General features: G+C 45.5%; 1 long non-coding RNA gene across 1 annotated transcript; it reads left to right on the top strand.

Moving 5' to 3' along the window:
- Positions 1–20043: 20043 nt before the first annotated feature.
- On the top strand, positions 20044–30954 carry LOC140479390 (uncharacterized). Its single transcript, XR_011961015.1, has 2 exons — positions 20044–20078; positions 30079–30954. It is a non-coding gene; the product is annotated as an uncharacterized lncRNA (long non-coding RNA).
- The last annotated feature ends 41135 nt before the right edge of the window (positions 30955–72089 follow it).

The following is a 72089-nucleotide window of genomic DNA, read 5'->3' as shown; positions in this document are numbered from 1 at the left end:
GAAAAACATTTTCCTCAAAACATCTTGAAACCTCCTATCTTTCACATTGAATGTGAGCCAACTTGTTAGTGACCCTCCCATGAAGGAGAACAGCTGCTTTCTCTCCACCCTGTCCATTCCATTCATAACCTTATACACCTCGATCAGGTCCCCCCTCCACCTTCTCTGCTCTGAAGTAAACAACCCGAGCTGGTCCAATTTGTCTTCATCACTCAGAGGTTCCATCCCACACAACATCCTGGTGATTCCCCTCTGCACCCCACCCAGTGCGATCACATCTTTCCTATAGTGTGGTGACCTGAACTGCACACAGTAGGCCGTGGCTGTGGCCGAACCAATGTTCCGCTTAACTGCAACATATCCTTCTGCTTTTATAACCAATATCTGACATAACAAAGGCAAGTGTCCCATATGCCTTCACACTGCTCTGTTAGCCTGTCTTGTCACATTCAGGGATCAATGTCCAAGCACCCCAAGATCACCCTGTTCCTTTGAGCTTCCTCAGTTCAAAGAAGAAAGGAAATTACAGCACAAGAACTGGCCCTTCAGCCCTACAAGCCTGCGCTGGTCCATATCCTCCATCTAAACCTGTCATCAATTTTCCAAGGGTCTGTCTCCCTTTGCTCCTTGCCCATCCATGTATCTATCTAGATATATCTTAAATGATGCTATTGTGCCTACCTCTACCACCTCCACTGGCAACATGTTCCAGGACCAATCACTCTCTGTGTGAAGAACTTTCCACACATATCTCCCTTAAATGTTTTCACTCCCAATTTGAACTCATGACCCCAAGTAATTGATTCCCCCACTCTTGTAAAAAAAGTTTCTTGCTATTCACCCTGTCTACACCTCTCATGATTTTGTAGACGTCAATCAGGTCCCCCCTCAATGTTCGACTTTCTAATGAACATCATCCTAATCTACTCAACCTCTCTTCATAGCTATTGCCCTCCATACCAGGCAATCTTGGTGAACCTCCTCTGCACCCTCTCCAAAGCATCCACATCCTTCTGGTAATGTGGTGACCAGAACTGTACGCAGTATTCCAAATGTGACCAAGCCAAACTCCGATATAATTCTAACATGACCTGCCAACTCTTGTAATGAATACCATGTCTGATGAAGGAAAGTACGCTCTAAGTCTTCTTGACCATTCTATCGACTTATGTTGCCACCTCCAGAGTACAATGGACCTGAACACCCAGGTCTCTCTTGCCATCAATATTCCCAGGGCGTTCCATTCACCGTACAGTTTACTCCAGATTTGGATCTTCCAAAATTCATCAGTTTGCATTTGCATGGATTGAACTCCATCTGTCCCATTCTCTGCCCAACTCTTCAATCTATCTATGTTCTGCTGTATTCTCTGACAGTCCCCTTCACTATCTGCTACTCCACCAATCTGAGTGTCATCTGCAAACTTGCTAATCAGACCACCTATACCTTCCTCCAAATCATTTATGTATATCAAAAACAAGAGCGGTACCAGCACAGATTCCTGTTCTCCATTTTGAGAAACTCCCTTCCAATAATACTGTCTCTCTTCTGTTGCCCAGTCCGTTCTCTATCCATCTAGTGAGTACACCCTGCACCTCATGCGACTTTAATTTCTTTATCAGGGTACCATGGGAACTTTATCAAATGCATTTCTGAAATTCATGTGTATGACATCCACAGCCCTTCCCTCATCAATCAACTTCATCTCTTCTTCAAAAACTTCTATAAAGTTGGTAAGACATGACATTCCCTGCACAAATTCATGCTGCCTATGACTGATAAGTCAATTTTCTTCCAAATGTAAATAGATCCTATCCCTCAGTATCTTCTCCAGCAGTTTCCCTACCAATGACATCAGGCTCACTGGTTGATAGTTATCTGGATTATCCTGGCTACCCTTCTTAAACATTAGCAATTCTCCAGTCCTCTGGGACCTCATCCATGTTCAAGGTTGCTACAAAGATACCTGTTCAGGACCCAGCTATTTCCTCTCTTGTTTCCCTCAGTAAGCTCGGATCGATCCCATCCCGACCTGGGGACTTGTCCACCTTGATGCCTTTTAAAATACCCAACACTTCCTCCCTCCTTAATCTGATTTGACCCTGAGTAATCAAACATGTATCCCCAACTTCAACATCTGTCATTTCCCTCTCCTTGATGAATACCGACGTAAAGCACTCATCATGAATCTCATCCATTTTCTCTGACTCCACACATAACTTTCCTCCTTTGTCCTTGAGTGGGCCAACCCTTTCACTAGTCATCCACTTGCTCCTTATATCTGAATAAAAGGCTTTGGGATTTTCCTTAACCCTGTTTGTTAATGATATTTCGTGACCCCTTTTAGCCCTTTTAATTCCTCATTTCAGATTGGTCCTACTTTCCTGATATTCTTTGAAAGCTTTGTCTGTTTTCAGCCACCTAGACCTTACGTATCCATCCTTTTTCCTCTTAGCTAGTCTCAATTTCATCTGCCATTCAGCGTTCCCTAATCCTGCCATTTCAATCAATTATTTTCACAGGGACATGTCTGTCCTGCACTCTAGTCAACATCTCTTTAAAAGCCTCCCACGTATCAAATGTGGATTTCCCTTCAAACAGCTGCTCCCAATCTGCATTCCCCACTTCCTGCCAAATTTTGCTACAGTTGGCCTTCCCCCAGTTTAGCCGTCTTCCTTTGGGACCACTCTCGTCTTTGTCCATGAGCATTCTAAAACTTACGGAATTGTCGTCACTGTTACCAAAATAATCCCTTACTGAAATTTCAAACACCTGGCCGGGCTCATTCCCCAACACCAGGTCCAGTATGGCCCCTTCCTGAGTTCGACTATTTCCACATTACTCTGTAAAATCCTCCTGGATGCTCCTTACAAATTCTGTTCCATCTTAACTTCGAACATTAAGTGAATCCCAGTCAATGTTGGGAAAATTAAAATCTCCATTACCACCACCTTGTTACTCCTATCTCTTTCCATAACCTGTTTACAAATTTGTACCTCTATCCCACGTTCACTGTTAGGAGGCTTGGAGGATAGCACCAACATCTATCTTTCCTATTTCTGAGCTCTGCCCATATTGCCCCACTGCTCGAGTCCTCCATAGTGCCCTCCTTCTGCACACCTGTGATATCCTCTCTGACCAGTAATGCAACTCCTCCATCCCTTTTACCTCCCTCTCTTTATCTGGCTGATGCATCTATATCCTGGGATATTTAGTTGCCAATCTTGCCCTTCCCTCAACCAAGTCTCAGTAATAGTAATAACATCGTACTCCCAGTTACTAATCAAGCCCTAAATTCCTCTGCCTTACCTACTACTCTTCTCACATTAAAACAAATGCACGTCAGACCATCTGTCCCTTTGCGTTCATCATCTGCTCCCTACCTACTCTTAACCTTAGCCACGCTTACTTCAATATCTAGTTCCTTACAGGCTTTAGTTACTCCATCCTTATTGTCCACTAACCTCCTCAGTTGGTTCCCATCCCTCTGCTACACTATTTTGAACCCTCCCCAAGAGCGTCATCAAACATATCCCACAGGACATTGGTTCCAGTCCTGCCCAGGTGTAGACTGCTCGATTTGTAATTGTCCCACCGCTCCAGGAACCAGTCTCAATGTCCCAAAAATCTAAACGCCTCCCTCCTGCACCATCTCTCAAGCCACGCATTCATCCTGCCGATACTTTCATTTCGACTCTGACTAGCACATGGCACTGGTAGCAATCCTGAGATTACTACCTCTGAGATCCTACATTATAATATGGTTCCTAACTCCCCAAATTCTGCTTGTAGGACCTAATCCCATTTATTACCGATATCATTGGTAATACATGAACCATCACAGCTAGCTGTTCACCCACCCTTTCAGAATGTCCTGCAGCCTATCTGAGGCATCCCTGACCCGTGCAACTGGGAGGCAACATTCTATTCGTGAGTCTCGCTTTTAACCACAGAACCACCTATCTACTCCCCTTACAAAGTCCAATAAACCATATCCACGGGCCCCCCTTAACAACTCCACTCACTACATCCTCAAACAATTCCAGTCAATTTGTTAAGCATGATTTCCCTTTCGACAATCCATGCTGACTCTGTCCAGTTCTGTTACTGTTTTCAAAGTGCTAAACTATAAAATATTTTACAATGGACTTGAGCATTTTCTCCACTGCTGATTTCCGGCTAATTGGTCTAAAATTGCTTATTTCCCCCCCCCCCCTCTCTCTCTCTCTCTCTCTCTCTCTCTCTCTCTCTCTCTCTCTCTCTCTCTCTCTCGCTCTCTTTCAGTAGACATGTTAAATTAGCTCCCTCCAATATGTAGGACCTATTCCACAGTCGACAAACGGATAACCATCAACGTTTCTAATATTTTAAAACCAATTCCTGAAGCACTCCTGAAAATAGATTATTTGGCCCTGCTGATTTAACCCATTTTAACTTTCCAGAACCATTTTCCTCCAACAACTGATTTCCTTCAGTTCCTTCCTCTGATAAAACTCCAAGTTCACCAACATGTCTGAGATTTATTTGAGAATTCATTTGTGCAGAAAGATCCAGAATATGTTTATCTGTCATCTCTTTGTTCCAACTATAACATTAGGACACTTGTGTGGAATGTCCTTGAATGTCATCTGGACGTCCATATAAACAACACATTCCCTTAGCTCACACATCAGTGACCTCGTTAAAACATGTAGCCAGGTTAGTTAAAGATGTCTGACCCTTTTTAAATTCATCCTGACTTACTCTGATCAGTTCATATTTGTCAGACATTCTGTCTCTAAAACCAGATTCAATTACTTCCCAACAATAGACATTCAACGGAGACGTTATTATGAGTGAGGTTAGTAAACACTGACACGAGGGGCTGAACAGCCTCCTCCTCGAGTCATAGAGATGTACAGCATGGGAACAGACCCTTCGGTCCATGCCGACCAGACATCCCAACACAATCTAGTCCCGCCTGCCAACTCCTGGCCCAGATCCCTCCAAACCCTTCCTATTCATATAGCCATCCAGATACTTTTAAAATGTTGCAATTTTACCAGCCTCCACCACTTCCTCTGGCAGCCCATTCCACACTTGCACCACCCTGTGCTTGAAAATGTTGCTCCTCAAGTCTCTTTTATATCTTTCCCCTCTCACCCTAAACCTATGCCCTCTAGTATTGGGCTCCACCACCTGAGGGAAAAGACTTGGTCTCTTTGCCCTATCCATGCCCCTCATGATTTTATAAACCTCTGTAAGGTCACCCCTCAGCCTCCGACACTCCAAGGAAAACATCCTCAGCCTATTTAACCTCTCCCTAAAGCTTAAATCCTCCAAACCTGGTAACATCCTTGTAAATCTTTCCTGAACCCTTTCAAGTTTCACAACATCTTTCTGATAGGAAGGAGACCAGAATTGAACGCAATACTCCAAAAGTGGCCGAGGTGACCTCCCAACTCCTATACTCAATACTCTGACCAATAAAGGAAATCATACCGAATGTCTTCTTCATTATCCTATCTACCTATGACTCAACTTTCAAGGAGCTATGAACCTGCACTCCAAGGTCTCTTTGTTCAGCAACACTCCCGAGGACCTTACCATTAAGTGTATTAGTCCTGATAAGATTTGCTTTCCCAACTGCAGCACCTTGCATTTATCTAAATTAAACTCCATCTGCCATTCCTCAGCCCAATGGCCAATCGGATCAAGATCCTGTTGTAATCTGAGGTAACCTTCACTGTCCACTACACCTCCAACTTTGGTGTCATTTGCAAACTTACTAACTCTACCTCCAATGTTCATATCCAAATCATTTATGTAAATGACAAAAAGTAGTTGACCCAGCACCAATCCTTATGACACTCCACTGGTTCTCGGCCTCCAGTCTGAAAAACATCCCTCCACCACCACCCTCTGTCTTCTACCTTTGAGCCAGTTCTGTATCCAAATGGCTAGTTCTCCTGTATTCCATGAGATCTCACCTTGCTAACCTGTCTCCCATGGGGAACCTTGTCAAATGCCTAACTGAAGTCCATACACATCCTGTCTAACGCTCTGCCTTCATCAATTCTTTCTGTTACTTCTTCAAAAAACTCAATCAAGTTTGTGAGACATGATTTCCCATGCACAAAACCATGCTGACTATCCCTAATCAGACTTTGCCATTCCAAAGATATGGACAATCTGTCCCTCAGCATTCCTTCCAACAACTTCCTCACAACCGACGTCTGGCTCACTGGTCTACAGTTCCCTTACTACCTTTCTTAAATAGTGGCACCAATTAGTGAACCTCCAGTCTTCTGGCACATCAGCTGTGACTATTGAGGATACAAATATCACAGTAAGAGGCCCAGCAATCACTTCCCTAGCTTCCCACAGAGTCCTCAGGTACATCCTATTAGGTCCTGGGGATTTATTCACTTTTGCGCATTTCAAGACACCTAGCACCTTCCCGTCTGTAATATGAACATTTTTCAAGATATCACCATCTATTTCCCAACATTCTATATCTTTAATGTCCTTCTCCACCGTGAAACTGAAGCACAATACTCGTTTGGTATATGCCCCATCTCCTGTGGCTCCACACAAAGGTCGCCTTGCTGATCTTTGAGGGGCCCTATTCTCTCCTTAGTTACCCTCTTGTCCTTAATATATTCATAAAACCCCTCTGGATTCTCCTGAACCCTATTTGCCAAAGTTATCTCATGTTGTTGCCCTCCTGATTTCCCTCTTCAGTATACTATTACTGCCTTTGCATACCTCTAAGGATTCACTCGATCTATCCTGTACATACCTGACATATGCTTCATTCTTTTTCTTAACCAAACCCTTGTCATCCAATATTCCCTACACCTACCAGCCTTTCCTTTCACCCTAACTAAAATATACTTTCTCTGGACTCAAGTTATCTCATTTCTGAAGGCTTCCCATTTTCCAGCTGTCCCTTTACCTGCGATCAACTGCCCCCAATCAGCTTTTCAGAGTTTTAGATTAGATTACTAACTGTGTAAACAGGCCCTCCAGCCCAATAAGTCCACATCGACCTTCCGAAGAGCAACCCACCCAGACCCATTCCACGAAATTTACCCCTACACCTAACACTATGAGCAATTTAGCATGGCCAATTCACCTAACCTGCACATTTTTGGACTATGGGAGGAAACCGGAGCTCCCGGAGAAAACCCACGCAGACAAAGGGAGAATGTGCACATTCCACACAGACAATTGCCTGAGTGGGAATTGAACCCAGGTCTCTGGCACTGTGAGGCAACAGTGCTAACCACTGTGCCATCATGCCTGATACTGGCAAAATTAACCTTCCTCCAAATTTGAACTTCAACTTCTGGATCTGGTCTCTCCTTTTCCTTCACTATTTTAAAATGAATAGAATTATGGTCGCTGACCAAAGGTGCTCCTCCACTGATACCTCAGCCACCTGCCCTGCCTTACTTCCCAAGAGTAGGTCGAGTTTTGCACCTTCTCTAGTTGGTGCATGCACATACTGAATCAGAAAATTGTCTTGTACACACTTAACAAATTCCTCTCCATCTAAACCCTTAACACGATTGCAGTCCCAGTCTATGTTTGGAAAAATAAAATCCCCGACTATAACCACCCCATTATTCTGACTGATAACTAAAATCTCCTTACAAATTTGTTTCTCAATTTCCCGCTGACTACTGGAGGGGAGCTATCATATAATCCCAACAATGTGATCCATCGCCTTCTTTTTTCTCAGTTCCACCCAAATAACTTCCCTGGATGTATTTCCGGGAATATCCTCCGTAAGTCCAGCTGTAATGCTATCCCTTATCAAAAATGCCACTCTCCCTCCTCCTGTGCCTCCCTTTCTGTCCTTCCTGTAGCATTTGTATCCTAGAACATTAAATGGCCAGTCCTGACCATCCCTGAGACATGTTTCCATAATTGTTATGATGTCCCAGTCCCATGTTCCTAACCACGCCCTAAGTTCATCTTCCTTCCCTGTTCGGCCTCTTGCATTGAAATAAATGCAGTTTAATTTATCAGTCCTACCTTGTTCTCTGCTTTGTCCCTGCCTGCCCTGACTGTTTGACTTGCCTTTATTCTCAACTGTACCAATCTCAGAAATAAATCTTTCCTCACTATCTCCCTCGGTCCCACCCATGCATCTTACTAGTTTAAATCCTTCCGAGCAGCTCTAGCAAATTTTCCTGCCAGTATATTAGTCCACTTCCAATTTAGGTGTAGTCCGTCCTTCTCGTACATGTCACTTCTACCTCAAAACTGCTTCCAAAAGTCCAAAAATGTGAATCCTTCTCCTGAACACCAGCTCCTCAGCCATGCATTCATCTGCTCTCTCTTATTTCTGCCCTCACTAGCTCATAGCGCCGGGAGTAATTCAGATATTACTACTCTCGAGGACCTCCTTTTTAAATTCATGCCTAAGACTCAGCAAACTCCCTTTAGAATCTCAACATTTTCCCTTCCTATATCGTTGGTTCCAATGTGTACAAAGACCTCCTGCTGGTTCCTCTCCACCTTGAGAACATTCTGCACCCTCTCTGAGACATCCCTGATCCTGGCACCAGGGAAGCAACACACCATTCTGATTTTTCACTGCGGCCACAGAAACGTCTGTCTGTACCTCGGGCTAGAGAGTCCCCTAACACAGTCGATCGTTTGGAACCCGACGTACCTCTCATTACATTAGAGCCAGTGTCAATACCAGAAACGTGGCTGCTCACGCTCAGTACCCGTGAGGTTCCATCATCCCCTACATTTTCCAAAACAGCATACTTGTCAGAAATGGGGATAGCCACAGAAGACGCCTGCACTACTTGCCTACCTCTCTTGCCTTTCCTGGAGTTATGGTAAGAGCCCATGGGATCCAAGGCATTTTGGCAAATTGGATCCAAATATGATGCAAAACGTGATGGTGGAGGGTTGTCTTTGTGATTGGAAGCCTATGACCAGTGGTGTAAGACAGGGATTGGGGCTGGGAGCCTTGCTGTTTGTAATGTACATTAACAAATTGACTGTGATTGTATAATTAGAAAGATTTCAGAGGCCACATAAATTGGTGTTGTTATTGATATTGATTTGATTTTTATTTTAGTTTATTGTCACAAGCACTCGAGTAAAAAAGCATTGGAGAACAGTGAAAAGTATGTAACGTCACCTCACAAGGTGCCATTTTAACTACAAGGACCTCAATACAGAATCGTAAAAACAAGGTAGAAAGAAAGAATCAAGTTCAAAGTTACATGTTGCAGATCTTTTTAGTTTCAAGTAGAAAATGAAGAAATAAAGATGAAAGTTCAAGCATTAAAGCCTTTCTTAAGAACCTACCTACCATGGGATCATACTTTAAGTAATCATCTCGAGACCAGAAGTCCGCGCTGAGGCCTTCCCGGGTAGAGAGACAACCATATACAGAAAGGACCACTATGTGGGCTGAGAGATAACCATGCTGGGCCACTCAGAGATCACCACACTCGGCCGAGTGACCATCATGCTGGGCTGACAGGCCACCACATCGAACTGAGAGGCCACCATGTTGGACCAAGTGTCTGTCTCGTCGAGCTGGAAGGTCTCCCTGCGAGGCCAGGACAATGCCACACCAAGCCAAGAGACCACATCGTTCGGTCTGCACTGGGTCAGAGGCCTGGCGACTGAGGCTGAAGGCCCGTGCCTGGGAGAAGATATAAGGGAGAAGGACAAAAGAAAAACACAAAAGAAAAGGAAAAGAGAAGTGGAATAGAAAGAAGAAAAGGAAACAGACGGAGCAGATGAACTCGGTCTGAAGTGTCCTACTCTTCTGCCATCTTGGATTACTGGGTCACAGGCTACAGTCTGATATTGGTCAGCTGGTAATTGGGCAGAGCAATGACAGATGGAATTTATTCCTGATAACTCTGAGGTGATCCAACTTGGGAGGTCTAATAATGGAAGGATATACACAATAAGAGGCAAGTGCCTTGAGTGTCCTTATGCATGAATCACAGAGGGATGGTCTGCAGGTACAACAAGCAATTAGGAAGGCAAATGAAATTTTGTCCTTCATTGCTAAAGGGATTGAGTTTAAAAAGCAGGAAGGTTATGTTGCAGCTGTACAGGGTGCTGGTGAGGCCATACCTGGAGTATTGTGTGCAGTAATGGTCTCCGTTCTTGAAAAAGCCTGTACTGGCACTAGAAGGGGTGCAGAGTAAGTTCACTGGGCTGATTCCGGGGTGGAGGGGGTTGGCTTATGAAGGGAGACTGTGTAGACTGGGATATATTCATTGGAACTTAGAAGAATTAGGGGAATATTATAGAAACAAATAAAATTATAAAGAAAATAGATAAGACAGAAGAAGAGAGGATGTTCCCACTGGCAGGTGAAATTAAAACAAGAGGGTATAGCCTCAAAATTAAGGGGAGCAGATTTAGGACTGAACTGAGAAGGAACTTCTTCACCCAGAGGGTCACAAATCTATAAAATTCCTTGTTCAATGAAGAAATTGATGCTACTTCAGTAAGACAGATTTTTATTAACAATACAGGAATTAAGAGATACAGTGAGAGCAAATGCCAGGTCTTGCACTTGAGAAAAAAGACTACAGGCATGGTCTATTTTCTAAACGGTGAGAAAAGTCATAAAGCCAAAGTACAAAGGGATCTGGGAATGCTAGTCCCGGATTCTCTAAAGTTTAACTTGCAGGTCGAATCTGTGGTTAAGAAAGCAAATGTCATGTTGTCATTTATCTCAGAGCAGAAAAATGTGTTGCTGGAAAAGTGCAGCAGATCAGTCAGCATCCAAGGAGCAGGTGAATCGATGTTTCGGGCATAAGCCCTTCTTCAGGAATGAAGAAGGGCTTATGCCCAAAACATCGATTCTCCTGCTCCTTGGATGCTCCCTGACCTGCTGCGCATTTCCAGCAACACAGTTTTCAGCTGATCTCCAGCATCTGCAGTCCTCACTTTCTCCTAATGTATCTCAAGAGGGTTGGAAGGTAAAATGAGATGTGCAACTGAGACTTTATAAAGCTCTGGTTAGGTCCCATTTCGTCCAGTTTTGGGCCCCACACCTCAGGAAGGATATATTGACACGGGACCGTGTCCAGTGGAGATTCACACGAATGAGCCCTAGAATGATAAACCTAATATATGATGAATGGCTGACGATCCTGGGATTGTTTTCATTCGAGTTTAGAAGGGGAGATCTAACATAAACTTACAAGATAATGCACGGCTTAGAAAGGGTGGATGCTGGGAAATTGTTTACATTAGGTGGACATACTAGGACCTGTGGGCACAGCCTTAGAGTTATAGGGGATCAGTTTAAAACAGAACTGAGGAGACATTTCTTCGGCTCGAGAGTGATGGGCCTTTGGAATTCATTGCCACAGAGCACAGTAGCAGCTGAGATATTAAATGTCTTCAAGGCAGAGATTGATAAATTCTTCATCTTGCAATTAAGTATGGGTGACAGGGAGATGTGGGTAACTGTCGTTAAATGCCCATCACCCATGATTGAATGGCGGAGTGGACTCGATGGGCCAAATGGCCTTACTTCCACTCCTATGTCTTTAGGTCTTATGTGGAGCTCAGTCCTTGAAAAGATCAGCCATGATCTTATTGAATGGCAGAGCAGGGTTGGAGATTCAGATGGCCAACTCATTCTCCTAGTTCTTCTGTTCTTATGTTCCTTGGGAGTAGTGAGGAACAAAGGGACCTTGGTGTACAACTCCATCAATCCCGGAAGGTATCAGCACAGCTAGACAGGGTGGTGAAGAAGGCATATGGGATGCTTGCCATCATTAGCCAGAGTGTAGAATTTAGCAGCAAGGAAGTTTTGTTGTTGCCTGACAGAGCACTGGTTAGGTCGTGACTGGAATATTGTGCACAGTTCTGGTCGTGACACTGTTGGAAGAACGTGATTGAACTGGAGATGTTCCCTGGGATGGAAAGTGTTAGTTATGAGGAGAGACTAGATAGACTGGGTTTGTTTTCTCTTGGGGGAATCTGATTGAGGTATACAAAAATATGAAAGGCATAGACAAAGTCAATTGTGAGACACTTTTCCCCATGTTAGACATGTCTATGATCAGAGGGAATAAGCATATCATGTTAAAAAGTGGTTTCGAGGGGATTTGAGGGCTTTTTGTCGCAGAGGATCGTAGAAATATGGAATGTGCTGCTTGAGAAGGTGGTGTAGGCAGCTACTCTCATAACATTTAAGAAACATCCAGAAAAGCACATAAAATGCCAGGGCATGGAAGGCTATGGACCAAGTGCAGGTAAATGGAGTTTGGTGATTCCTGATTGGCATCGACATGTCGACAAACAGAAGGGCCCGTTTGTTTGCTGTATGACTCTATAACTATGAAGAGATGGATGTGGATGCATTTTTCTTGTTGTTTCAGAGGATAGCAACACAAGTGAGGTTGGACCTTGCCCATGAAAAAATGAACTTGGGAAGCACAAGAGGTTTCTGCATCACTGTCAGAAGAATGTTCTCAGGATTACGAGAAGGCGAAAATGGCTATTCTGAGCACACATGAGTTGGTCTCGGAATCATGCAGACAGATGTTTCAGAACTTACAGAAACAGTCTGGACAAACCTCTACTGAATTTAAGTGAGTCCAACAAAATAATGTTGACAGGCGGATAAGAGCATTAACAGCTGAGAATAGTTACAATGCTCTCAAAGAAGTTATCCTTTGAGAAGAATTTAAAACTTCCTTCCCTTCTCGAATCAGAATTCATGTAGAAGACCAAAGGGAAACGACAGTAAGACGAGCAGTTAGAATGGCTAATGATTATAGACTTGGTTAAAACCAAAACCCTGTAGATGCTGGAATCCAAAGTAGACAAACAGGAGGCTGAAAGAGCACAACAAGCCAAGCAGCATCAGGAGGCGGAGAAATCACCTGATGAGAGACTGATCCAGAAACCTTATTCCCATCAGGCCCAGAAATGGAGAAAAATAAAAATTGGGAGAGTGTGAGGAAGGCAGGTAGTCAGGGGAGAGAATGGACAGTAGGAAACAGCCCGAGAACTCCTGGATAACATTGGAATGGTCACAATTGGAGTCACAAAAACATGGTTGAGAGTTTCAGTGGCTGATAATTGTGATGTGGAGGATATGGGCCTCAAATCAGCCCCAAAGAAGAGGCCAAAGTTGTAAAGAGTCTGTTTGAACAGCAGACAGTGGTCAGGAAGAGGGATGGAGTTTGTACCGGGAGCTGAAGAGGATGGCTTTGATCTTCCCAATGTGTTTCCCAGTGAGCCTGGCTCCTCAGTCCTGACTGGTCTCAGCTGCTGTGATTGTCACTGATCGGACACTTATTATCAGAGATTCTGACCACAGCAGAAAGCCCCAGTGTTAAAAATAACTGCAAAATCTGTCAGATCACAAGGTTGAAACTTCACCAACAGAGGAAGTGAAAGAAGGAGCTCGGAGCAGCTGGACGTTTGTTACTGAGACAGGAGAAAAATGAGAACTGTCTGCACTCCCTGGAATCTGACAGGACAGGAGGAGGCCATTCAGCCCATCAAGCCTTTGAATGACTCAGATAGTCCCACTGCTCCCTTCTCTATCCCTGTAACTCAGGAAATCATTCCTTTACAGCTCAATCTCCAATTCTCTTTTAATAGACCTCATGTCCACAGAGTGAGACTGCCCTGAACCTGTCACAGAGTCATACAGCACAGAAACAAACCCTTAAGCCAAACTTCGACATGCTGACCATGTTTTCTGAAGTGAACTCATCTTTTGTGCCTGCATTTCACACATATCCCTTGAAACATTTTCTATCTATGTCTATTGTATCCTATGTCCTTCTTATCGACTCAAAAAGGGTGATAACATCCAGAGCAAAGCAAACAACTTGATTGGCATCGCATTCTCAAAGCATCCAAATCACCGTCACTGACTCTCCATAGCAGCAGCGTGTATTATCGATACGGTGCACTGCAGAAATTCATCACAGATCGTCAGATAGCACCTTCCAAACTCATGGACAAAAATAGTAACCTGGGCTTCAAATTGGCATCTCATTCATTCATTGGGCGACAAACTGTCTGGGCTGGGAAATGGAGCTCAGGATCCTGAACATTCCCTCTCCCCTCCTGAGGACTACTTCATTTAGTTTTGCATATTCACTTGTGGGAAGTGGGCTTCACTGGCTGGGCCAACATTTTTTACCCTGTCCCTAGTTGCCCTGGAGTAGGTGGTGGGAAGCTGCCATCTTGAATTGTTATTGTCCACAAGCTGCAAGTTGACCCACAATGCTTTTGGGGAGGGAATGCCAGCATTTTAGCCCAGCAAGGCTGAGGGATCAGCGACATATTTCCAAGCCAGGATGCTGAGCTTTTTCAAGGGGAACTTGCAGCTCACAGTGTTCCCATGTATCTGCTGCTCTTGTTCTAAATGGACGTGAACATGGGTTTGGAAGGAAACCAAAGTAACTGCAGGTGCTGTGAATCCAAGACAAAGCTAGAAAGTGCTGGAAAAGCTCTGCAGTTCTGGCAGCATCTGTGAAGAGAAATCAGAGTTAATATTTCATGCTCAACCCGAAATATTGACTCTGATTTCTCTGCAAGTTGCTGCCAGACCTGCTGATCTTTTCCTGCAATTTCTATTTTTGTCCATGAGTTTGGAAGGTGCTATCTGACGATCTGTGATGGATTTCTGCAGTGCAACTAATTGGTAATACACACTGCTGCTATGGAGCGTCAGTGACGGTGAGTTGGATGCTTTGAGAATGTGATACCAATCAAGTTGTTTGCTTTGCTCTGGATGGTATAAAGCTTTTTTGAGTGGATAAGAAAGACATAGGATACAATAGACATAGATAGGAAATGTTTCAAGGGATATGTGTGAAATGCAGGCAAAGAAGATGAGTTCACTTCAGAAAACCTGGTCAGCATGTAGAAGTTTGGCTTAAGGGTTTGTTTCTGTGCTGTACGACCCTGTGACACTATCAATCTATGAATGCTGTTGGAGCTGCACCTGTCCAAGCAAGTGGGGAGTATTCGATCACACTCCTGACCCTTTGACAGGTTTGGGGGGATCAGGAGTTGAATTACTCGATACAGTATTCCTAGCCTCTAACTTGCTCTTGTAACCACTGTGTTTCTTTTGTAAATCCAGTTGTGTTTCTGGTCAATGGCACCTCAAGAATGTTGATAGTGGGAATTCAGTGATGGTAACAGCATTGATTGTCAAGGGGCGAAGTTTAGATTGTCTCTTATTGGTGATGGCGATTGGCTGCCATTTGCATGGCACCAATGGGAAATGTCACTTCTCAGACAAAACCTGGATATTGTCCAGATACTGTTGCATTTGCACGTGGACTGCTTCAGTATCTGAGGGGTTGAGAATAGTGCTGAGCATTGTGCAATCTTTGGCAATCATCCCCATTTACGGGTTTGCCTTGAGTTGAAATATCTGTTTGGAGTCTGCCCTATTTAGCATGGTCATAGTACAATGGAGGGGATTCTCAATGTGAAGGTCAGACTTTGTTTCCACAAGGACTGTATGATGGACACTCTTACCAATACTGTCAAGGACAGATGCATCTACAGCCACAAGATTGGTAGGATGTGTTCAAGCACCTTTTTCCATCTTTTCGGTTCCAGCTGCAGAGTCAGTCCCTCAGCTACTTCCATGAAAAACCAACCAGCTCGATCAGTAATGCTGCTGCCGAGCCATTCTCAGTGGTGGACATTGAAACCCCACACCCAGAGTACACTCTCTGCTGTCATCACCCTCAGTGCTTCCTCCAAATGTTGTTCAACATCCAGGAGAGACTGAGTCATCAGCCAAGGGAGCAAGATATCTTGGAATCACCAGAAAGGTTTCCTCGCCCATGTTTAACCTGGTGTCATGAGTCTTCATGGGGTCCAGAGCCAACTTTGAGGCTTCCAAGGGTACCTCCCTCCTGGCTGTAGAGCACTGTCTCATCAGCACTGCTGGGTCTGCCTTTCTGGTGGCACAGGCCACATGCAGCGACAGTGATGGTGGTGTCTGGGTCATTGTCTCGAAGGTATGGTTCTGTCAGTATGACTGTGTCAGGCTGTTGCTTGAGTCATCTGTAAGACAGCTCTCCTGAATTTGGCACTAGCTCCCAGATGTCAGTAAGGAGGATGGAGCAGGATAGACAGGACTGTAGCTGGCATTATCTTTTCCATGTCTAGATCGATGCCTGTGGTCCGTCCGGTCTCATTTCTTTGTTGAAACATTGTCATAATTGATACAACTGAGAGCCTTGCCCGGCCATTTAAGAGGGCAACAGAGAGTCAACCATATTGCTGGGGGACGGTCCCATGGACCCTGCAGTACATTCTGTCCTCCCCCACTTCCCCATTCTGTATATGGAAGGCTAAAGCCTGCCAGCAGGATATTCAACCGCAGCAGCTATCCCAGCCCGTGCGCAATTCTGTCCCCACATTAAATCCACACAAATCGTGAATTCACATACCACCTTCAATGTGCAAAACATTCCAAGAATGTTCACAAAGTTGCAGTAAGAGGGAAGGGGGAGGGGGTGGGGGAACATACGAACTAGGAGCAGGAGCAGGCAATTCAACCCCTCGCGTCTGCTCCACCATTTAATACAATCATGGCTGATCCCATCTCAGACTCAACTCCATTTTCCTGCTCACTCTCCATCATCCTTTAACCCATTACTCATTAAAAATCTGTCCCATCTCCTCCTTGATTTGAGACAGGGAAGGGACCACTCCATTCAGAAAAGACTGACCATGGAAAGGGAAGGAGAGGGAAAGGATTGGAACATGTTGTGAATGGACGGGATGGGTCACTGGGTCAGAACCTGTCCTGTCCCTCCAGCTTACACTGATGGCCTGAGGAACTCCTCTCTCTGCTCGGCCTTCATGAAATGAGGTTTGTGTCCAAATCAGTCCCCAGTGAGAATAGGCAAACAGCACAGAACTGTCCTTCATTTGTCAAGAATCTGTCCATCTTCTTGAGAGAGGCCAAACCCTGGTCGACGTGGAAATAGGGCCTTCCTCCAGGAGAAGACAGGGGTCAAGGGTTAACATCCATTAGTGGGGCAGAGCAGGGGGAGATTTATCCTGAATTCAACTGTCACCACCTAGGACACTGTCAGTAAGAGAGAGAAGCGAGACAGAGAGAGAGAAAGAGTTTGTGTGTGTGTGAGAGAGAGAGAAAGAGGGAGAAAGAAAGTGAGATCGAGAGAGAGAGATAGAGGGACGAGCATCTGATACGGCGTAAGATATGTAAGGGTCCGAGAGAGGTAGAGGGAGGTAGAAATGGTGAGGTTGAGGGATAGAGAGAGAAACAAGATGTGTGACAGTGTGACTGAGAGGGATGGAGAGAGACAAAGAGACAAGGAGAGAGAGAGAGAGAGAAAGAGACAGGATGGGTGTAAGACAAAGCATGAAGAGAGTTGAGAGGGAGGGTAGGGTTGAATGAGTGAGAGAGAGAGAGATATGAGAATGGGTAGATTTAGAATGACAGAGAGGGAGAGAGACTGTAAATTGGGAGGTAGAGAGGGAAGTTTAGTGAAAGAGGGAGGAATAGAGAGTGACAAATAACATTTGGAGACTTTTCATTGAAGTGAGAGAGGGAGCGAGTAATAGAGACATTGAGAGATGGAGAAAAAGATGATGAGACGGAGTGAGAAAGCATCAGTGAGTTGGAGAGAGTGACTATGAGACAGAGTGAGAGAGAGAGAGAAGGAGAGAACATGAAAGAGATTAACAGTGGGAGAGATAGAAAGAGGGAGAGAGAAAGAAGTAGTAGATGTGGGTCAGAGAGAGAGAGAGAGGGACAAGTCCTGGTCAACACTTTCTGGGAAGAATGTGATTGTACTTGAAAGGGGGCAGAGATTTCCCAGGATGCTGCCTGAATGTGAGCTTTGAGAAAAGATTGGAAAGGTTGGGATTGTTTTCCTTGGAGCAGTGAAGGATTAAAAGGGACCTGATCGAGAGGGATAAGATTATTCAGGAGAGTGATAGGGTGGGTAGGATGGCACTTTCTACATGAGTAAATGACTTAATATCCTGGGACAGAGATCGAAGGTAATACAGACATGGACACATAGAAATTTGTAGCAGCAGTAGGCCATTCGACCCTTTGAGTCTGCTCTGTCATTCAGTATGATCATGGCTGTATCAATTTTTGTGTGTCATCATTTCTTCGAGGGTCGGTGTGGGCTTGTCGGGCCAAATGGCCTGTTTCCACACTGTAGGCATTCTATGATCTATGGCTGATCCTCTCTCTCAAAGTCATATTCCTGCCTTCTCCCCATTCTCTTCAAGCTGTTTAAATGCAAAACAATGATCTCTCTCTTTTACTTGAATATATTCAGTTTCTTTCCTCCACAGCCTTCAGTGGTAGAGAATTCCACAGGTTGACCTCCTGTGGAAATGTTTCCACATCTAAGTCCAAAATGGTCTACCCTGTATCCCCCTGAGATTGTGACCCCTGGTTCCAGACTCCCCAACCAGGGGAAACCTCCTCCCTGCCCCAACCTGTTACAATTTTATATGTTCCAATCAGATCCCCTCTCATCCTTCTGAACACGAGTGAGTGCATGGCCAGGTGAGTTGGAGATTTGGAGAGTGAGAGGAGAGTTGAGAAGACATGTTTTCACCCAGAGGGTGGTGGGAGTCTGGAACTCACTGCCTGAAAGGCTGTTTGAGTCACAAACTCTCGTGACATTGGAGCAGTGTTTAGATATTTCCTTGTGTTGCTGTAACCTCCAGGGAAATGGGACAAGAGCTGGAGGATGGGATTAGTATAATCAGATCACTGTTGACCAGCACAGACACAATGGGCCAAATGGCCTCATTCATGCTGTTCACATCAATGACTCTCTCAGACAGAGAGAGAGAGAGGAGGAAGTGTGGAGGGGGGGGGGGTGACGTGGCTCTCTCTGCCTGATGCCATTTACATACTGAGGAACACCCAGTCAGACTCTCACAGACTGCAGCTTTATAAAGCAGAGCCCAGTGAAGGGAGAGTTTATCAGGAACCAGGCACAGGGACAGGAGCACACACCATGATTTCACACATCCAGCTGATCTGGCCCCTGGCATTCTGTGTCACAGGTACAAATCTCTCTCCTTCCACCTTGAATCTTTAGCTGCTCTCCATTTCACTCCAATTCCACTGACTTGTGATTGAAGGGAAAATGCTGAAACCAGAGGAATGCTCAGTGTCTCCAACAATCTCTCATTTGACCGGCTCTTTCTGTGACAGTTCTGACTTCACTGTGTTTCTCTCTGACCCCTCAGGTATCAATGGGGACATCACCATGACCCAGTCTCCCCCAGTGCTGTCAGTGGGCCTGGGCCAGACCGCAACACTCACCTGTACGGCCAGTCAAAGCATTAGCAATGCCCTTGCTTGGTACCAGCGGAGAGAAGGTCAGAAACACTCTCTCCTGATCTATGATGCAACAACTCGATTCACAGGAGTCTCCGATCGATTCACCGGCAAGGGATCAGGGACCAATTACACCCTGACAATCAGCAACGTTCAGAATGAGGATGTCGCTGACTATTACTGTCAGCAGTATAGCAGCTCCCCTCGACACAATGACACAGAGCTGTACAAAAACCTCAATACATAAAGCACTACCTCCTGTACTGACACATCCATGGTTATATAAAATGCATAATAATAGACACACAGTCCCACCGCCTGAACTGAATTAACTCACAGTTCGATCGAAATGAAACTGAACAAATTACCCCATGCTGAGATTGTCACTGTCCACGACACACTCCAGTCCCTGTGGTGTCTCAACGCTAACTGAAGGCCTCAAGTTTCCCTCTTCCACTCCATGGCCACATGTGAAGTGCAGCTGCAAGATTTAACATCGAATAATAAATTTCACAAACCTCCCGAGCCCAGCTGGAAACAACCCAGAGAGACAGAGAGAGAAAGACACATGAATGATGGCGAGACAGAGAGGGGTAGGGAGACGGTGAGAGTGAGTGAGAGACAGCCAGAGACAGAGCCAGGTTGACAGTGATAAGAGGGAAGCAGAGAGCAGAGGTTTTTGTGCAGCCTCTGCACAGGGAGCTCTCACTGTGGCTTACGTTCGGTCCAGGAACCAAGCTCAGACTGAGTAAGTAAACCTCAATCCTCTGTTATTAACCCTGTCAATACTGAAATACACTTTCTAAAATATAGTTGCTGAATTGTTGAAGGTGTTAGTGGGGAGCTGCGGTGAATGAAATGGTTGATTGAGGAGCACTGTGTCCAACAGGGTGTCCAGCTGTATTTCTTTAGTTCCACTGCCCCCTTTAAAGAGCAAGATATAAGTCAGTAAGTTTTACTCACCTTGTGGAGGAGCTCTGTCCATTTGCAGCCTGTGGTCCCATTCCTGCAGCATGGAGTGAAATCAGTGAGTAGCCTCCTGTCAGTCTCAGTGTGACGGACACGGGCAGAGTTTGATGTGAGCTCTGGCTCCCTGTCCCAGTCTCTGATCTCACTGACCTCAGCAGCAGCAGCAGCAGCAGCAGCAGCACAGTGAGACACCGAGCTCCCACAGCTTTAACTCTGCTCAATCACACAATCACAGAATTGTTACAGCGAACACGGAGGCCATTCTGTCCATCCTGTCTATACTGGCTCTCTGAATGAGCAATTCACTGAGTGTCATTCTCCTGCCTTCTCCCTGTCACCCTGCACATTGTTCCTTTTCAAATAACAGTCTCATTCCCTTCGGAATGTTTCATTTGAAACTGCCTCTACCACAATCTCAGGCAGTGCATTCCATACTCTAACCACTCACTGGCTGAAAATGTTTTTCTTTATTTGACTTTTGCTTCTTTTACCAAAAACTTCCAATCTGTGGCCTCTCGCTCTCAATCCTTTAAAGAGTTGGAACATTTTTTCCCCGTTTGCTCTAATCAAACCCGTCCTGATTTTGAATTCCTTGAACAAATCCCCTCTCAGCCATCTCTTCTCCAGTCTATCACATAACTGAGGTTTCTCATTCCTGGAACAATCTTTGGGAGTGTTTTCTACCCTCTCTACAAAATATTGACATCCTCCTGAATTATTTACATTATCTCACCCCATCAGGATTTCACAGACCTCTATCTGGTCACCCCTCAGCTTCCTGCACTTCAGGGTCCAGCCTCTCATAGTCATTGAGTTGTATGGCACTGAAATAGACCCTTTGGTCCAATTCCTAAACTGATTGAGTCCCCTTTGCCAGTATTTGGCCCATATCCCTCAAAATGCTTCCTATTCATGTGAACATCCAAATGACTTTTAAATGCTGTAATTGTATGCGCCACATTCACTTTCTCTGGCAGCTTGTTCTATATATGCACTGCCCTCGGATCCCTTTTGAATCTTCCGCTCTCCTCTTAAACCTATGCCTCCAGATTTGGACTCGCCCGTCTTAGGGAAAAGACCTGAGCTGTTTACCAAATCTGTGCCCCTCATGGATTTTTAAACCTCTGTAAGGTCACCTCTGAGCCGCAGACTATTCAGTCTCTCCCTCTTGCTCAAACCCTCCACGCCTGGCAAAATCCTTGTAAATATTTTCTGCACCTTTTCCTGTTTAATAACATCCTTCCTGTGCATCCGAACTGCTCGGACTCTGTTCGACAGCACTCCCCAGGGTCCTATTATTAATCCCCAGGTCCCTACTAATAATCCCCAGGGTCCTACCATTAATTCCCAGGGTCCTACCATTACTCCCCAGGGCCCTACTATTAATCCCCAGGGCCCGACCATTAATCCCCAGGGACCTACTATTAATTCCAAGGGTCCTAACATGAATCCCCAGGGCCCTACTATTAATTCCAAGGGTCCTACCATCAATCCCCAGGGCCCTACCATTAATCCCCAGGGTCATACCATTAATCCCCAGGCCCTACCATTAATCCCCAGGGTCCTACCATTAATCCCCAGGGTCCTACCATTAATCCCCAGGGCCCTACCATTAATCCCCAGGGCCCTACCATTAATTCCCCAGGGTCCTACCAATAATCCCCAGGCCCTACCATTAATCCCCAGGGCCCTACCATTAATCCCCAGGGTCCTACCATTAATCCCCAGGCCCTAACATTAATCCCCAGGGCCCTACCATTAATCCCCAGGGTCCTACCATTAATCCACAGGGCCATACCATTAATCCGCAGGGTCCTACCATTAATCCCCAGGGTCCTACCATTAATCCCCAGGCCCTACCATTAATCCCCAGGGCCCTGCAATTAATCCCCAGGGTCCTACCATTAATCCCCAGGGCCCTACCATTAATCCCCAGGGTCCTACCATTAATCCCCAGGGCCCTACCATTAATCCCCAGGGTCCTACCATTAATCCCCAGAGTCATACCATTAATCCCCCGGCCCTACCATTAATCCCCAGGGCCCTACCATTAATCCCCAGGTCCTACCATTAATCCCCAGAGTCCTACCATTAATCCCCAGGGCCCTACCATTAATCACCAGGTCCTACCATTAATCCCCAGGGTCCTACCATTAATCCCCAGGCCCTACCATTAATCCCCAGGGCCCTACCATTAATCTCCAGGGTCCTACCATTAATCCCCAGGGTCCGACCATTAATCCCCAGGGCCTACCATTAATCCCCAGGTCCCTACCATTAATCCCCAGGGCCCTACCATTAATCCCCAGGCCCTACCATTAATCCCCAGGGCCCTACCATTAATCCCCAGGTCCTACCATTAATCCCCAGAGACTTACCATGATTCCCCAGGTCCTACCATTAATCCCCAGGGTCCTACCATTAATCCCCAGGGCCTACCATTAATCCCCAGGGCCCTACCATTAATCCCCAGGTCCTACCATTAATCCCCAGGGTCCTACCATTAATCCCCAGGGTCCTACCATTAATCCCCAGGGTCCGACCATTAATCCCCAGGGCCTACCATTAATCCCCAGGTCCCTACCATTAATCCCCAGGGCCCTACCATTAATCCCCAGGGCCCTACCATTAATCCCCAGGCCCTACCATTAATCCCCAGGCCCTACCATTAATCCCCAGGGCCCTACCATTAATCCCCAGGGTCCTACCATTAATCCCCAGAGCCCTTCCATTAATCCCCAGGCACTACCATTAATCCCCAGGGCCCTACCATTAATCCCCAGGCCCTACCATTAATCCCCAGGGCCCTACCTTTAATCCGCAGGGCCCTACCATGAATCCCCAGGCCCTACCATTAATCCCCAGGCCCTACCATTAATCCCCAGGGCCCTACCATTAATCCCCAGGGCCCTACCATTAATCCCCAGGCCCTACCATTAATCCCCAGAGCCCTACCATTAATCCCCAGGGTCCTACCATTACTCCCCAGGCCCTACCATTAATCCCCAGGCCCTACCATTAATCCCCAGGGCCCTACCATTAATCCCCAGGGCCCTACCATTAATCCCCAGGGTCCTACCATTACTCCCCAGGCCCTACCATTAATCCCCAGGGCCCTACCATTAATCCCCAGGGTCCTACCATTAATCCCCAGAGCCCTTCCATTAATCCCCAGGCCCTACCATTAATCCCCAGGCCCTACCATTAATCCCCAGGCCCTACCATTAATCCCCAGAGCCCTTCCATTAATCCCCAGGCCTTACCATTAATCCCCAGGCCCTACCATTAACTGTGTAAGTCCTGCCTTTCCAAAATGCAACATCTTGCACTTATCTAAATTGAACACCATCTGTCACTCCTCAGCCATTGCCCGAACTGATCAAGGTCCTGCTGTACTGTGAGATAATCTTCTTCATTATCCACTTCACCACCAATTTTGATGTAATCTGCAAATTTACTAAACTTACCTACTATATTCACATCAAGATCATTTATTTAAATCATGAAAATAGTGGACCCAGCACTGATATTTATGACACATCGCTGGTCACAGACTTCCAGTCCAAAAAGCAGACCTCTACCACCACCCTTTGTCTCCTACCTCAAGTCATTTTTTTATCCAAATGACGAGCTCACCCTGGAACTCATGTGATCTAACCTTCCTACTCAGTCTACCATGGCTAACCTTGTCAAATGCTTTGCTAAAATCCAGGTGGACAATGTCAATTGCTCTGCCTTCATCAATCTTCTTTGTTTCCTCTTCAAAAAAACTCAATCAAGTTAGTGACAAATGATTTCCAATCCACAAAGCCACATTGACTATCCCTTTATGTACTCGTTTCCTCCCGCAGTCCAAAGATATCCAAGTTGGATGGATTGGTCATGCCAAATTGCCCAAAGTGTACAGGAATGTGCAGGCAAAGTGAATTAGCCATCTTTAAGGGGACCTATTCACTCCCTAGTTACACATTTGCCTTTTTCTTATTACAATATTTCGACCACTTCTGTCTCAAAACAGCCAGGAATTGAGTGCCATTCCTCGGATATATATCGACTGTCCCTGAACTACGACCTTTATTATTCACTTCAGGACTTTGCTGCAACCTTTAACCCCAGTTCATTCACTCTGATGTGTTCTTACACAACGGAAGTCTGTGTTTTCCCAAGTGAATCATTTCGAAACTGGATTCCTTTTCCATGGTCACCCTCAAACTTATGATACAATTATCACTCTTCCCTTAATGTCCTCTCACTGACACTTGATTTACTTGGGCCTCCTCATTCCCAAGATCCAGGTGTAACAGAGCCTCCTTTCGCATTGGACTGGAAACACACGGCAAGAGAAAGTTCACCTGAGCACCCTCTCACAACGCTGGCCCCTCTCTGCCCTTCACAATGATACTATCCCAGTCTATGAGGATAATTAAAGCTCTTCCCCTCCCCACCCCCCACCACCACCCCAACCCCAGCCACCCCATTTATAACAACTCTATGTAGTGATTAGACAGACCCTGTAAATTCCTTGCAGATTTGTTCTTCTACTTTCCACTTGATGGTGATCTTTGGACTGCACTGAGGATTCTGTGAACCTTGGTGTTTCTCTCTAATAATCCCCCCTGGCTCCCACAGCCCTACCAAGTCAGTTTAAACTCTCTCCAACAGTCGCAACAAATCACCCCATAAGGAACTCAGTCCCAGCTCTATTCAGGAGCATCCCATTCAGTCTGTAACAGGTAACATCTCGCCCACAGCCAGTCCCAATGCCCTAACAATCTAAAGCCCTCCCTGCTAGACTCTCTTTCCAGCCTCTTATTCATCCGTCTTATCTTCCTGTTTCTATTCTCACTTATTTGGGACACTGGGAGTAATGTGCACATGCCTACTTTTCAGCTCCTGCTCTGAACTCCCTCCCGAAGTCCCTAAATTCTGACAGCAGGACCACATCCCTTTTCTCCCCTGTCACTGGGAACGATGTGGAGCCCGACTGCTGCCTGTTCCCCCTCTCCCCTCAGGATGCTCTGCAGCCGCTCAGTGACATCCTTGACCCTGGCACCAGGGAGACAACACACCATCCTGGATTCCCATCTGCAGCTGCAGAAACACTTACCGATTGCACTCACTCTCGAATCTCCTCGAAGTATCGCTCTTCCAGTCTTCCTTGTGCCCCCTATACAGCTGAGCCCTCCCCATGGTGCCATGGACTTGGCTCTGGCTGCACACCTCAGATGAACCATCATTCTCATCAGGATTCTGAACTGAATCCTGGTTGTCGCATGGGATGCACTCGGGGATTCCTGTACTAGCTGCCTAGTCCTTTTGGACTGTCTGCTTCTCCCCCATTCCCTCTCTCCCTGCTTCCTCTGAAGCTGCAGAGTGACCACATCTAGAAACGTGCTCTCCACGGAGCTCTCAGCCTCACGGACTCTCCGCACTGACACCAGCTGCTGCTCAAGATCCGAAACCCGGAGCTCCAACTGCTGTCACTGACCACACTTCCTACACTCATGGTATTCCAGGAGCTGGGAAGTATCCTGAAATTCCCACATAGGTGCACATTCTCTGCACTCTTTGGTTTAGATTAGATTAGATTACTTACAGTGTGGAAACAGGCCCTTCAGCCCAACAAGTCCACACCACCCCGCCGAGGCGCAACCCACCCCTACCCCTACGTCTACCCCTTACCTACACTACGGACAATTTAGGATGGCCAATTCACCTGACCTGCACATTTTTGGACTGTGGGAGGAAACCGGAGCACCCGGAGGAAACCCACGCAGACACGGGGAGAACGTGCAAACTCCACACAGTCAGTCGCCTGAGGTGGGAATTGCTAACCACTGTGCCACTGTGCCACCGTGCCGCCCCTGATGATAAGCAGCTCCAGCAGGACTCACAGTCCAGTGGGTTCAGTGTTCCAGGGTTTTGGGGAAACTCTCCAGAAGAATTTAAGAAATAGGAGCAGAAATCAGCCATTCAGCCCATTGAATCTGCTCTGCCATTTGATCTTGGCAGATATGCTTCTCACCCCCATTCTCCTGCCTACTCCACAGGAACGTTCGATCCCCTTAACAATCACGAACCTATCTATCTCTGCTTAAATATACTCTTCCCTCTGTAGCAATCAGTTCCACAGATTCACCCCCCTCTGGCTGAAGAAATTCCTCCTCATCTCAGCTCGAAAGGGTCGGCCCTTCATTCTGAGGCTGTGCCTTGGTTACCTCGTCTCTTCTGTTTTCAGAAACATCTTCTCCGCATACACTCTTTCCAGGCTGATCAGTATTCCGTAAATTTCAATAAGATCCCTCCTCATCCTTTTAAACTCCATCGAGTACAGACCTGGAATCCTCAACCACGCCTCATATGAGAAGCCCTTCATCCCCAGGATCATTCGTGTAACCCCCTCCAATGCCAGCACATTGTTTCTTCGAACATGGGTCCCAAATTGCTCACAATATTCCAAATGCAGTCTGACCAGAGCCTTGCAAAGCCTCAGCAGTACATCTCTGCTCTTGTATTCTGGCCCTATTGAAATGAATGCTCGCATTTCATTTGCCTTCCCGAGCACAAACTGGACCTGCCTGTTAACCTGAAGAGAAACCTGAATGAGGTTGGTGCTTTAGATTTCCAAAGCATTTCCTCATTTAGAAAACAGCCTTTGCATCTCTTCTTCCTACCAAAGTGCATACCCTCACATTGTGACACATTGTATTCTATCTGCCACTTCATTGCCCACTCTCTGAGCCTATCCAGGACCTTTTCAGCCTTCCCACTTCCTCAACACTACCTGTCCCTAAATCTAGCACATGTCGTCTGCAAACTTTGCAACAATGTCTTCACTTCCTTCATTCAGATTGTTAATGCATTACATGAATAGTAATGGTTCCAACATTAACACCTGCAGAACTCTATTAGTCACCAGCTGCCATTTTTCCTCACCCTCTGCTTTATATCATCCTACCAGTCCTCAGTCTATGCCAGTACCTTGCCCCTAACTCTATGGGCTCGGACCTTATGTCAAAGGCCTTCTGGAAATCTAAATAGATTACATCTTCAGACTCTCCTTTGTCTGACTGGCTGGGAGCTGTTGCGGCTGAACAGGACATTGGTTCGGCAACTTTTGGAAAACTGTGTGTAATTCTGGTTGCCCTGTTGTCGTAAAAATGATGTGAACCTTAAAATGCTTCAGAAAAGATTTACAAGAATGTTGCCAAGGTTGGAGGTTTTCAGCTACTGGGAGAGATTGAATAGGATCCAATTTCCCTGGATTGTTGGAGGCTGAGCGGTGACCATTTTGTGGTTTATAGGATCATGAGGGGCACTGAAAGGGTGAGTAGAGAAGGTATTATTTTCAGAGTTGGGGAGTCCAGTTCTTGAGGCATAGGTTGAAGGCGAAGGGGGAATGATTTGAAAGGGGCTGAAGGGGTAACTTTTTCACGTTATGGGTGGTGTGTGTATAGAATGAGCTGCCAGAGGAAGAGGTGGAGGATGGTATGATTACAACATTTAAGAGGATGTGTACATGAATAGGGAGGGTTTAGAGGGATATGGGCAAAATGCTGGAAAATGGGACTAGCTTAATTGGAGGTTTGTTAAAGAGATATCGAGCTCCATCCCACTTTCCAGCTCTTGCTCCATAAGCCTGCGGTTTCACTGTTTCAAATGAATATCCAAGTGTTTTTTTCAATATGATGAGGGTTTCTGCCTCTCCAACACTTTCAGACAGTGGGTCCCAGATCCCACCAGCCTCTGGCTGAAAACAATTACTCCACAATTCCCCTCGAACTCTGTGTCCAATTAATTTCAATCTCTCCCCATGGTTATTGCCCTCTGTGCTGGTGGAAATCAGTCCTTCCCACCCACTCTATCCAGGCCCCTCATCATTTTCTACACCTCGATCAAATCTCCCATCAGCCTCCTTATTCCAAAGAATACAATCCCTGCCAAACCAATCATTCCTCAAAGCTAAAACTCCCCATTTTTGACAAAATCCTCCTCTGTCCCCATCACTAGTGGGATCCCATCCTTCCTGTAATGTGGTGACCTGAACCGCACACTGCTCTCTCACTGTGTTCTAACTGGAGTTTTATACAGTTCCAGAATAAACAAATTCCTTGCTTTCACTGTCAACCAATAATGAGATAAGGGAGGCGATGGTCTAATGATATAATTACTGAACTCTTAATCCAGAGATCTAGATAATGTTCTGGGAACCAGGGTTAGAATCCTGCCACAGCTGATGGTGGAATGTGAATTCAATAAAAAAATCTGGAATTTAGAGTCTAATGATGACCATCATTGATTGTCAGGGAAAAGCCATCTAATTTACTAATGACCTTTAGGGAAGGAAATGGTCATCGTTACCATGTGACTCCAAACCCACAGTAACGTGGTTGACTCTAAACTGCCCTCAGGGTGATTAGGGATGGGCAATAAATGCTGCCGATCCAGCAATGCCCTCATTCCATCAAGAGAAAAAGAAAAACAGTTTCTCCCATGTGTCTTCTTAACCACCTTACTGACCCGCATTCATTACTCACCATGGCCACATCTTCCACCTCCACACACATGTGACTTCCAGGTTCAAATTGACAAGAGACATTCCTTCATTATCTGAAAAACAGATAGAAACATCAACATAGGAGGCCATTCAGCCCCTCAAGCCGGCTCCACCATTCAATATGATCATGGCCAATCATCCAACATCGTCTCCATTCCTGTTTTCTCCCCACATTTTTTGATCCCATTAATCCAACGAAATATATCTAATTCCTTCTTGAACACATACTGCATCTAATTCCCTCATGTTGGAAAAATGGATGAGAATTATTGGGTTGTTGTTTTTTGACCAATGTGGACACAATGGGCTGATGGGCCTTTTGGGTCTCTCTGACTCTATGACTCGATTATATTATGAATAACTGGGTACCAAGGACTGGCCCCTGTGGTACCCCAACTGGTAACTACCTGTCATTCAGACAAAGACTTGTTCTTCCTGCCCTGTCTTCCAACCAGTTCCCAATCCATGTCAGTACATGACCCCAATCCACTTGTTCGGTCGGATTTCCCTGATTCACTTGGACATATTTCATCCTTACAGCTCTTTGCCTTCCTCAGGTCCTGTTCAATTTTAATCCTGCATTTTCTATCCTCCTCTCAGCTTTCTGCAGGTTTGAACTCCAGATAACCAACATCACCTTCCCTGTTTGGTCTTCCCTACACTGGTTGCCTTTTGACATCCCAGGCTAGGAGTTTAGATTTGGGTTTCCCACCCTTACTCTTTGTGGGAAATGATTCTGAATGGTCTCTGTCTTGTCACTTGGGGGCTCCCACTGCCCTGACACTGATTTCCCATCATGTCACTGGTTCCAGTCCACTTTTGCTAAATTACCGAAACATTTCGTAAATGAAAACTTTTACACTTGCTCCATGGTTCTCCATTTCCATCCCTAATTTCAATCTCACTGAGTTCTGATCACTGTCACTGAAATGATCGCCATCTTTTAGTTCTCCCAGCTGCCCACATTCATTCCCCAAACGATGGTCCAAAACTGTCCCTTCTCTTTCACCAACACCTTCTCAGGGGCAATTAAGGTATGAACAATAAATTCTGCTCCTGCCAGTGACACTCATATCCCAAGAATCAATTTTAAAAATGTAAATTCTTTTCTCTGGTTTATTAGGTATTGGAGACAAATATTCAAACATTTTATCAGTGAATATTCTGAGAATTGAAATCCCTTTGAATGGCAGGGATTAAAATTGTTTCTATTGTCTTTCAGGCCGTGAGAACTCTCAGCCCAAACTGACCCTGCTGCCCCCCTCCCCGGAGCAGGTAGATACCAAGGGCACTGCCACCCTGGTGTGCCTTGCCAATCACTTCTATCCCGATGAGCTGGAGGTGCAGTGGAAGAAGGACGGTGCAGTCATTTCGGACGGGGTGCAGACCAGCAACTACCTTCGAGCTTCGGACAGCACCTACAGTGTCAGCAGCCTGCTGACCCTCTCTGGGTCTGACTGGGAGTCCAACGCTCGCTTCTCCTGTGCCCTCACCCACGTGACTCTCCCCTCCCCCCTCAGCAAGAGCATCAGGAGATCAGAATGTGTGTAGATTGTTTGTGACAGTCCACAGAGGAGACACAACTTTAAACAGAACAGGGCTGAGCTGGCAGGACAAAGATCATTGTCAGCACTGCATTTCAACTCCCTTCCTTCTCAGAACTGGCTCAGAAACAGTTCTGAGGTTCAGGAGTAAAGGTAGTTCATTGGGACAGTGTAGATAGAGCTTTACTTTGTGTCAAACCCCATGCTCTCCCTGTTCTGGGACTGTTTGATTGGGACAGAGTTGATTTGTGATGCCAAGTAAAATCTTTTGAAGTTGCTGAAGGATGTCAGCTGTACAAAACAATGTGACCCTTCGAAATTTCTGCTTCAATAAATCAGATCTCCTTCCTGCTCAGCAGCCAGTTCCAATTTAAGGTTTTTGTCACTATTTGAAGGGCAGGATTCTCATGTTATTTAGAAAATCTCCACAAGTGTTTTCCTCAAAAGCCATTGTAGCTGTGAATTTGTGCAGCTTCCTCTGTCTGGGCTGTTAATTGCAGTCTGTTTTCTGTCAATGTCAGTCTGGAAAAGGGAATAAAGATGATGAAGATTCAGTCTCTGTCTCTGTGTGCTTTGGAAATGGACCACTCCATTCAGCTGATTAGCTGCATGTCAGCATGACATTGTCACAATTGGCTACGTGGCCTGTCAATCCGTGGTAGATGATACTGACAGCCAATCAGCAATCAGTTTCAAATAATCCAGTTGGTCTGGAATCTGTGGAGGTTACAAGATTCCAAACAGAAGAGAAACTGAAAGCTGTTGGGATTCAATAATTACAATCTGAGGCATTCCGTGTTCAATCTCTGGTGCAAACTCAGGTGCTGGGATCGCACTGTGCACTCTCTGCTGCATGCTGTGTTGTACCTGAAATGATCTGAGGCCAATCACTGACACTGCAGGCTGTGTCTCTCTCTGAGTGAGTGTACTACATAATGCTGCCTGTAGGTATCACTCTGTGTGTTGGTGTGTTATTCAAAGAGACACCTACAGGCAGCTTGGGTTGTGAGCATGTTACTCAGTGCTGCCTGACTCTGTGTGTGTGTGTGTTAACTCAGGGTTGCCTGTAGGTGTGTCGCTGAGTGTGTGTGTGTGTTATTCTGCACTGCCTGCAGGTATCTCACTAAGTGTCAGTGTGTTACTCTGTGTTGCCTGCAGATGCCTCTGAGTGATGGACAGAGAATAGACTTTGTGATGGGGATTGAAGATTAGGCCTTAATCTTCTCAAATCTCAGATGAAAAACAATTGAGCCTGAGATGGCAGCTCATTGAGGTGACCAAAGTTAAAAAGCACACAACACCAGATTAGAGTCCAACAGGTTTCTTTGGAAGTACAGGCTTTCGGAGTGCAGCTCCTTCATCAGGTGGCGAGTGGGGCAGGATCATAGGACACAGAATTTGTCATGAAATTGAGATGGCAGCTGAGAAAGGTGAATACAGAGAGTGTGTTCTCAGTAAGGGAGGGATTTCAGAGGCAGTGCACACTGTGCTCCCTCATGTGCTCCCCAATTACAAGGAGCCGGTGTCATTGCAGTTGTGGTTGTCTGCTCAGCCAGTGCTGGCTAGCCATAGTAATATTTCAAGCTCAATCAGCCCTAGACTAGGTGCAACAATATTACCTTCCAGGGAGGGAGATGTCTGAGTGAGGGAGGTTGAATTCTTGCAGCCCTGAGAGTAATTGCAGTGCATTAATTAAGAGTGCTACCACCATGAAGGTGTGACCTTCTCTCCCTCTGCCTCAGCTGTGATGACCCACAGGGTTAAACTCACATCCAGTCATTTCTGTTTGTAATGAGCGAGTGGGGGGAAGGGGAAAGTGAGGACTGAAGATGCTGGAGATCAGAGTTGAGAGTGTGTTGCTGGGAAACCACAGCAGGTCAGGCAGCATCGAGGAGCAGGATAATCAATATTTTGGGCATAAGCACTTCATCAAGAATGGAGGGAAGGTCAACCTCTCCCAAAGGCAACACAGTCTGAATCGACGGGCCCACAGTGAGATTGAGGGTGACAGAAGGAGGGGGTTGGTTGGCAGGTTGTTATTCAGAGTCAGGTACCAGAGTATCAGTCCTTCTGACACTCCCCTTTTTATCTGTCAGCCAGGACTCCCTGATTGGACACGGTTAACAGCTCATCTGGGAACTCATATTATCAGAAAAAATGAAACATTTATCGAAAAAGGAGTGCAAGAACTAAACGACACTAGACAAAATGAGTGGTTTGAAAGGTTTCATGACAGACATCAACGATTTGGCCCGACAAGTCCACACCGACCCACTGAAGAGAAACTCCCTAACACCCATTCACCTGCCCTATCATTCGACATTTCCCCTGAACGACACATTCCTGAACACTGACAATTTTAACATGCCCAATTCACCTAACCTGCACATATTTGGATTGTGGGAGGAAACTGGAGCACATGGAGGAAATCCACACAGACACAGGGGGAGCGTGCAAATTCCACAAAGACCTGGGGCTGAAATCAAACCTGGGTCCCTGGTTCTGTGAGTTAGCCGTGCTAACCACTGAGCCACCATGCCACAAATTTTAAAAATGCCCAATGAGTTCAGCTTTTGTTAAGCTCCGTGACCCCGACGTGATATAAAGTATACACATGCAATCCTTTGTCAGGGAAGGTAGTGCAGGGTGGAAACCTTACAACCTTTAAATATCATAACATCCAAGGATCTGGGATAAGTGTAGGAAATTGGGATGAGAGTGCCTTTAGTGGTAGTTATGTTGGTACAGACTCAATGGGACAAAGGACCTTTTCTGCTCTGTATCAATCTGTGCTCCATGTTGAGAGGGCAGTGCAGGTTAATGGTGACTAGGTGAGGCAGTTCTAAGATGGCAAACACATGATCAAGGGTCAGAGGAAATGGCTCAAGCTTCAGTGAAGGCCCAAGTAAGTGCTTGGGAGGAGGGTCAAGGCTAATGGAGACACGGTCAATGGAGACTGAGCGAGGGCACAGGGTGCTGGCTGGCATCTCATTGTGTTGAATGAGGTAAATGGGGACAAGAGGGGAGTGTGTAGGGAGGGAGTGCAGTTTCAGTTAAAATGTAACCTTTGTCAGCAGCAGCATGACCTTCAGCACCAGGTAGTGTCCCTGACTGTGTCAGGCTCACTGGCTGCTCTCTGTGTGATTCCACACAGCCACCCATGTGGTCACCACTCAAGGTCTTGTTGTGTCTACACTACCATTTACACCACCGTCTGCACCACCATCTGTACCCACTGTTTGAACCCAGCATCCATAGCCACTGTCTCGTCCCTCTGTTTGCAACCACCATCTACACCCACTGTCTACACCACTGTCTGCACCCTCCATCTACACCTCCCATCTTTCTGCTGTTGTACGATTGTATCTAATGATTCCATTGAGATTACTGCACCCGAAGCCTGAATTATAGAACCGGCAATGATTGTCTTCTAACCCTGACCTACAAAGTCTGGGTTCCACATTGGGCTGATTAATATTAATTACTGAATGCCATTTGATTTTGTGATGGCAGGACTGATGGATAAGGAGAGGTTGAGTTGGTGAGGATTGTGTTCACTGGAGTTTAGAAGAATGAAGGAAGGGAATCTTGGAGAAAGCTATAAAATTAGAACAGGATGAGACACGTTAGCTGGAGGAAGGATGTTCCCAATGGTGGGGAAGTCCAGAACCAGGGAACATGGCTTAAGGTTAAGGGGTAAACTCTATAGGACAGAGATGAGGAAAAATGTTTTCACCCAGAGAGTGGTGAGCCTGTGGAATTCTTTCTCACAGAAAGTGCTTGAGGCCAAAACATGATGTTATCAAGAAAGGTCTTGTGGCTAAAGAATCAAGGGATATGGGGTAGGGATGGATTACAGTAATGTGCTCCATGACCAGCTTCAATCATATCGAATGGCATAGCAGGCTAGAGGGGCCAAATGGCCTACTCCTGCTCCTATCCTCTATGTTTCTACATTGAGTAAAATAGATTGCCAGGTGGAGGGCACTCTGTCAGATGGGTAAGTATCCATTCACAGTTTCCACCCACACCACCCCCATTCCATTTTAATTGGGTCCACTCCCTCTCTTCCTATGTCTTTGTTATCTGACCAGTGACCACACCTCCCCTTCACCACCCCGGCAGGGAGCTGTGCTAATAACCCATCGTTTGTTTTAATTTGCTAACTGGGTGATGTGGATGGGGTTTTCAAAAACAGGAAGAGCTGAATTCTTATCAGCTTTTGTGCTGATTTTTTTGTGTGCCTCCCTCAATATGGGTGACACAGCACTGCTGCCTCACAGAGACAGGGACCCAGGTTCGAGAGTTACACAGCATAGTGATAGGCCCTTCGGCCCACCATGTCAATGCTGACCAACAAACACTCAACTACACTAATCCCATTTACCTGCAGTCGTCTGGAGCCTACCATGCCCAGGTATTATAAGTGCTCATCCAAATGTTTTTAGAGGTTGTGTAATTTTCAGCCTGCACCACCCTCTCAGGCAGCATATTCCATATATCTACCACACACAGGGTCAAAAAATACTTCCACCTTAATCTTAAAACCTCTGGTCTTAAATAGGTCTGGGTGAGGAGCGGAGGCTGCATTTCAGTGTGAGAGGTCAGGAGTGGAGAGAGGGAGAACAGTGTGAAGTTGAGGAGTGGAGGCTGGAGCAGGAAGACACTTGTGTTCTGGAAAGCAGCACAAATAGGGAAGAGATCCAAGAGTTGATAGGAATAGTCTCCATGCTTCCTAACAGTAGCTTTATGGTGGAAAAGAGAATAAATCAGGAGATAATGAGGGCCTGTAACAAAGGCTGCTCATTCATTACAAATGACTGTTTTCCTTGTTGATTATTTATAGTCAAATTTTTCTTTTTCATTCATTGACAGGATGAGGGTGTCACTGCCTAGGACAGCATTTATTACCACCCCTAATTGCCCCAGAGAGCAGTTAACAGTCATCCACATTGCTGTGGGATTGGATTTCCATGTCGGCCAGACAAGGTAAGGATAGCAGTTCCCTTCCCTAAAGTATGTTTATAAACCAGATGGGTTTTCCTGACAATCCACATGGATTAATGGTCATTGTTAGACTCTTAATTGCAGACTTTTTAATTGAATTTAAATTCCCCCATCTGCCATGGTGGGATTTGAGCCTGTGTCCCCAGAACCATATCTGGGTCGCTGTGCATGAACCTCAGAAGGTTAGTATGTAGGTACAGCAAGTCATCAGGAAAGCTCATAGAACATTATGGTGTAGTGTGAGGGGAAACTGAATGCAAGACTTCATTGAAACAAGCAAGATCCTGAGGGTCCTTAACCAGGTGGATGTGGAAAGGATGTTTCCTCTTGTGGGAGAATCCAGAACCAGGGATAACTGTTTAAAATTAAGGGAGAATCCATTCAAAACAGAGATTCAGAAACATGTTTTTCTCTCAGAGATTGTCAGTCTTTGGAATTCCCCTCCTAAGAAGGCAGTGGATACAGAATTTAGAATCCATCCAGTGTGGAAACAGGCCCTTCAGCCCAACAAGGCCACACAAACCCTCCAAAGAGTAACTAATCCAGACCCATTTCCCGACCCTATATTTACCCTAGGAAGAGGTAGATAGATTCTTGATGACTGAAGGGATGGAACATTATCAGAGAATGTAGAGTTGAGATTAAAATCAGATCAACCACAATCGTATTGAATGGGGGAGCAGGTTCAAAGGGCCGAGTGGCCTACTTTTGTTCCTTGCCCATATGTTGCCTCACACACCTTCGCACAAGCAAAGACTGCCACTCGTATTTTCTACCTGCAGATTAAGCTGCTTGTGCAATAGGCCTCATCTGCACTGTGTTTTCTCCAGCCTTTCACTGTGAGGTTAAAGATAATGGTCCCATAATCAATCCATTAACTCTATGAGTTGTTTTTTTTAAAACAATAAAATAAATTATAAGTCATGAAACAGACATTACAGTAAGCAATAATAGGCAGCACGATGGCTCAGTGGTTAGCACTGCTGCCTCAGCGTGTCAGGGAACTGCCTCAGGTGGGTCTGTGTGCAGTATGCACATTCTCCCTGTGTCTGCGTGGGCTTTCCCCAGGTGCCTTGGCTTTCTCCCACAGTCTAAAGATCTGCAGGCTCGATACTTTGGTCATGCTAAATTGCCCAGAGTGTACAGGGATGTGCAGTCTTAGTGGAGTAGCCATTGGAACATACAGAGATCGGATATGGATCGAGATAGAATGACCTTCGGAGGGGCGGTATGGAGTCAATGGGCTGAATGGCCTACTTCCACACTATAGGGATTCTGTGTTACAAATGCAAGTTCCTTCTTTCCATTCTTGCCCTGAAGCATGTGGTTCTGTCTCATATCCACTCAAGAGATGGCAACCCTTTGAAGACAGGAGCAGTCTCTATTCTTTTGGAAAGTACTTCTTCCACTCTGTGTCCTTCACAGCCTTGTAGGCAGCAACAATGAGATCGGGTAATAACCCAAAGCTATAATCTTCGGGGCTCTTCATTAAACTGTGGAACCTGAAAAGTACAATTAATGTCCAAGTCAATGAAGATATTTCTCAGCAATCCCTAAAGCTGAGTTTTAGTACTCAGCAGGCCCCAGGAGTCAAAATAACTGAATAATTGCTCAGAATTGCTCATAAATCGCATCTTCATATTTCTGGAGGCTTTGATCGAAAAGGTTGTTTACCCCTCTCCAAAATACAGCTTAAAATCAGCTCCAACTCCCAACCATCCAACTGAGAGCGGAGCCCTGTACAAACTGGAACCTGGTCTGTGGGAGCACTGTCACCTCTGTCTCAGAAGTTTTGGGGAGTCTATTTTGATCATAGAGTCCTTCAGCACTGGAGGCTTTTCAGGGGATGTTCCCCAGACTGATTCCAGGAATGAAAGGGCTGTACCATGAGGAGCAGTTAAAGAGCTTGGGCTTGTACTCACTGGAGTTCAGAAGAATGAGGAGGGATCTGATTGAGGGATAGAAAATATGAAAGGGGATTGAGAAGATGGACGTTGTATAGATGCTCCCCCTTGTAGGGCAGTCTGCAACAAGAAGTCATCAATATCGAGTGAGAGGATGTCGGTTCAAAACTGAGCTGAATAGAAACTAAATCTCCCAGAGGGTTGTGAATCTGTGAAAGTCAATGCCCCAGAGTGCAGTGGAGGCAGAATCAATCAACAGGTTCAAGAAGGATGTGTTTCTGATGAAAAGTGAGATAAAGAGCAATGGGGAGCAGGCAGGAGAGTGGAGTTGAGACCAGGATAAGATCAGCCATGGTCATGTTAAGTGGCAGAGCGGCATCGAAGGGCTGAATTGCCTCCTCCTGCTCCTAATTCTTATGCTGACACTGCAAAACTGAGGGAGCTGTTGTCTTTCAGTGAGATACAAAACAGATACAATACATTATACACTGTTATATATCGAACTGTACTATCTCCCCCAGTGACAAGTGCTGGAATTTGAATTCAAATCACAAAGGAAGCCTCATTAATGGTGACCACGATAATGATCCCTGATTGTTGTCCAGCCTCAGCCTTACCCAGTCTGGACTTCATGTGACTCCAGCACCACAGCAATCCGATTAACTCTTAGGTGCCTTCTGAGAGGCCACAGCAAGGCCAACAGTTCAAGGACAATTAGTCTTGGGTAACAAATACTGATCTATGCTAGTGACACCCACCTCCCAGAAAACAGAATGCAGCAGAGATTGGTGTCAGCCAAAATTGTCAGATCAGACTCCCAATGAGATGGGGAGATGGTTAAAAATGTATTCAGCTCAGAAGGGAACTGGTCCCCACTTGTTAACACATTGTCACTGACAAAATAAGTGAGAGAAAACAGAAAACTAAAGGTGAGAACTCTCAAATGTGGGAATATCAGTGTGAATTCAGGCAACTGAAGGAAGACATGAAGAACTGCAAAGGAAGACAAAAAGGAAGTAAGAGTTACAGAAAAGTGATTGAGACAGAGACCTGCAAGGGGTCACAAGAATAACACAAATGTTTTACACGAAAATTAGAAAATCAAAGAGGCTCCAGCACAATGTGAGCCCTTTAAAAACAAACTGGGAATTCCATGAATGAGCCTAAGGGAATGGCCGATATGTACAATAATTAGTTGTGTCAGTCTTCACAGTCAACGAATGGCATAATGCAGCTGAGATTCCAGGGAGGTCCTGCCACAATTGAAGACTGGAATTCGCTAAACTTGATACATGCCAGAAAACAGCGAGCAGCTCTAAAGGCAGACAGATCTCCAGGACCTCAGGGGTTTAAAGGAATGGGGAGGGGGGAGATGTTGCAGAGGCTTTTCCCATCAGGTTCCAAAGCAGTAACCATTCCATTAGTTTGGAAAATGTCTTGCTGTAACTCCACGGGTTCAAGAAAGATGAGAGCGGGAACCATGAAAATTACATTATGGTCAATCTAACATCTCTTTTGAGGGTTTCATTGGAATCTATAATTAACAGTCGAGAGAATGAACATGTAGAGAATTGGAAATTGCCCACTCAGATTTGTGATGGGTAGGTTCTGACAAATGAACCAAATGCATAAACTAAATAGTCGATAGGGCAGCAAGTTCAGAATTACTCGATAATATCCCACAAAACAGTCTGCTGAGCAAAGTTAAAACGCATGGGATTGAAGATGAATGTTTGGAGGCTGGTTTAGTGACAGACAACAGGGAAAGAAAGTGATGAGGGGTGTTCCACAAGGATTCTGTGGTGAGACCTTAACTACTTACTGTATGCATTAATGAGAATCATAGTTCCACATTGACACAAAGACTGATGGAATAGTAAGCAGTGCAGATGGTTTTTTTGTTTAAAACTCACTCTGAGGACATCGGTGCTGCTATCTGGGCCAGCGTTTATTACACATTCTGTGTTATCCTTGTGAATCATGGAATCATCATACAGGGTAGAAGTTGGTCATTCAGACCATCAAATCCCACACCAAGCCACCAAACAGCATCCCATCTGGACTGACCCCATTCCTGTACTGCAGCATTTCCTATGGCCAACTCACCAAGCCAACACATCCCTCGACACTATGTGCAATTTGGCATGGCTAATCCACCTAACCAACATATCTATGGACTGTGTAGAAGAAACCCACACAGACATGGTGAAAATGTGCAACCTCCACACAGACAGTTGTTCCACGGTGAAATTGAACCCAGGTCCCTGGTGAGGTAGCAGCACTAACCACTGAGCCACAATCCTGACCTTTGCAAAGTGATGGTGAGCTGCCTTCTTGAAACACTGCAGTCCATGAGCTGTAGACAAACCCACAATGCCCTTATGGAGAGAATTTCAGGATTTTCATCCAGCGACACTGGAGGAACAGGAATATATTTTCAAATCAAGATTCTATGTGGATTGGAGGGGAACTTGTTTTTGGTAGTGTTCTGTGTCCTTCTACATGGAAATGATCGTGGGTTTGGAAGGTGCTGTCTCAAGAGAATTGGTGTGAATTCCTGCAGTGCATCTTGTAGATGGTGCACACGGCTGTTACTGATCATCAGTGGAGGAGGGAGTGTATGTTTATCGATGTGGTGCCAATCAGACAGGCTGTTTTGTACTAGATGATATCAAGCTTCTTGATTGTTTTTGGAGCTGCATCCATCCAGGCAAGTGGGGAGTAACCCATCACACTCCTATCCAAAACTTGACTGATCTTTTCTTCATTCATTTACTGGATTGGGCATCTCTTGGTATGTCAGCATTTATTACCCAGAATCAAGTGGGGTGGCACAGCACTGGGACAAGGTTTAATTTCACCCTTGCGCAGCTGACTGTGTGGAGTTTGCACGTTCTCCCTGTGTCTGCCTGGGTTCCCTCCAGGTGATCTGGTTTCCTTCCACAGTCCACAAACGTGCGGGTTAGGTGGAATGGCCATGGGAAATGCAAGGTTATAGGGGAGTGGGTCTGGGTGAGATGCTCTTTGGAGAGGCGGTTTGGGCTGAATGGCCTGTTTCCACATTGTAGGGATGCTATGAATTTCTTCACTCAGCGGGTTTTGAATCTTTGGGATACTCATCGATACTTAGGCATTTGAATAAATTCAAGATAACGATAATACACATGTGGGGAGGAAATGAGTTAATGGTATCAGCACTAGATTCTTAATCACAAGAGCCAAGTAATGTTCTGGGTGACCTGGGATCACCGTAGGGCAGCACGGTGATACAGTGGTTCGCATTGCTGCCTCACAGCACCAGAATCCCAGGTTCGATTTTAGCCTCGGGTGACTGCCTTTTATGGAGTTTGCACATTCTCCCTGTTTCTGCATGGGCTTCCTCCGGGTGCTCCGGTCTCCTCCCACAATCCAAAGATGTGCAGGTTAGGTGAATTGGTCACGCTAAATTGCCCATAGTCAGGGGTGAATATGGGGAATGAGTCTAGGTGGGTTACTCTTCGGAGGGTCGGTGTGGACTTGTTGAGCCAAAGGGCCTGTTTCCACACTGTAGGGAATCTAATCTAAATCCTGGCAATACATGGAGTGGAATTTTAAATTCAAAAAGACTCTGGAGTTAAGAGTCCAATGACAACCATTGTTGGAGGAGAACCCTGTCGGGCCCAGTAATATCCATCAGATTGCTGTCCTTGCCAATACTGACTGACATATGACTCCAGACCCACAGCAACATAGAATCATAAAATCCCTACTGTGTGGAAGAAGGCCATTCAGCCCATCAAGTACAAGCAGCATCTCACCCAGAACCAGCCCCCTCTCCTAACCTTACACATCCATGGTCAATCCACCTAACCTGCACATCTCTGGACTGAGAGAGGAAACTGAGGCACCCAGATGAAACCCATTCAGACACAGGGAGAACATTCAAATTCACACAGACAGTTGCCTGAAGGTGGAATCAAACCCAGGTCCCTGGCGCTGTAAGGAAGTGGCGCCAGCCACTGTGCCACCCATTCCTCATGTCTGATCTAAATGTCTAAGCCCTTATTCCCAGACTGGGACTCTGCTTTGGAATCCCCAGGTAGGGCTTCATCCTTCCAAACTCTACCCTGTCAGGGTCCTGGAGAATTTGAAATGTTTCAGTGAAATCTCATCCCAGCATTCTGAATTCTAGGGAATCCTGACCCAGTCCCCTCTCGCAAACATTCGACAATCCCTCAGCCGGTCACATGAACTGTGGCTGGGTTTGATCATCTCAGTAAGAGTTTCAAGGGGGGAAGGAGAAAGAAAGACTCTTTCTGCTTTGAATCGATGCTAAAAACTGAAAAAGCAGGAAAATATTATAATTAAATATTGTTCACATACTCTTACTTTTCATCAAAGTGCTGAGTGAGGTGTCTTATGAATTTCAGGAGGTCACTGGTGGTGTCCTTATATTCTTTATTCTTGCCTTGTCCCTTATTCATGTCATTGAGGAGAACCGAGTCAACCGAGAAGGAAATGAACAGCAGAGTTTGTTTTTTCTGTTGATTAAATTCACCTTGCTTGCTCCTCTGAGCACCTGAAGAAAGGGCGAGGCTCTGAAAGAGTATGTTTTCTAATAAACCTGTTGGACTATAATCTGGTGTCGTATGATTTTTGACCTTGTCCTCTGATCACATTCAGGTTATTCCTCCGGGCACTGCATGTTCTTGCTTCTCCAGGCCAGGAGGTGGCGATCTTGACAATGGATTTCACAATGGTCTCCATCAGAGAGGACCCACAAATCAGGGACAGCGACCAGAGATTACAGGCTCCTCAGTCCCAGACCCGAGCACAACGGGCCCCCTGCCATCCCAGTTACCGCTTGTTGCATCCCGGACCCTGTACATAATGCAAATGGTGCAACTGATCCTTCTGATTTTTCCCAACCTCACCAGGTCTCCACAATCGTTGAGATTCCTTAAATGCAGCCTTTGCCAATTAAGGACCCTGACTGATGGGAAACAGACTGAAATGGGTCAATAATACAGTGTTGGGGAGTTACAGACACAGATTGCCAAGTGGAAAACTGATGCTGTGGCTCTAACAGAGACAGTCACAGCGACACCGCCCAGAGAGTGGGGAAAGTAACACTGACACATTTAAAACTGTATTATCACAAGTGAGAATTCAAACAGCCACCCACTCCGTCACACGGTGTTGAAGATGCACTGTCCTCATCAAAACACGTTTGCAAACCTCTTCAGACCATGTCAGGGGAGAGAAACATTGTAAAATGTATTATCACGAGTTAGGGTCAATTTAAAACAAGGACAATGATGTTAAATGTTCTCAGCTGTAAACAACACTGGTATATTGATGTCATTATCTTATTAAACAATATCAAAACCTCGGCCAAACATTGTCTTGCAGACAGTGCGTTTAAAATATCAAGAAGCTTTCTGCGTTGTTGGTTTGATCAGTGACGTAGCAAGGAAGCAGCAGCTGCCCCATGAACTCCAACAAAAGAATGAGAACAGGCTCTTCATACGGAGCTGGCTTCCGAGAATCCAATTCAACAGCAGGGATTAAAGAACAAGGAACAATACAGCACAGGACAGGCCTTCGGCCCTCCAAGCCTGTGCTGACACATTTTGCCCTTCCTCACTGAAACAGTCTTCACCTACAGGATTCGTATCCCTCCATTCCCTTCCTATTCATGCAATAGTGAAGGTATTTCTTGAATGGCTCTATTGTGTCTGCTTCCACCCCCTCCTCTGGCAGTGTGTTCCAGGTACTCAACTCCCTTTGTGTGAAATACTTGCCTCGCACATCTCTTTTAAATTCCCCCGCACTTGAACCTAAGTACCCCAATAATTGACCTCTCCACCCTGGGGATAAAAAGCCTCATATTCTCCACTCTACATATCCCATTCACTACTTTATAAACTTCTATCAGGACACGCCTCATTTTTCCGCATTCCAGTGAAAACAAACCTAGTCTATCCAAACTTTATTCAGGACTACTATCTGCTATACCAGACAATATCCTGATAAACATTTTCTGCACCATCTTCAAAACATTCACATCCTTCTGGTCGTCTGGTGACCAGAACTGTATGCAATATTCCAAGTGTGGCCTCACGAATGTTCGATAAAGCTGCAGCATAACTTGTCTATCCTTACACCCAATGCCCCTTCCAATGAAGGCAAGCAGGCCATAAGCCTTTTTTACTGCCTTACCTCCCTGTGCTGCCACCTTCAGTGATCTGAGAACATACACACCCAGATCCCTCTGCATATCAATACTCCAGAGGATTCTGCCATTCACTGTAAAATTCCCACCTGTCCATCACCTTTCAAAATGCATCACCTCACATTTGGCTGGATTAAACTACATCTGCCATTTTTCTGTCCATGCATCCAACTGATATAATATCCTGCTGTATCCTCCGACAATCCTTCTCATTATCTGCAACTCTACCAATCTTTGTATCAACCGTAAACTTACTCATTGGATCAGCAACGCTTTGCTCCAAATCATTTATGGAGATCATGACACCACTGATCCCTGTGGAACATCACTAGTCACAGCCCTCCGTTCTGAAAACCGTTCTTCCATCGCTACGCTTTGTCTCCAGTGACTAACCTCGTTCTGTGCCCAATGCTGCCAACATTGTAGACAAGACAACTTGTTGCCAGCTCGTTACTGCAACTTGATCCAGTTCATTCAGAAAGAGAAAAAGGACAATGTGCAGATTGTTGAACAGGCCCCTACACCTGGGCCTGAGACAGGAGCCCAAGCTCCAACACACTGGCCTCACTTCACACCAACCTTCACACAGTATGGGGTCTTGAACTCCGGCCATCAATCCCTCTGGGACCGGGACGGAGTGAGGGAACAGGGACAATGTCAAAGAGTCAATAAGGAATAACGCAAGATGGAGAGAGTGTGTTGAAAAGTGTTTAATGGAGGAAACCTACTTTGTGATACCCAATACTGACAATGTCTACGTGTATCACAGAATGAAAAAAAAGCACAATCTGAAGACAATCTAAAGTCACATCAATGTATTTCTTTGTGATATATCATAGCATGTAGGGTATTTTCATTGTGGCATCCTGATTCGAGAGCTGTACTCTCTAAGATTGAGCTGGTGGGATCCTCGCAGAGTCCCAGTTTATTTGTACTTTTCAGGAATGTGGGGGATACCGATGGGGGATACTGGGGTACACCTGATGAAGGAGCAGCGCTTCGAAAAGTTGTGATTTCAAATGAACCTGTTGAGCTCAAGCCTGGTGTTGTGTGCTTTCTGACTTTGTATTGTGCGGGCACAGTGAAACAACTGCCTTCCAGTAACTATAGAGTACTTGCAGTACTGCTGAGGATTATGGGTAACGCCTCCTTCCATTAGCCACGAAAAAAATTGCAGTCATTCCAGTGGGAATGACCTGTCAGTTGCTTCCCAGATATTACATGGTTCACCATCGCCATCTCCAGGACAATTCGGGAAGAGCAACAAATAACCGACACGTCAACGCCCGCTCCTTCCCAGGAGAAATCAAAATAAATGGCATCCAATTCAAATGAACAACCTGGTGAGGCTTGAATTCATCTCTTTCAAAGACTGGAGCCTCGGACAGAAACAGAGCTTTGAAATGGGTGAATCTGTTTTGTCAGACTGAAAGGTGGAGTGTCCTTCGGATTAACAGTGGAATCAGCAAAAAACTAATTATAAGCAAAGATCTAAAAAACAGACAGCAAAGCGTGCCACCAAAGTGCAAAGATCAGTATTTGAAGCTCCATGTCCCCATCTCCATCCTTATTTGTTGCTCTTCCCTAATTGTCCTGGAGAGGGCGGTGGTGAGCCATGGGTTTCTTGAAGAGGATCTGACAGAGGGGCAAGGTCATGTCCTCGGCCTGAGCACAACTGTCTGACCTGCTGTGCTTTTCCGGCGCCACACTTTTCGACTCCGAGCACAATTATCCCTCAGGAGAATGACCTGTGGCACAAGAGGAAACATGGGAGTGTTGGAAGGCACCGGCAGCCTGGTCAGCCTGCAGAGGGGCAGAAACAGATTTGATGAATGAGCTGATATCCTTCTGCGCTGATATGCAGACTCAGGCTTTCAGACCAACACAGTTTACATTGTTACTGACCGTGGCTCCATGGGCAATGCTCCTGCCTCATCGTCAAAATGGTCATCGGATTGAAAGCCACCTCAGAAATGAGAGCACAGAATCCAGGCTGAGACTGTGGTGCACTGCTGAAAGTTGCACAGTCTCTGGCTCCATCATTTGAGGCTCCATCCCTACCACACCCTGACCACCCCCACCCCCACCTCAGGGAGCTCGACAAGATCCCATTCTGAAAGATTCCCTCGGGTGTCCTGCTCACTATTCAACTCGTGCCAACAAAACAGAAGTGTTTCGTCATTCGTTTACTGTCTGTGGGACCTCACCATCTTGTCCGTGAACGTGACTGCTCTGTGCTCACATCTTTGAATATTCTGAGATGATTAAAAGAAAACTGCACCAACAAGAGTTCTTTCCTCATTCTCATGTAAAAGGGGAGCAATGAGCAAGTGATAATGCACACTGAGCGCAAACACTGAAGCTTCAGCTGAAAGGCTTTTTGCATCATATTAACCTGCTCCTTGGGCATTTCCTTCCAATGTCCGAGATGGTTATCAGGCTGGGATGGAGGTTGACAGATCACATGGGATCCTTCAGGCAAGGTACACAAGGGCACAGTCCAGGCTTGCTCCAAACATTGGCCTTCCTTCTGTTGAAGGGCTGGGAGATTCTCTATGGCGGTTTCTAGTGCAGATTCTCCGTGGAATTATCACAGACTTTACTGAAATGGAATGAACTCGGAGAGGAGAAGGAAATGGGAAGAATTAACCGGACAAGGGTGAGCATCAAGACAGGTGGGAGTGTGTGGAAGATTCAGTGTCATGAAAATTCCCAACTGGGTTTCACATGGAAAACTCAAATCGTTACTAGAATATAACTGGGAGAATACTCGCTGACATAAACAGGCTGAGTGTCAGAGACCCCGAGCCTCCGGTGCCTGACTCTCTCTGAGGCATTACAGTCAAGGACTGTTCATGTGTCAATAAAGGGAGACTTGGTGACATGGGGTTGCGTCATGATTAATGACCGGAGGGGTACAGATTAAAGATAAATAGCCGAATATTAATTGGGAACGTAAGGAAACACATTTTAACCCAGAGGGTGGTGGCTGTCTGGGATTCACTCCCTGTAAGGGTGGTTGAGGCAGAAGCTCTCTCATAACATTGAAGTATTTCGATGTGCAGCTGTGATGCCAAGGCATATAGGGTTACAGGCCAAGTGCTGGAACATGGAATTAGAATAGTGAGGTGGATGTTTTACTGGCTGAGGCTTATTGGGCCGAAGGGCCTTGTTCTTGTAGACCTGTTGTAGCTGTCTGACTCTGCCAGGACTCCAGCAATGTGGCTGACCCTTACCTGCCATTTGAAAGGCCTAGCAAGCCACTCAGTTTCACGACAGTTAGAGATGGGGAACAAATGTTTGCTAGTCTTGCCAGTGACATCCACATCCCAGGAAAGAAGAGACAGCCTCAGTGGTAACGCCGTCACCTGAACCTGCAGGTTTCAAGCCCCACTCCAGAGACTGGAGCACTATCCTTGGCTGGCAAAGGCAAAGATGCCATCTGCTGGATGATTGGTTAAACCACTGCCCTTTCAGAACAATGTGAATGTAAGTGCTTTCCGATCATCTCAGACAAAATGCCCGCCAGTGTTCTGACCAATACTTCTCCTATAACCAATGGCATTAAAACAGATACAGAAACAAAATACTGCAAATCTCAAATAGAAGCGCGATGCTGGAGAAAGGGAACAGGTGCAGCCTCTGAGGGGAGAGGAGGATTAACGTTTTCGGGTTCAGTGATGTTTTATCAAAAAAGCAGCAGCATTTTATTTTATTCCATTTTACGTTGTTTTATATTATTTTGTTTATCAAATTTTAGCCCGTAAGATTGGCACCACTTCCACACACATCCATTCCCTCCACATCAACACTCAGTAACATCTGTGTGTACTAGTTACAAGATGCACTGCAATAAATTCATCAAAAGTCCTGAGACAACACCTTCTAAACCCATGATTACTTGAATCAAGATGGATAAGGGCAGCAGATACAATGGGAACATCACCCCAGCAAGTTCTCTCTAAGTTATTCACCAGTTTGACTTGGAAATATCATCACGGGGTCAGAATTATGGAATTCCCATCGTAAGGACATTGTGGGTCTACCTACAGCACCATCTTGTCCAGGACAATTAAAGATGGACAGTAAAAAGGCTGGTAAAAGTAAGAGTATGTGTCATATGGGACCAGAAAGTGAGATTGTGATGTTTCAGTTATTCCTGGACATTGGTGTGACCTCATCTCAAATAATGGGCGTAGTTTTGGTCTCCTTATTGAAGGAAGAATATAAATGCATTGGAGGTGGTTCAGAGGAGTTTTACCCAATTGATCGCTGGAATGAGGGGGCTGTGTGATGAGGAAGGATTGGAAAGGCTGGCCTTGTTCTCACTGGAGTTTAGAAGAGTGAGGGGTTTTCCTGTCCCACAGTATTCTCCAACTCCCTATCTGCCTCCCTCACGGGTCATACCCTCCTGCCCCTTAGTACATGTGGAATTGAACTGTGCAGTCCTGAGGCCTATAACTTCCTTCTGGAACTAAGTCTCCAGGTATCTCTGGCACTCCCTGATATATCACTGCTTTTTCAATTCCGCTTCATTCCAAACTCCCTGAATGGGAGTTTCTGTAGTTTTATACATTCACTGCAGATATATTTACCCTGAATCATTTCAATGCAATGATTGGTTAGCTCTGCTGCCTCACAGCGCCAGAGACCCGGGTTCAATTCCCGCCTCAGGCGACTGACTGTGTGGAGTTTGCACGTTCTCCCCGTGTCTGCGTGGGTTTCCTCCGGGTGCTCCGGTTTCCTCCCACAGTCCAAAGAGGTGCAGGTCAGGTGAATTGGCCATGCTAAATTACCCGACGTTTTAGGTAAGGGGTACATGTAGGGGTATGGGTGGGTTGCGCTTCGGCGGGTCAGTGTGGACTTGTTGGGCCGAAGGGCCTGTTTCCGCACTGTAATGTAAGTTGTAATCTGTAATCTGTTTGAAAGGCACGTGGATCGAATACAAGGGGGCAAATTGTGAGCAAAAAGTAATTGTTACCAGTTTAGTAATTGCAAAGGAGAGAGCAACAACATTGAACTGCTTCTGGTGTCATCCTCTGTGCCCTAACATTTCACAGTTTCAGCTCCACACCCATCCATTGGCTTTGTCATTGAGAGTCAACTGTTGCCTTCCCACAGCCTTTTTTAAAATGTCGTGTCCCAGAGAGGCAGAGAATACTTCACCTTTTCTGGGAAAGATAGTGAAATTTAGGATGTCGAGGAGTTGATTTCAGCCTTCAGGGTCTGACAGAAGGATGTGTTTCGTCTGTGGATTCTGGAGACAGATCACGGAGATATTCCTCACTCCCATCAACATCTGACTTAATTCTAACAACAGTTTCTATTCTTCATAATAAAGTACCCACCAGTTTCAGACTGGACATTTCACACCCAGCCCCCATTTCCTCACATTGGAATCAAGAATCAAACTTGCCCCATCTCAGGATTGCCCTCTGAATGTGGTGTCAGTGTGTTAATGCTGTGTTTGAAGGAAAGAACCACGGTGGATTCTGGTACTGAATCCAAGGGGTTTCTGAGCCACCAGCAGCCACCCCGCTGTGTGAGGGTCTGTTTGGATAAGATTTCAACCCCATGGTTCCCACTGATACTAGAGCCATGGACTGAGATTGCTGGAGCCACACGTGGACTGAGGAACACAACAGTCAGGACAATGAGCTGCTCTAGAATCCACCCTGAGCCCTGGATGATCCTCATTGAGATGGCCCAGGGGATACAGAATATGATAGCAGAAGGTTTATCATCGATGGTCGTCCCCGGCCGTGACTCCCAGATGCCCCCGGACCGAACATTCTCAATCTGACCCTATGGACACACGGGGCAATTCCGTCCCATTTGAAGACGAAAGAAAAACCAGGTCTAATTTATGGAATATTTAATTCTCAAACCCTGTAGAATTGTTATTCTGAGTAACAAGAGCCTGCTGGTCATATTCATAAATAGAGGATTCCCAATGGCACTGGCTCACAAACAGTTGAGTTGAATTTCTTGGCTTGGGATCCTGCTATGCTGAAGGGATGGGTGAGGGAATTTCCATCAGATTATTGTGTTCCCCAGTGTCCTTTCCTGCCTTCCTTCTTTTCTCCATTTATTGGGAAAGAATTCCTTGTGGCCCTGCATTCCTTCTGAAAGTACACCTTCTGGACACAGTTGTAGAATTGCCCTCCTGCTCCAGGGACATCATTACCCCCTCGATTCCCCCCTCTTGTTCCAGACCTTGAAGGTGGAGGTTAACACTTCATACACCCTTTGCCTGAGGTTTCAACTCTGGCCATTCCCAAAGCACACACGAGACAGACGCTGAATCTTTTTCATCTTTATTCCTTTTTCCAGATTGACATGGACAGAAAACAGACGACAATTAACAGCCCAGACAGAGGAAGCTGCACAAATTCATAGCCACATTGGAGCTTGAGGAAAACACTTGTGGAGATTTTCTCAATGACATAGGAATCCTGTCCCTTTAAACAGTGACAGAACCTTAAATTGGACCTGGTGGCTGAGCAGGAAGGAGATCTGGTTTACTGAAGCAGAGACTTCTGAGGTTCACATTGTTTTGTACAGCTGACAGTCTTCAGCAACTTCGAGAGGTTTTACTTTGCATCACGAGTCTTTACTGTTCAATCGAACACTCCTAGAATAGGGTCAGCATGGGGTTTGATACACAGTAAAGCTTGTTTATGATGATCCAAATGACCTGCTTTAACGCTTGAACCTCAGACGTGTGTCTGAGCCAGTCCTGAGAAGGAAGAGTGTTGAAATTCAGTGCTGACAATGACCTTTGTCCTGCCAGCTCAGCCCGGTTCTATTTAAAGTTGTGTATCCTCTGTGCACTGTCTCAAACACTCTACACACATTCTGATCTCCTGATGCTCTTGCTGAGGGGAGAGGGGAGGGTCACATGGGTGAGGGCACAGGAGAAGCGAGCGTTGGACTCCCAGTCAGACCCAGAGAGGGTCAGTAGGCTGCTGACACTGTAGGTGCTGTCCGAAGCTCGCAGGTAGATGCTGGTCTGAACCCCGTCCGAAATGACTGCACCGTCCTTCTTCCACTGCACCTCCAGCTCATCGGGATAGAAGTGATTGGCAAGGCACACCAGGGTGGCAGTGCCCTTGGAATTGACCTGCTCCGGGGAGGGGGGCAGTAGGGTCAGCTTGGGCTGAGAGTTGTCACGGCCTGAAAGACAAGAGAAACAATTTTAATCCCGGCCATTCAAAGGGATTTCAACTCTGAACATGAACTGGCAAAACAAACCATTTTCACATTTGTAGTCGATACCTAACAAATTCCATAAAAGGACAGGGACTTTTAAATTTGCTTCTTGGGACATGAGTGTCACTGGCAGGGTGAGCATTTATTGCTCATCCCTAATTGCTCCTGAGAAGGTGATGGCAAAAGAGAAGGGACAGTTTTGGGCCATCGTTTATGGAATGAGTGTGGGCAGCTGGAAGGGCTATCAATGGGGGAGCCTTTGAGTGACAGTGATCAGAAGTCCGTGAGATTGAGAGGAGGGATGGAAATGGAGAACCACGGAACAAGTATAAAAGTTTTCATTTGGGAACAAACCATTTTACTAAACAGGGCAGGGATTGGGTAAAAGTGGGCTGAAAGACAAAATGCAGGGGTGAAATTTACCAGGACCTGAGGAAAGCAAAGAGCTGACAGAATGAAATGTGTCCAAATGAATTCAGGGAAATCCCAATCATGTTTCATTGTCACAAAAAGAACAAGAGAAATAATGAATGTATGAGGGACGTTCGAGAGCAGGAAGGGAACTTGAGTGCGATGGTGGATGATGGAGCAATGATTCCTCATGAAAACTTCCGGTCTGTTTTCACAAAAGAGAGGGACCAATCAGTAACTGTAGTTGAGGAGGAGGAGGACTGTGGATTATTGGAATGGCATCTTTCACATCTGAAAGACTTCCAGTTCATTTAAAGAAAAGAAAGATTCATACCACCCCAAAGACATTTGCAGACAGTGTGGGATTGTTTTATATGTGGTCCCTGTAAATATCAGCCTGAATACAATTCAAAGAGAAAAATCACTGGAACAGTTGGATGGAAAATGAGAAAATGAAATTTAAAGGAGAAGGGAGGATTACTGGTTAGTGATGGGATTGATTGTTACCAGGAAACAAAAGGAAAGGACAGAATATTTTGAATGTCATATTGTACTGAGGAAACTTAAAAGTGAAGGGAAGCTCAATACTAGAACAAACTTAAAGGCTTTGTCTCTTAATGCTTGACCCATTCGGAATAATATCAGCAAAGTGGTACCACACAAACCAAGGAAAATCAAGCTTCTGAGGAATTTAAACTAATTGAAGAAGGTAGGGACTGAGGACACTTTATTAAAGCATCCAGACCAAGTAATAGGATCGAGAGTCTGGAAAGTATCAAGAATCGAACTTGAGGCCCCAAAGGGTGGAATGGTGGATCAGTGGTTAGCACTGCTGTCTCACAGCTCTAGAGACACAGACTCAATTCCAACCTTTGTGGAGTTTTTACACATTCTCCCCGTGTCCACTTGGGTTTCCTCCCACTGTCACAAAGAAGTGTAAATTAGGAGGATTATCCATGGGTATTGTAGGATGGGTGGGATGCTATTTGGAGGGTCAGTATGGGCTGAATGGCCTGCTTCCACACTATAGGGATTCTATGATTTCTAAAGGAGATACCTGTGAGAAGGAGACAGTCAATGCATGACTGAGCGTGTTGTACTTCGATGCATCGAGTATATGAAACAAGGTAAATGAGCCTGGAGCGCAGGGACGTGGCTGCAAGGGGATTAGGGCTGTGAACTAAATATCCAGGAATGCACATCCTATTGAAAGGAAATACAAGGGGATAGAGGGTCAAGTGTGAAGGAGGAACTGAAGGTAATCCTTGTTAATCAGGAAATGGTCTTGCCGAGGCTGATGCTATCAAAACTTGCTAAGTCTCCAGGGCCTGATGCTCTGCAACTCAGAGTCCTTAAGAAATTGGGTGTAGGAATAATGGACACATTGGTGATCATTTTCTGGCATTCTGTCGACTCTGACAGAGTTCCAATGGATTGGACAGTATCCATTATGGCCCCACTTTTTAATAAAAGGAGGGAGAGTGAAAATGAGGAATTATACATGAGGAAAACGCTAGAATCAGTTATTAAAGATACAATAATTAAGCATTTGGAAAGCAGTAACAGGATTGGTCCAAGTCAGCATGGATTTACGAAAGGGAAATCAGACCTGATACATCTTCTGGAAGGTTTTGAGAATGTGATCAGTTGAGAGTGGAAAAGGCTGAATCAGTGGACAACAAAAACAAAAAATGATGAAAACGTTCAGCCAGTCTGGCAGCATCTGTGGAGAGCAAGCAATGTTAGCGTTTTGGATTGAGTGACCTTCCGTCAGAACTCAGTGGATGTTGTGTGTATCTGAACTGTTAAAAGGCTTTTGACAAGGTCCCATACAAGAGATTAGTGAGTTACATTAAACCTCATGGTATTGGAGATAAGGTATTGACATGGAGAGAGAACCCGTTGCCAGATAGAAAGCAGAGAGTTGGAATAAATGGGTCCTTCTCAGAGTGTCAGGCAGTGATGAGTTCAGTGCTGGGTTCAGTGCTGGGACCCCAGCTGTTCACAATATACATAAACAATATGGACAAAGGAATTAAACGCAATATCTGCAGATGACACTCAGCTGGGTGGCAATGTGTGCTGTGGGGAGGAAGTGAAGAGACTGCAGGGTTACTTGGACAGGCTGGCTGAGTGGACAAATACTTGGCAAATGCAATATAATGCGGGTAAATGTGGAATCATCCACTCTGGTGGTAAGCAGGAAGTCAGATTATTAATGAATGTTGGAAATTTAGGAAAAGGTGAGGTGCAATGAGAGCTGGGTGTCATGGTGGAATACTAAAAGGGGGCATGCAGGTGCGGCAGGCTGTGAGGAAAGCTAATGGCATGCTGGCCGTCGCAGTGAGAGGATTTGTGTATTGGAGTAATGATGTCTTGCAGATTTATACAGGGCTTTGGTGAGGCCTCACCTTGAGTATTGTGTGCAGTTTTGGTCTCCGAGTCTGAGGAAGGACATTCTTGCTATTGAGGGAGTCCAGCGAAGGTTCACCAGACTGATTCCCGGGACAGCAAGACTGACATATGAGGAAAGACTGGATAGACTGGGATTTAGAAAAATGAGGGGAATCTCACAGAAACATATAAAATCCTGATGGGATTTGACAGGCTCAATGCTGGAAGAATGTTCCCAATATTAGGAAAATCCAGAACTAGGGGTCACAGTCTAAGATTAAGTTATTCAGATGTTGTGAACCTGTGTAATTCTCTACCACAGAAAGCTGTTGGGGTCAGTTTGTTTGATATATATCAAGAGGGACGTGGTCTTTGCAGCTAAAGGGATTTATGGATATGGGGAGAGCGGCAATAGGATATTGACATTGCATAATCAGCCATGATCATATTGAACGGTGGTGCATGCTCAAAGGGATGAATGGCCTATTCCTGCATCTATTTTCTATGTTTCTACATTTCCAATGATCTGTCGATGGGCAGGTTAGAGTGTTGGGGAGCTGGTTCACTCTGTCAATAAGAACTGAAATTACATCAACACCAAAAGGAAATTTGGAGTTGGAATGCATAGAACCTGTTTGTGTCAACTTTTAAGAATCCACAAAAGAAAAAAAAGAGCCTGATGGGGGAGCTGAAGGTGAATGAACCCTGAGAGGGCAGTGACCATAATGTGATAGAACTCAGCCTGCAGTTCGAGAGGGAGAAGCTGGAATTCGATGTAATAATAGGAGTTAATGAGCAAGTTAGACAAAGGAGATGATCTATTTGCATTTCCAGAAGGCCTTAGACAGGTTGCCACACAGGAGGCTGCTAAATAACATAAGAGCCCATGGGTTTTGGGGTCCGGTACTGAAATGGATAGAGAGTGAGAATAAATGAATCTTTTGCAGGATGGCAGCTGGTGCCCAGTGCAGTTCAGCAGGGGGCAGTGTTGGGACCTCAGCTATTCATGTAACAATTAATTATATATTAATGATCGGGAAAAGGAACTGAGGGCATTGTTCCTAAATTTGCTGATGACACAAAGATGAGGTGAGGGCCAGGTGGAGTGGAGGAAGTAGGAAGGCTGCCGAAGGACTTGGAAAGGCTCATAGAAAGGGCAAAGAAGTGGCAGATGGAATACAGTGTGGGAAAGTGTGAGGTTATGCCCTTAGGTAGGAAGAATAGAGGCTCAAACTGTTTTCTACGAGGGGAAATTTGGAATTCTGAAACAGAAATTGACTTGGGAGTCCTCTTTCAGGTTTCTCTTAACATTAACATATAGATTCAGTTGGCAATTCGGAAGGCAAATGCAATATTATCATTCATTTCAACTGCGTTAGAACACAAGAGCAGGTGTGTCCTGCTGAGGCTGTATGAGACTCTGGTCAGAATACATTTGGAACATTGTGAACAGTTTTGGGACCTGTATCTAAGGAGGGATGTTTTTGCACTGGGGGAGATCCAGAGCAGGTTTATAAGAATGACCCTGGGGATGACAGTCTGGTCTGATGAGGAGCGGTTGAGGAATCTGGATGTGTACTTGATGGAGTTCAGAAGGACATGGGAGGATCACATTGACACTTACAGAACACTGAGAGGCCTGGATAGAGTGGATATGGAGAATATGTTTCCACGAGTAAGAGAAACTCGGATCAATGGGCACAGCCACAGAGTTAAGGGATAACTCATTAGGACTGAGATGAGGAGGAATTTCTTCAGCCAGAGGGTGGTTAATCTGTGGAACTCATTGCTGTGGAGGTGAAGTCATTGAGTGTATTTAGGACAGAAATTGATAGGTTCCTGATTGGAAAGGTGATCAAACATAATGGGAAGAAGGCAGGAGAATAGTCTTGAGAAACACATGACCAAACAGCACAGCAGTCTTGATGGGGCGAATGGCCTAATTCTGATGTCTTTTGAAGAGACTCTGCAAAACCCCAGAACACTGAAAGATCTGGATTGTGAGCCCTGCTGGAGCTATTTGTCATCAGAACTTTGCGAAGTGGAGAGAGTGTGCATCCTGTTCCTTGTGGGAACTTCAGAATGCTTCCTAGCTCCTGAAATACCATGAAGTACAGGAAGTGTGGTCAGTGACAGCAGTTGGAGCTCCGGGTTTCGGAGCTTGAGCAGCAGCTGGTGTCATTGCGGAGAGTCCGTGAGGCTGAGAGCTCCGTGGAGAGCAAGTTTCTCGATGTGGTCACTCTGCAGATTCAGAGTGTGCAGGGAGAGAGGTAATGGGGGAGCAGCAGACAGTTGAAAAGGACCAGGCAGCAAGTACAGGAATACCCTGTGTGCATCCCGCACTCCAACAAAAATTCAGTTTGGAATCCTGATGAGAATGATGGTTCATCTGGGGAATGCAGCCAGAGCCAAGTCTCTGGCACCAAGGTGGGGGGCAGCTGTAAAGGAGGGCGCAAGGAAGACTGGAAGAGTGGTAGTGAGAGGAGATTCGAGAGTGAGGGCAATCAATAGGTGTTTCTGCAACTGCAGATGGGATTCCAGGATGGTGTGTTGTCTCCCTAGTAGCAGGGTCAAGGATGTCACTGAGTGGCTGCAGAGCACCGTGAGGGGACAAGGGGAATAGGCAGCGGTCATGGTCCGCATTGGTCTCAGTGACAGAGGGAGAAAAGGGATGTGCGCCTGCAGTCGGAATTTAGGGAGCTCGGGAGGCAATTCACAACAGGAGCTCAAAAATAGGAATTTTTGGATTACTCCATTGACCAATGCAAGTGAGGATAGGAACAGGAGGATAAGACAGCTGTAGTTGGGGCTGGAAAGGTGGTCCAGGTGGGAGGGCTTTAGATTCTTGGGTCTTTGGGAATGACTTGGTGGAGATGCGACCTCTACAGACTGGATGGGTTGCTCCTGAACAGAGCAGGAATTGAGCTCCTCATGGGGTGATTTGCTGGTGCTGTTGGAGAGGGTTTAAATTAATATTGAAGGGCCGTGGGAACCTGGAAGTAATATCAGGGAGGAACATCAAGGATCACAGAATCCTGGAAAAAATTGTTAGCATCAGAGTAAGGAATAGTAACTTCTTAGGCAGGGTCAGAGTGAGAGAGAGCCAGCAATAAATTCTAAATCTGGCTGACTGTGCATGTATGGGACTGCACGGAGTGTGGGAATAAGATGGGAGAGTTACAGACGCAGATTACCAAGTGGAAATCTGATGTTGTTGCTCTAACAGATGAGGTTCAAATGAGGACAGGACTGGTTGTTAAATATTCCTGGATACAAGGTGTTCAGCAAAGATAGGAAAGGGGGGAAAGGGTGAGAGGTGTGGGATTGATTAAGGAGATCGGTGCAGAGCTGGAGAAAGAAGGTGTCTCAAAGGTGTCAAGGACAGAATTGATTTGGTTCGAGATAATGAATAAAAAGGTGCAATCAGTTTTTTCAGTGCAGTCTGTCGGTCACCGACTAGTGGGAAGGATGCAAACATTGGGGGGTTTTTCTTGTCAGAATATCAACTCAGACAGTAACTGGATCTTGGGAATGAGGAGATCCAAGTGGATCAATTGACAGTGAGAGGACATTTAGGACAGAGTGATCATTGTATCAGAAGGTTTAGGGGGACAGTGGAAAAAGACAATGGACAATCCAGCATAAAGTCATGATCATGGATCATATCCCATGGATCACCTCCAATGTTTCACTCTTAGAATTTTTCATATTTTATTTTAAAACCGAATATGAATGAGTTACCAATCTAATATTTTGCCGCTGTATTTACGGTTTAGAAGGACATGGAAGTGAAGGGAATTTGGGAAATAAATGTTGATACCTTGAGAAGAGTCCATATCACACAAGAAGAGGTGCAGTAATCTGTTCTTTAAACTCATGAAGATAGATAAATCCCCAGGACCTGATCAGCTCCATCCCAATACTTTGTGGGAAGCTTGGGAAGAGACAGAGACGCCCCTTGTGGAGATGTTTGTATCATCAACAGCCACGGGTGATGTGCTGGAAGACTGGAGTGTTTGTAATGTTGAGCTGTTATTTAATAAGGTCTGCAAGGAATACCCAGAGAATTATAGACAGGTGAGTCTGATAATGGTAAGTTGTTGGAGGGGATTTGGACAGACAGGATCTAAATGCATTTGGAAAGACAAGGATTGATTAGGGATAGTCCACATGGCTTTGTCAGTGGGAAAATGTGTCTTACAAATTTTTTTTGAGAATATGACCAATAAGATAGCTGAGGGCAGAGGGGTAGACATTGTCTACATGGACTTTAGCAAGGCCTTTGACAATTTCCTGCTTGGACATCTGGTTAGTAAGGTAGATCAAATGGGATCCAGGGAGAGCAAGTTAATTGAAACAAAATTGGCTTAATGGTTGGAGATAGAGTGTGGTGGTAGAGGGTTGTTGTTCGGACTGGAAGTCTGTGACAAGCAAAAGGATTGCTTCCTGGTTTATCATTGTTTGTCATTCATAGAAACAAATTGAACGGGAATTTAGGAAGTATAGTTTGTGAGTTTGAAGATGACACCGAAATTGGTTGTTTCATGGTCAGTGAAGAAGGCTATTTGAGAGTACATTTACATTATGTATTGAGATAATAGCGAGGTGTTGCATTTTGGTACAAAAACCAGGCCAGGGCTTACACAGTTAATTATGGGGCCATGGGGAGTGTTGTCAAACAGGGAAGCCAAGGGGTGGAGGCACAAAGAGGATTGAACCTGGTGTCACATGTAGAAAGTGTGGTGAAGAAAGCATTTGGTGCACTTTCCTTTATCGGGTATGGGAGTTGGGACATTATGTTACAGCTCTCCAATATATTGGTTAGGCCACGTTTCCAATCACCCTACTATTGGAAGGATAGCATTCAAATGGAAACAGTGTAAAAAGGATGACAAGGATGTCACCGAGAGTGGAGGGTTTGAGTTATAAGGAGAGGCTGGTTAGGCAGGGCTACTTTCCTTGGAAGCTCAGAGGCTGCAGGGTGACATTTTAGAGATTTATAAAATCATAATGGGCAGAGATAAGGTGACGAGCGAAGGTCTTTTCCCCAGGGTAGGTTAGTCCAAACCTCGCGGGCAGAGGTTTAAAGTGAAAGAGGAAAGATTCAAAATGGACCTGAGGTATCCCTCTTTCAAGCAGAGAGTGGGATTGAATGAACTGCCAGAGGAAGTCGGAGAGGCGAGAATGATTAAAACATTTAAAAGACATTTGAACAGGTACATGGGAAGAGAAAAAGGATAGGAAATGAGCCAAATTCAGGCAAATGGGACGACGGGGAATAGAAAAATTTTATATTTCACTAAGGATGTGAATATGTTGCAGATATCGTGAAAGATAATTCTCATGAAAGGTTCAGGGATGAGGAACGTCAGTTAAGAAAATATATTGGAGAAGTTCAGACTGTCTTCCTTGGAGAAGAGAAGTCTGAGAGGAGATTTGTTTGAGAATTTCAACATCAGGAGAGGTCTGGAGAGATTAAATATGGAGAAAATGTTCCCACTCATTAAAGGATCGAAAGCGAGAGCCACAGATCGAAAGTAATTGGTAGAAGAAGCATAAGTGAGACAAGGAAAAACATTTTCAGCCAGTGAGTGGTTAAAGTATGGAATGCACTGCCTGAGAGTGTGGCGGAGGCAGCTTCAATAGAAACATTCCAAAGGGAATGAGACTGTTATTTGAAAAGGAACAATGTGCAGGGTGGAATGACACTCATTCGGAGAGCCAGTACAGACAGGATGGGCAGAATGGCCTCCTTTTGCACTGTAATAATTGTATGATTGTGTGATTGAGCAGAGTTAAAGCAGGGGGAGGTGGGAGCTCGGTGTCTCACTGTGCTGCTGCTGCTGCTGAGGTCAGTGAGATCAGAGACTGGGACAGGGAGCCAGAGCTCCTCCAAACGGTGTGTAAAACTGACTGACTTATATCTTGCTGTTTAAAGGGAGCAATGGAACTAAAGAAATACAGCTGGACACCCTGTTAGACACAGTGCTCCTCAATCAACCATTTCATTCAATGCAGCTCCCCACTAACACCTTCAACAATTCAGCATTTGTGTTTTAGCAAGTTTTGTATTAAAAGGGTTAACTTACTCAGTCTGAGCTTGGTTCCTTTACCGAACGTGTCCCACAGTGAGAGCTCCCAGTGCAGAGGCTGTACAAAAATCTCTGCTCTCTGCTTTTCTCTGTCACTCTCACTGTCGCCCTATCTGTCTCTGTCTCTCACTTACTCTCAACTTCTCTTTGTCATTCATGTTTTTCTGTTTTTTCTCATTCTGTTTTTCTCTCTCTCTCTTTCTCCCTCCCTCTCTCTCTCTCTCTCTCTCTCTCTCTCTCTCTCTCTCTCTCACACACACACACACCCACACACACACACACACAATCTCTCTCTCTCTCTGGTTTGAGTCCAGCTGAGTTCAGGAGGTTTGTGAACTTTTTATTTTGATGTTAAATCTTGCAGTTCCTCTTCACATGTGACCATGGAGTGTAAGAGGGAAACTTGAGGCCTTCAGTGAGCGGTGGACACCACAGCGACTGGAGTGTGCAGTGGACAGTGACAATCCCTGCATGGGGTAATTTGCTCAGTTCCATTTATCTATAACTGTGGACTTGTCAATATAGGTGGTGTATGTGTGTGTTCTCTATTATATATTAAATATATACAATTGTGGGAGGTGTCTGTACAGGAGGTGGGACTGTGTGTCCATTGTTATACATTATATATAAAAGTGGGATGTGTCAGTACAGGCAGTGGTGCTGTGTGTATTGAGGTTTTTGTACAGCTGTGTATCACTGTGCCAAGGCCAGCTCTCACTCTGCTCACAGTAATAATTAGCGACATCCTCATTCTGAACGTTGCTGATTGTCAGGGTGAAGTGTGTGCTGGATACTTGTGTCCCGGTGAATCTGCTGGAGACTCCTGTGAATCGAGTTGTTGCATCATAGATCAGGAGAGAGGGTTTCTGTCCTTCCCGCTGCTGGAACCATTCAACATCAGCACTGGCACTCTGACTGGATTTACAGGTGATGGTTGCAGTCTGGCCCAGTTCCACGGACAGCACCGGGGGAGACTGGGTCATGATGATGTCCCCACTGATACCTGAGGGGTCAGAGAGAAACGCAGTGAAGTCAGAACTGTCACAGAATGAGCCTGACAAATGAGAGATTGTTGGAGACACTGAGCATTCCTCTGGTTTCAGCATTTTCCCTTCAATCACAAATCAGTGGAATTGGAGTGAAATGGAGAGCAGCTAAAGATTCAAGGTGGAAGGAGAGAGATTTGTACCTGTGACACAGAATGCCAGGGGCCAGATCAGCTGGATGTGTGAAATCATGGTGTGTGCTCCTATCCCTGTGCCTGGTTCCTGATAAACTCTCCCTTCACTGGGCTCTGCTTTATAAAGCTGCAGACTGTGAGAGTCTGATTGGGTGTTCCTCAGTATGTAAATGGCATCAGGCAGAGAGATAGGTCAGTTCCTCACACTTCCTGTTTTTGTCTCTCTGTCTTATCCTTCCCTGGTTCCTCCCACCCTCTTCCCTTCTATCTCATTTTCGCCTTTCGCTTGAATATAATCCTGTTGTTGATTGACTTACTATCTCTTTTTCTTTTGATCTCCCTTTCCTTCTGTGTTGGTTGGCCTGTCTTTCTCTCTCTCTCTCTCTTATCATCCATTCCTCTCCATCACAACATGTTTCCTCACTCGTCCCCTCAATCTCTCATTGCCTCAGTCCGTCTTTGTCTCTCTCCCTCCAGTCACTCTCTAACTAATCTCTACAGCAGGCGTCATTCCAGGACATTGGAACACTGAGTCCTGGGGCAGCAGTTCAATGCCTCGCCTTCTCTCATTCAATCTCACAACGTGCACTTTCTCTCTCTTTCTCCCTCTCTCTCTCTCTGTCTTCTGTCTATCTCTCAATCAGAAGCTCAATGAAATGAACAGCATTTAACGACTTGTACAAATCATCAACGCTAATCCCACCTTGACATTGAGGGAGAGGATCAGCCATGATCATAGTGAATGACAGAGGAACCACACAGGACCAAACCCAAACCCTAACCCTAACCCAAACACTAACCCTAACCCGCACCATAACCAGAACATTACTCCTGCTCCCTGTTTCTATCTTTGTATGTCTGTGTTATCTTCAATCTCTGCCACTGGGTATTGATTCGTCCACTCATGGAAAAAATACCTTCCTGTCCACTCTATCTCTACCTCTCATAATCTTATAGCCCTTTATGAGGTCCCCTCTCAACCTTCACTGCTCCAAGATAAACAACCCCAGCCTTTCCAATCCTTCCTCATAACTCAGACCCTCCAGGCCAAGCAACAAGCTGGGAAATCTCTGCACCCCCTTGAGTACAGTCATATCCTTCTCATAATGTGGTGACCAGAACCTGTCTATCTCTCTCTCTCTTTTACTAGATTCCCTTTACTCCTAGTCTCACACCTACTCTGCATCTTTCTCTCTCTCTCTCCTCTCCCTCAGTCACACTGTTTCATACTCTATCTCATTCTCTCTCTCTCTTTCTCTCTGTCTATTATTCAACCCCACCATCTCTACCTCCCTCTAACTCTCTCTCCCTCTCTACCTTTGCTCATCTTACATTTCCTCAGACTCACTCTACCTCTGTCTCTCATTCATGCCCTGTCCTTCTCTCTCTCTTCCTCTCTCTCTCTCTCTCCAACTGTTCCTCTCCCTCTCTCTCTTTCTCTCTCTGTCTTACTCTATCTCCCTCTCTCTTTCTTTCCCACAACATCCCAGGTGGTAACAGTTAAATACAGGGTAAATCTCCCTCTGCTCATTCCCACCAATAGATGTTAACCTTTGACCCCAGAAGCATGTCTTCTCCTGGAGAAAGGTTCCATTTCCCACATTGACCAGGCTTTGGTATCTCCCAGGAAGACAGACATGTTCCTGCCAAATAAAGGGCAGTTCTGTGCTGTTGGCGTATTCTCACTGAGGACTGGTTTGGACACAAACCTCATTCTATGAAGGCCCAGCAGAAAGACGAGTTCTTCAGGCCATCAGTGTGAGCTGGAGGGACAGGACAGACTCTGACCCACTGATCCATCCTGTCCATTCACAACATGTTCCAATCCCTTCTCCTCTCCTTCCCCTTCCATGGTCAAGCTCCATGTTTTACTGTCAAGGCCAGAACCCCCCTTCGTCCTCACCTTCCACCCCACTGACCTTCGTATACATTGCATCATCCTCCGTTATTTCCGCTACCTATAAACAGACTCCAGCAACAGAGATATATTTCCCTTCCCATCCCTATCCGCTTTCCATAAAGACCATTCCCTCCGTGACTCCCTCGTCAGGTTCACACCTCCCCCTACCAATCCACCGTCCACAGCCGGCACTTCCCCTGCCATCACAGGAACCTGAGCCCACAACACTCCCCTCACCTTTGTCCAAAACTCCAAAGGAGCCTTCCACATCCATCAACGTTTCGCCTTCACTTCCACACATGTCATTTACTGTATCCGTTGCTCCCAATGCAGTCTTTTCTACATGGAGGAAATAGGACATCTACTAGCAGAGTGCTTCAGAGAACGTTTCTGGGACACTCGCACCAACCAACCTCACCGCCTCCGACCAAACACTTCAACTCTGCCTCCCACTCTGCCAAGGACATGTAGGTCATGGGCCTCCTACATCACCACTTCCTCGCCACCCGATACCAGGAGGAAGAACGCTTCATCTTCCGCCTCAGGATCTTCCAACCCCACGGCATCAATGTGAATTTCGCCAGATTTCTCGTTTCCCCCTCCCCATCTTATCTCAAATGCAACCTTTCAACTTGGCACTGTCCCATCTGTCCCTTCATGACCTGTCCCATCTGTCAATCTTCCTTCCCACCTATCCTCTCCATTCTCCTCTCTGACCGAGCAGCATTACCCGTAACTCCATCTACCAATCACACGGTCAGCTTCCTTCCCTCCAACTTTGGAATGAGGAGCAGGAAGTGATAATTCAGTCCTTCGAGCCCTGATCTTGCCTGATCTTATCCTCATCTCCACTTTCCAGACTGCTCCCTATTGCCCCCTGTCCTGCTTTTCATCAGAAAGATATCTGTTTCTTCAGTGAATCTGTTGATTGATTCTGCCTCCACTGCGGTCTGGGGGCAGTGACTTCCACAGATTCTCAACCCTCTGAGAGAACGAGTTACAATAGAATAGAATCCATTCAGTATGGAAGCAGGTCATTTGGCCCAACAAGTCCATAGCGGCCCTTCAAACAGCATTTCACCCAGACCCATCCCCTTACCCTTTCCCTATAACCCGACATTTCCCATGACTGACGAACCTTACCTACACATCCCTGAACACAATGGGAAATTTAACATAGCCAATCCTCCTAGTACATACATCTTTCGACTGTGAGAGCAGCACCCAGATAAAACCCCCACAGATAGGGGGAGAATCTACAAACTCCACACAGCTGCCCAAGGGTGGGATCAAACCCGGGTCCCTGAACTGTGAGGCAGTAGTGCTAACACTGCAACACCGTGCCATTGTAGTTTATCCTCATCGCAGTTTGAACCTCCCTCACCCACTCTATATCTATGACCTATTTTTCACGACTGTCCCACAGGAGGGAACAACTGTTCCATGTCTGACTTATCAAACCCTTTTAGCATCTTAAATACCTCTCTCAAAATCCCCCCTCATGTGACTGAATTACAGTGAGTAAAAGCCCAAGCTGTTCAATCATTCCTTCAATGACAGCCCTTTCATCCCAGGAATCAGTCTGGTGAACATCCTCTGAACTGCATCCAGCGCCACCATATCCTTCATCAAGTAAGGAGACCAAAACTGGACACAATGCTTCAGATGTGGTCTCACGAATGCCTGACAGAATTGTAACAATATTTCTTTATTTCTGCAATCCAGTCCTTTTATAATAAATACCAAGATTCCAACTGCTGCAAGAAATGCCAACATTCCAATTCCATGGGACTCAATTGGAATCTCCAACAGAGATAAGTAAATATGGGCCTTCTTCCATCTGGACTCTCCAACAGACACCAATAAACCTGGACCTCATTCCCACTGGGCCATTCAACAGAGATCAGTAACCATGGGCCTCTATCCCACATGAGTGTCTAATGGACAGCAGTGAGCACAGGCCTCTTTCCCACTGGACCCTCCATATTGGAACTTCAAACCCCACATCATCTCCATCACGAAGTCTTTTATTTCAATCTCCACAAGATTGATCATCTATGCACTACGTCAGCCCCTTGGCTACAGAAACCTTTATTCCTGCTCATTCCACATCCAAACTCTCCCAGCTTAGAGTCATAGAGTTAGAGAAATATACAACACGGAAACAGACCCTTTGGTCCAACCCATCTATGCCGACCAGATATCCCAACCTAATCTCGTCCCACCTGCCAGCACCCGGCCCATATCCCTCCAAACCCTTCCTATTCACATGCCCATCCAGATATCTTTTAAATGTTGTAATTGTACCAGCCTCCACCACTTCCTCTGGCAGCCCATTCCATACACGTACCACCCGATGTGTGAAAAAGTTGCCCCTCAATACTCTTTTATATCTTTCCCCTCTCAACCTAAACGTACGCTCTCTAGTTCTGGACTCCTCTACCCCAGGGAAAAGACTTTGTCTGTCTACCCTATCCATGTCCATCATGATTTTGTAAACCCCAAAAAGGCCATTCCTCAGCCTACAAAGTTCCAAGGAAAACAGTCCTAGCGTATTCAACCTCACCCTATAGCTCAAATCCTCCAAACCTGGCAACACCCTTTTAAATCTTTTCTGAACCTTTTCAAGTTTCACAACATCCTTCTGAAAGGAAGGAGACCAGAACTGCACAGAATATTCCAAAATTAGTCTAAGCAACGTCCTGTTGAGCCATAACGTGACCTCCCAACTCCTGCACTCAATACTCTGACCAAGAAAGGAAAGCATACCAAACGCCTTCTTCACTATCCTATCTAGCTGTGATTCTACTTTCAACGAGCTATGAACCTGTACTCCAAGGTCTCTTTATTCAGCAAAACTCCATAAGACCTAACCATTAAGTGTATAAGTCCTGCTAAGATTTGCTTTCCTAAAATGCAGCATTTATCCAAATCAAACTCCATCTGCCACTCCTCAGCCCATTGGCTCATCTGATCAAGATCCCATTGTCATCTGAGGTAACCTTCTTCACTGTCCACTACACCTCCAATTTTGGTGTCATCTGCTAACTTACTAAGTCTACCTCTTAAGCACACATCCAAATCATTTATATAAATGATGAAAAGTAGCAATGATCTTTGTGGCACTCCACTGGTCACAGGTCTCCAATCTGCAAAACAACCCTCCACCACCACCCTCCGTCTTCTACCTTTGAGCCATTTCTGTATCCAAATGGCCAGTTCTCCCTTTATTCGGTGAGACCGAACCTTGCTAACCTGTCTCCCATGGGGAATCTTGTTGAACGCCTTACTGAAGTCCAATGAGATTACGTCTACTATTCTGCCCTCATCAATCCTCTTTGGTATTTCTTCAAAAACTCAATCTAGTTTGTGAGACTTGATTTCCCAGGCTGAAAGCCATGTTGACTATCCCTAATCAGTCCTTGCCTTTCCAAATACAGGTACATCCAGTCCCTCAGAATTCCCTCCAACAACTTGCCCACCAAGACGTCAGGCTCACTGGTCTATAGTTCCCTGGCTTGTCCTTAACACCTTTCGTAAGCAGTGGCACGACATTAGCCAACTTCCAGACTTCCAGAACCTCACCTGTGACTATTGATGATACAAATATCTCAGCAAGAGGCCCAGCAATCACTTCCCTAGCTTCCCACAGATTGCTACGGGACACCTGATCAGATCCTGAGGATTTATCCATTTTTATGCGTTTCAAGATATCCAGCACTTCCTCCATTGATTTGTGGACATTTTTCAAGGCGTCACCATCTATTTCCCTCCATTCTATATCACCCATTTCCTTTTCCACAAATAATTGCTCAGTCTCTCCCCCATCTCCTGCAGCTCCAAACAAAGGCCACCGAGCTGATCTTTGAGCGGCCCTAATCTTTCCCTAGTTACCCTTTGTCCTTAATGTATTTGTAATGTCCCTTTGGATCTTCCTCAACTTTTGCTCTGTAAATTCCAAATTGTCTGCAACAGACTAGTCCCTTCCCTGTCTCACACCAAGGAGGAGATTGTCCATCAATAATGATTAAAAGGGTTATGGAGAGTTGGGGTGGTCAGAATTGATCAAATAGATGATAGCTTCTGCAGTTGAATATCCTGCTGGCAGGCTTTTACACACAGAATGGGGAAGTGTGTAATGTCGGGCTCCTTGGAACTATCCCTCATCATCAAGTGTCCCTCAGGAGGGGAGATAGAATGTTCAGGGTCCTGAGCGCCATTTCCCAGCCCAGGCAGTTTGTCTCCCAGTGAATGAATGAGGTGCCAATTTGGAGCCCAGTTTAGGGGCAGTCTCTGCTGTGGACCCAGGTCTACAAGAGGCAACTAGAGATCAAGCTAAAAAGGAAAGATTTACTGGGTTATGGGGGGAGAGGGGGGCAGTGGGACTAATTGGATCACTCACAGACATGATGGGCTAAATGGTCTCCTCCTGTGCGAGGGGGAGCAGATTTAGGACTGAATTGAGAAGAAACTTCTTCACCCAGAGGGTTCTGAATGTATAGAATTCCTCGCCCAGTGAAGTGGTTGAGGTTTCCTCAGTAAATGATTTTCAAGCTAAGGCAGGTAATTTTTTGAACAGTAAATGAATCAAGGTTGTTGGTGAAAAGTTGGGTAAGGGGGAGCTGAGGCCATGAAAAGATCAGCCATGATCTTACTGAATGGCAGAGCAGCCCAAGGGGCCAGAGAGCCTGCTCCTGCTCCTAGTTTTAATGTTCTTATATGCTGTCAGATTCCAGAGAGTGCAGACGGTTCACAGTTTTCTCCCGTCTCAGTAACAAATGTCCAGCTGCTCCGGGCTCCTTCTTTCACTTCCTCTCTTGGTGAAGTTTCAACCTTGCGCTCTGACAGTCTTTGCAGTTATTTTTTACACTGGGGCTTTCTGCTGTGGTCAGAATCTCTAATAATAAGTGTCCAATCAGTGACAATCACAGCAGCTCAGAGCAGTCAGGACTGAGGAGCCAGGCTCACTGGGAAACACATTGGGAAGATTAAAGCCATCCTTTTCAGCTCCCGATACAACCTCCATCCCTCTCCCTGACCACTGTCTACCGCTCAACCAGACTCTACAAAAACTGAATACCTCAGCAGGGCTGGCTGCATCTGGGGAAAGAAAGCAGCGTTAACCTTTCGAGTGGCGTGACCTTTCGTCAGAACAGTTCTGACGAAGGTTCCCTTGTCCCAAAATGTGAACTGCTTCTCTCCACAGATGGTGTCAGACCTGCTGAGCCTTTCCAGCAATTTCAGTTTTTGTTCCTCATTTACAACAACCACTGCTTTTTCAGCTTTTATTTAGTATCAGATTCCTTCCAATCCTGGCCGCATCATTGAGGCTGATCTGAACCCGACAAACCCTCCAAATCACAGAGATCACTCACTGAAAATCTCAGCCGTTGCTTTGGGACTCCAAACATTCTAATGTTATACTGGGCCACATCACAGCCACTGTCCTTTGTAAACTCTGCTGCCTGTATCCGAACTTGCACCAAGTCCCATCCCCATCCTCCACTGTCCTCACTGAGCAACACTGGCTCCCGGTCCAACAACACCTCGATTTTAAAATTCTCATCCTTGTTCTGAAGTCCCTCCTTGTCCATCCACCCTCCCCATCTCTGTAACCTCCTCCTAGCTGCCTCACTCAGTGTGGTCAGCAATCTTGGACAGATGACTCCCTGTTTCTTCATCCAAGTCATTGAGAAATATCGTGAAATGCTGAGGTCCCAGCACAGATCCCTGGGGACACCACTAGTCACCTCTTGCTCATTGGAGGACACATACGTTATCCCTCCACTCTGTCTCCTTTCTCCAAATTAATTCCTGACCAAAGGCAAATGCTTTTCTCTAACTCAATATGTTTCCACGTTAATGAACAGTCTCTCAAACAGTGAAACTAGGAGCAGGAGTTGTCCATTCAGCCCTTCGAGCCTGTTCCAATTTTAATATGATCATGGCTGATCATCCAACTCAGTCGCATGTTCCTGCTTTCTCCCCGTAACCTTTGATCCCTTTCATCCGAAGAACTATGCGTAGCTTTTTTTCTGGAAAACATTCATTGGTTTGGGTTCTACTGTTTTCAGTGACAGAAACTTCCACAGGCTTCCCACTCACAGAATGAAAAAAACTTTGTCTCCATCTCAGCCCTAAATGGCCTTTCCTGCATTCTTAAATTGTAGTCCTAGATTCTGGACTCCCCAGTCATCAGGAACATTTGTCCGGTAAGGATTTTAGAGTTTTCAATGTGACTCCCCTCAATCTTCTAACCTCCAGTGAATATAATCCTAACTGATCCAGTTTCTCATCAGATCTAAGTGCTGTCATCCCCAGGAATCAGGCTGGTAAACCTTCACTGCCCTCCCCCCACAGCCAGAACATCCTTCCTCAGATAAGGAAACCAAAACTGCACACAATACAATCATAAAATCACACAGTACTGAAGAGGCCATTCGGCCCATTGAACCTGTACCAGCTAAACTACACTAAACCTGCATTCATCCAACTTTCCAACACAAGGGCCATAGCTTTAAATGTTATGATATTTCAAGGGTTCATCCAAGTACTTTTTAAAGATTGTGAGATTTTCCACCTCAACTACCATCCCAGGCAGTACAAACCAGACCCCCACCACCCTCTGAGTGAAAACCAGCTCTTCAAATGCCCTCTAAAGCTCCTATCTTTCACAGTGAAGGTGTGCCAACTCCGAGTTAGGGGAACAGCTGCTTTCTTTTCATTCTGCCCATTCCTCTCATACCCTTATACACCTCTATCAGCTCCCCCTCCACCTTCTCTGCTTCAAAGAAAACAACCCGAGTTTATCCAGCGTCTCTTCATCGTTGAAATGCTTCATCCCAAGAAACATCCTGGTGACTATACTCTGCACCCCCTCCAGTACAATCCCAGCCGTCTGATAACGTGGTGACAAGAACTGCACACAGTACCCCATCTGTGGCCTAACCAAAGTTCTGTATAGCTCCAACATATCTGACCTGGTCTTCCATCTGTACCTGAAATGATAAAGGCAAGTATCACATCTGACTTCATAAATACCTTCTTCACCTGTTACATCTCCCAAGGTTCATCACCTCACATTTATCAGAGGTAAGTTCCATCTGTCTCTGATCTGCCCATCTGACCAATCCAGTTAGATCCTCCTGTAACCTAAGACCTTCTTCCTCACTGTCAACCATCTGCCAAACCTCGTGTCATCTACAAACTCAGTCATCATCCACTCACCCCCACCCCTCACCTCTCACATTCTCATCTTCATTGTTTCAATACATCCTGAACAATAAGGGACCCAGCACTGATCCCTGTGGGATCCCACTGCACACTGGACTCATCACATAAACAACTGTTTGCCTCCACCCACTGCCTCCTGTCACTGAACCAGTTTTGGTTTGAATATTCCAGGTGTGGACTCACTAAGGCCCCATACAATTGCACCAAGACCTTCCCTGTTCCTGCACTCAAATCCTTTCACTATAAAGGTAACATATCATTTATCTTCTTCACTGCCTACTGCACCTGCATGCTGACTTTCAGTGACTGGTAAACACAGACACCAAGATCTTATTGCGCCTCCCCCTTCCCAATCTATCACCATTCAGATAATAATCTGCCTTCCAATTTTTGCTATTAACCTGGGTAACCTCACATTTAACGTCATTGTATTTCATCTGCCATCACTCAACATCTCCAAATCACACCGATGTATCTCTGCATCCTCCTCACAGCTCCCCCTCCCACCCAGCTTTGTGTCATCTGCAAACTTGGAGATATTACTCTTAAGTTCCCTCATTTAAACCATGAAGAAATATTGAGAATAGCTGGATCCAGGCCTGTGGTACCCTTTCAGACAAATTCCAGTTTATTTTTACTCTTTGTTTCCTGCCTGTCAACCAGTTCTCTATCCATGTCAGTCACTGTCCCCAGTCCCATGAATCTTAATTTTTTATACTCTCTTCTGTGGGACTTATGAAAAATCTTGTAAAAGTTCCAAATATACCACATCAATTGCCTCCTTTTTGACAAATTCGCTCTTTCCATACTCAAGCGATTCCAGTCAATTTGTTAAGTGCGACTTCCCTTTCCACAAACCATGCTGACTCTGTCTAATCCTGCCACTGTCTTCCACGTGCTCAGTGATTAAATCTTTCATAATAGACTTGAGTATTTTCAGACTGATTGGTCTAAGATGTCCAGTTTCTCTCTCCCTCCCACTTTAATTGGTGATGTTACATTAGCAACTCTCCAGTCAGTGGAAATTATTCCAGAATGTATAGGATCTTGAACATCAATGTTTCCAAACATTTTGGGCATTTCCTGAAGTAATCTGAGATGTAGATTATTGGATCCTGAGGCTTTATCAGAATTTATACCCATAAATTTTCCAAAAACATTTCCCTAATAAAGCCAGTTTCTTCAGTTCTGCTGTCAGTCTATATCCTGTCATCCCAAAATGTTGAGAATGTATTTGAGTTTTCCATTGTATACAAAGATCCAGAATGCAGCAGATGCAGAAATTTTCTTTGCTTCTGTTGTCAGTGGTACTTTTAACAAAAAGATTTTGGATAAGAATGACACAGTACCTACCCTATCAATGCAATCTCCTGTCCTGGGAATAGGGTACAAATCCATCTTTGTGACAACATTCACTTTCCTACTGTCTACACAGAATCTAATTGAAACATTTGGTTTCAGAACCAACACGACAAGTGAACTCCAATTACTCTTACAGTTCAATCAGGGTACCCTGTCTAGTTTATGATCAGTAATTTGGTGATTTTTAGATGGTTAGAATCAACCCCAGATCCCTGGTTCTGCCACTGGATTTATTTAAAAATGTCAAATGAAGAAGGCAGTAGATGGGTGTTTCAGGGCAAAAGAATTTCTGCGTTTATTCAACACAAAAGGTAAGTATAATACAGGAGCAAATGCAAATGTAATAATCAGTGAAATTAACAGTATCCATTATACAGAGAACAGTAATTAAATGCACTATCAAATTACACACTGTTTATACACTATTAGAAGCTAGAGTGGAAAAGTGTGGCGCTGAAAAAGCACAGCAGGTCAGGCAGCATCTGAGGGACAGGAGAATCGATGTTTCGGGCATTAGCTCTTCAGGAAAGTTGGGGGAGTGGAAATGGGCTGAGAGATCAATAGGAGGGTGGGGCAGGGGTGGAGGAAAGTAGCTGTGAAGGGGATAGATAGATGCCGGTGGGGGGGAGGTGATAGTGATAGTTCAGAAGGGATGGTGGAGCAGATAGTTGGGATGGATGATGGATAGATCGGAAAGTTCGAGAGGGTGGTGTCTAGTTGGAGGATTGGATATTGGTTGGGGGGTGGGGGGAGGGGAGATATCGGAACTTGTGAAAACAA

Source organism: Chiloscyllium punctatum, chromosome 7 (assembly GCF_047496795.1).
Source record: "Chiloscyllium punctatum isolate Juve2018m chromosome 7, sChiPun1.3, whole genome shotgun sequence".
Lineage (NCBI taxonomy): Eukaryota > Metazoa > Chordata > Chondrichthyes > Orectolobiformes > Hemiscylliidae > Chiloscyllium > Chiloscyllium punctatum.
The sequence above is the reverse complement of the archived record's forward strand: the minus strand, read 5'-3'. Positions and strand labels throughout refer to the sequence as shown.